This window comes from Lytechinus pictus, chromosome 8 (genome assembly GCF_037042905.1).
Source record: "Lytechinus pictus isolate F3 Inbred chromosome 8, Lp3.0, whole genome shotgun sequence".
In the NCBI taxonomy this organism is placed as follows: domain Eukaryota; kingdom Metazoa; phylum Echinodermata; class Echinoidea; order Temnopleuroida; family Toxopneustidae; genus Lytechinus; species Lytechinus pictus.
In genome coordinates, this window is record NC_087252.1 from 18,201,004 (window position 1) to 18,271,524 (window position 70,521).

General features: G+C 36.5%; 1 protein-coding gene and 3 non-coding genes across 5 annotated transcripts; 2 read left to right on the forward strand and 2 right to left on the reverse strand.

Annotated features, from left to right (window-relative positions):
- Positions 1–33,548: 33,548 nt before the first annotated feature.
- Positions 33,549–33,630, reverse strand: TRNAS-AGA (transfer RNA serine (anticodon AGA)). Its single transcript has one exon. It is a non-coding gene; the product is annotated as a tRNA-Ser (tRNA).
- A 2,439-nt stretch (positions 33,631–36,069) lies between these two features.
- On the forward strand, positions 36,070–36,151 carry TRNAS-AGA (transfer RNA serine (anticodon AGA)). Its single transcript has one exon. It is a non-coding gene; the product is annotated as a tRNA-Ser (tRNA).
- A 2,473-nt stretch (positions 36,152–38,624) lies between these two features.
- Positions 38,625–49,446, forward strand: LOC135155087 (uncharacterized). 2 transcript variants are annotated; one of them, XM_064103697.1, is made up of 8 exons: positions 38,625–38,734; positions 41,355–41,497; positions 42,108–42,192; positions 42,569–42,752; positions 44,438–44,631; positions 44,983–45,106; positions 45,700–45,827; positions 46,698–49,446. In XM_064103697.1, the coding sequence occupies exons 2-8, from the start codon at positions 41,451–41,453 to the stop codon at positions 46,716–46,718; spliced, it is 783 nt and encodes a 260-aa protein (XP_063959767.1). In that variant the 5' UTR covers positions 38,625–38,734; positions 41,355–41,450; the 3' UTR covers positions 46,719–49,446. The 2 variants fall into 2 exon arrangements, with proteins under 2 accessions (XP_063959767.1, XP_063959768.1); XM_064103698.1 differs by having other exon boundaries at positions 41,355–41,453.
- A 20,039-nt stretch (positions 49,447–69,485) lies between these two features.
- Positions 69,486–69,557, reverse strand: TRNAE-CUC (transfer RNA glutamic acid (anticodon CUC)). The gene has a single exon. It is a non-coding gene; the product is annotated as a tRNA-Glu (tRNA).
- Between the last annotated feature and the right edge of the window lie 964 nt (positions 69,558–70,521).

The following is a 70,521-nucleotide window of genomic DNA, read 5'->3' on the forward strand; positions in this document are numbered from 1 at the left end:
AAATGTAGAATCAGTGGCGTTGCTAGGATTTCATTTTAGGGGGCGGTGGTGAGCACGCAAATCGTGCGGAACACGTACTGCGCGCACGAAACGTCTCCCTAGGGGGGGTGGGGAGGGTGCAGGGAGGCGGTGTTTCCGCTTCTTACAGTATAAACCATAGGCGGATCCAGCTTTTGGCGAAAGGGGGGGGGGCGCACTGCCGAGCGGCGCACATATTTTTGCACTTCACCGGCGCCATAAAAGAAAATGTTGAAAAATGTTCAAATGCTCTTTTCAAAATGTAGGATTTCCAGTCATGCCATTTTGCATGACCACACGCAGATATTATTTCCGGGGGGAGGCAAGACTCGAACATTTGGTGCACTTCTCACATTTGCACATTTTTCATAGTTTTCATGAAATGTTAAGGAACAAAAAATTGTTTTTCACAACAGCAGATCGCGAATTTTAATTTTAAATATTGTAAAGAAATGAATGAAGAGAACAATGGTAGGCGTAGCTTCATTCATTTCTTTACAATATTTAAAATTAAGAGTTGCCAAAGCTGTTGTACATGTATAACTTCACACATTTGTATACTTTCTCCCATACGTGTACTGTATCGATCTGAAAAAAATTACAGTTTAATGGACGTTTGTAATAAAGAACAAGATTATTGCAAATCGAAGCGGGAGTTCTTTTGACGTTAAGAACTGAAAACGGTACATTTTATTCACTTATTTAATCATGAAAAGTATGGGTTTTTGCTACAGAAATGATGCGAGCGCGAAGCGCGAGCTGAAAATTGTTATATTCCAATCTGAGAAACTGATAATTTTAGCACGATTTTAAATAAAGAACGAGTTGTGTAGCTCAATCTCAATATACGACTGGTTGCGTAATTATACACTCGGTACTAGCAACGGGTTTTAGCAAAGTTTTGGACTAAAATATCGAATCATCTTCATAAAACACTATAGTAGTTGTATTGCACTAAAGGCCATAGAGGTGGCACAATGTGGAATGTGTAAAGAAGAAAAGTGACTGACCCTTTTTTTGTTAAAGCATTGGAAAATAAGATCAAAATTAAAGGATTTGCTCTACGCTTTTGTATGATTCTGGGATTTTTAGAATAGATTAAAGATTTCATGACATCTGTGGGCAACTGCACAATTTGCACATTTTTCATAGTTTTCATGAAATGTTAAGGAACAAAAAATTGTTTTTCACAACAGCAGATCGCGAATTTTAATTTTAAATATTGTAAAGAAATGAATGAAGAGAACAATGGTAGGCGTAGCTTCATTCATTTCTTTACAATATTTAAAATTAAGAGTTGCCAAAGCTGTTGTACATGTATAACTTCACACATTTGTATACTTTCTCCCATACGTGTACTGTATCAAAGCAATGGCTTTGATCCAGCTGAGGCATGGCGGCTTGTCATTGTTCAAAACCCACCTTCCCCCGACAAAGGAAATTATAATTGGTATAGTGTCGAAAATCTGTCTATCTGACGGTCAATCGGATCGGGGTCGCCCTAGCCACTAACCCGTCTCTGTGGTCTAGTGGTTAAGGCACCGGCGTTCAAAGCTGGGGGTCCGGGTTCGATTCCCGGCAGAGACATTTTTTCGGCATCACCAATTTTTCCAAAGGGTAGAAAGCTCTGGGGAACCTTGATTTAAGCTACGCCTACCATTGTTCTCTTCATTCATTTCTTTACAATATTTAAAATTAAAAGAGTTGCCAAAGCTGTTGTACATGTATAACTTCACACATTTATATATATATATATATATATATATGACGATATGACGATATTACGTTCCGCGTGTTGGACATAGAAGATATTAATGAGGCAAAGTGGTAATGCATTGTACTTTGTTCCAACAGTTTATTTTGAATTCCAAATTTTCGACGTTAAACATACGTCTTCCTCAGGGATACAATAAAGCTCACAGAGACAAGAACTGAAATAATAACATTCATGATTGTGATAGTCATGGGACCGCGCACAAAACAACATCACCAACATAATAAAAATAATAACAATAAAATAAACTGTAATAATAATAATAATAACTGTAATAATAATTATGATTATTATTATTATTATTATTATTATAATTATTACAGTAATAAACTGTAATAATAATAATAATTCAAAATAAACTGTTGGAACTAAGTACAATGCATTACCACTTTGCCTCATTAATATATATATATATATATATATATATATATATATACAGGGGCGTCGATCCTTTTTTCAGATTTGAGGGGCAAAATCATGAATCAACTTTTCAAAGGCTCTCGATATCACACAAAACAAACAAACTCACACAAACACACACACATATGCTAGAGACACATATCTCACCAACAAATTAATGCGAGCGCGAAGTGCGAGCTGAAATTTTTTAGTATACTGACCTTAAAACAGGAAAAAGGTGCCTGTTTAGAACTGTTTGTAGTAACTCATGAGGAGGATACATATCTCACTACACAGATAATGCGAGTGCCGAGGGCGAGCTGAAATTTCTTTATATTCTGACCAGAAAGCTTGATAGTCTATGCATTTTTGGTACCAATGATTAAGATAGGTATCTAAATTTTTTTTTTTTTTTTCGATCTGAAAAAATTACAGTTTAATGGACGTTTGTAATAAAGAACAAGATTATTGCAAATCGAAGCGGGAGTTTTTTTGACGTTAAGAACTGAAAACGGTACATTTTATTCACTTATTTAATCATGAAAAGTATGGGTTTTTACTACAGAAATGATGCGAGCGCGAAGCGCGAGCTGAAAATTGTTATATTCCAATCTGAGAAACTGATAATTTTAGCACGATTTTAAATAAAGAACGAGTTGTGTAGCTCAATCTCAATATACGACTGGTTGCGTAATTATACACTCGGTACTAGCAACGGGTTTTAGCAAAGTTTTGGACTAAAATATCGAATCATCGTCATAAAACACTATAGTAGTTGTATTGCACTAAAGGCCATAGAGGTGGCACAATGTGGAATGTGTAAAGAAGAAAAGTGACTGACCCTTTTTTTTGTTAAAGCATTGGAAAATAAGATCAAAATTAAAGGATTTGCTCTACGCTTTTGTATGATTCTGGGATTTTTAGAATAAATTAAAGATTTCATGACATCTGTGGGCAACTGCCCCGCCCCAGTCCACTCTGTAAGGGCATGCGATAAGCTTCGTTATGACCATTCAACAATAAGATGTATAACCAGGTGCCGCTGATCATTCTTGACCGGCGCCGATCTAGATTTGGATGGCAATAGGCCCTTCCAGGGGCGGATCCAGCTTTTTATAAAGGGGGGGGGGGGTTGGGTGGTATGCGAGGGAGCGTAGCGACCGAGTCCAAGCGAGCGGAGCGAGCGATTTATAACCAGATGGCGCCGATTATTTTTATCTGGTGCCGATTTAGATTTAGGTGGCGCAGATTATCCTTGATCGGCGCCGGTTAAGACTCTGGCAGTGCCGATTTTTCTTGACTGGCGCCGATTTATAACCAAATGGCGCTGATTATTCTTGTCCGGCGCCGATTTAGATTAAGGTGGCGCTGATTATTCTTGATTAGCGCCAGTTATATGCAGGCAGCGCACTGCTGATTATTTTTAACCGGCGAAGTTGTTGGGAAAAGGGTAGTTAAAAGAAAAGATAAGGAAGATGATATGATTGTGCTTTGCTGGGGGATAGTCTGTCCTTACTCTTGCTAATATTATATCAGTGTATTTTTTTTTAAGCGGCGCCTTTTCTTTTCTTTCCTTTTTTTAAATATTTTTTTCAAGCAGCGCCTTTTCTTTCTTTTACTTTTTTTTCGAGCAGCGCCTTCGGCGCCGCTCAAATATTAGGGGGGGGGCGCGCGCCCCCTGCGCCACCCCCCTGGATCCAAAACTACCCAGAATTTTATAAATTTTTAAAACCAATTTTATTGTTGAGTGGACAGTATGTTGCCCAACATTTTAAGGGTGTATGTTAGGATAGAATTGCTAACAGGCATCTTTGTGTGCGATTTGCAAGATTGATATTCCCCACCCCCGCGCAATATTGGGTGGAAGGAACAAGCTTATAAATTGGTTGGGTATAATATTAGAAGTTTTGTCCCATATTATGCAAATTGCATGTTTGTTGGGTTAATTGCAAAGCAAAATTGGTTAAAGATTTATACAGTATTTCTATTTGGTATCATGAATTTTACCCAACAAACATGTCATGTTCCTTCTATTCCACACAAATTGAACAACCAAATTCCCTATCCAAAACCTAACCCTTAACCTAATATAAGACCTCATCACAACTCTTACCCTATATCTTAGATGAAATAAGGGCCGGAGCAATTGTCGTCGAAGCAAATGTCGTGTCCCCAAACATACATGTTCCTTTTTTTACTAAATATTGGTTAACATTAACGACGTTAAAAAACACCACTCCTGCATGCATTGGGTTTTATTGTTTTTCTTATCATTTTTTTTATAAACAAGCAATACAAGGAAGACTCGATACTCAATTTAAGTTGTATACACAATTTGAAAGCTGATGTAGCTCAAAATTTCATTAAAATAAAATCAATACATTCTCAACATTACTGATAGTACAAACTCAAAACAAACACCGGAAAACTAATTGAAACTGAGTTATAACAAGAGAGCATTAATTTCCATCGGTATTCTGTTGTCTGACAAGTTGTCAGATTTAACGAATACCCATGAACCTGAATGACTGAGTAGCACTTTTTCTATGGAAACTGTCGGATAAAAATACTTTGTCAAAAGTATCCGACAAATCCCTGCACAAAATCCACCCCCCCCCCCAACTACAACTGCCGAACTCCAACAAACTCGCCTACATGATTTTAATCAGATGAAGGAGGGGAGGGGTGGTACTATAAATACGACATTGGTAGAGAAAGTGACAGGAAAAGAAGAAGAAAGAGACGAAGAAGAAGGAGAAGAAGAAGAAGAATTAGAAGGAGGAGGAGGGTGAGAAGGAAGGACGGAAGGAAGGATGGGATGAAGAAAGAAAGAAAGAAAAAAAAAGAAAGAAAGAAAGGGAAATCGGGGAGAGACGGGTCAATTAAGGGAGGGGGAGTCAACCAATTTGCAAGTCAAAACTAAACTGAGCACATAGTTAATATCATAATTATTCATTATTCAATAATTACATCATGTACATTTATATTTATTTACAAAATAGTCCAGTACAATCTGAAAAGTAAGATTTCATACACGTTTAAATCGCAATACATTACAACATGTATTGGAGTACTATATATCGAATATGATTTTAGAAATTTAGAAAAAACATTTTTAAGCCCATCAAAACAGTTTTCATTAAATTCAGTTGTACTAACTATATATCTTAATAGTAAATACTTGGATCTGAATTGTAAAGACACTGGAAAATTTGCATAGAACCCATTTACTCATGAATATTGATAATACATCTATATATAAGATCACTATTTTAGTACTTTGCATTCATACTTATATACGTACAGTATATTATTGTATAGTGTTATTGCTTTTTGAAAATAAATGATCACCTTAATTATCAAAATAAATTTATAATAAAAACAGACAATATGTAAGAAAGGTTGGGTCCGATAATAACGGAAGGGCTTCGCCTACCCCTCGATCTGCCACGGGGATGGGGGGGGGTTCTAACAAGACAGGTTGCATTTAATCAAATCGTTTAAAGAAAGAACAACTGTACTTCACATTTACTAACACTGAATACTTTTATATAACTATTTGGTAATTAGAATTAAGTAGTTTTACAAAATAGTTATCCCGGGACTGCAAATAAAAACAGACATACGTTGACAAGCCTAAATTCATGAGGTCTCAGTCTCAGAAATATTATGCATAGGCTATGACTCAGTGGAGAGGTCACGAGCCCAATTAGGATTCACGAGCTCAAGTGTTATGTAGTTTATCGACATCAAATATTTTCTGATTAATCGAAACTTCAATGTTAACAGAAATATGCACTCTCGAGTCATTTCAACCAAGTATAGAAGGCGACTATGCACCCGACCACCGGGGCATGATTTGAAACCGAAAGCAAGGTTTTTAAGAGAAGGTTCAGCAGAAAATAATCATGATTTAGACAGACGTAATCTTTAGACTCGTGGAACTTCGGCCTAATTTTTGTGGAAATTAAGATCCCAATAAGGTTTGTCTTAGCAATATTTACTTTGTTGCTCCATAATCATGTTTCGTGCTATCATTTTTCTCTCGCTGATCTATTTCTTTTTTTTTGTATATAGTACACTGTTAAAAATGATTTAAACAACGCTGTTTACTATGTAAATCGCACAGTAGTTGTTTAAACATTTTAAACAAGTGTTTAAAATCTTAAACAACAAAGTTTAAATTTAAATATTTAATCATCATTAATTTAAGCATGGTTGTTTAAGATTTTAAACACTTGTTCAAACCGTTTAAACAACTACTGTGTGATTCACATACACAGTAAAAACGCTGTTTAAGATTTTATACAACGCTGTTTACTATATGAACCTTACAGTATTTTTTTAACCGTTTAAACAATCATGTTTAATTTATTGAAGATTAGATATTGAAAATTAAACTTTGTTGCTTAAGATTTAAACAATTGTTTAAACTGTTTAAACAATTGATGTAAGGTTCATACAGTAAACAGCGTTGTATATTTTTTTTACTGTGTAGTAAACAGCGTTGTTTAAATTATCGTTAACATTGTACGTTTTCAATGTAGTTTTCTTTCTACAATGTAGGCCAACATTTCTCCATATAAGCACAACGTTTTGTCGATGAAGTCACAGGCTACCAATAAAATTGAAAATAAGCAATGTTAAAAAGGAAGCATTATATATGTTTTCCTATATACTAATAACAAATAGACACATAAGAAAGAGTGAAAACAAGTCAGGCATAATTGACTAATAACAATAATAGTCGCTAAGAACAGGGGCATCAAGCTCAAGCTATATTATTTGAGATATTTAACAAATCAAAATAATATATGTACAAACACTAAATACACTATACACACGGACCCAGGTGATAATTATTATTATTTACAAATCAATAAGGGGATCATACATGGCTACGGATACTATTTTAAAGCAAACATTTTTGATGGGAAAGTTTTCTCTTACGAAAAGTCTGTTGTAAAAATACCAGAAAAAATAATGAAAAATATTGGTAAAGGTTTGAGGTTAATCCATCAAAGATTATGCAGTTATGAGACTTTTAAGTTTCTAATTTGTGACCTCATTATATGAGCAGCTCCCCCATAATTCATGTTATATAAAACGCATAATTTCAATTTGTGATGGTTCATGATGAATAAAAATTTGTTTCTTTCAGGAGTGGATGTGAAATTATTTGTCTGTTGATATCATGAATGTACAATAAATAGGCTTACCATTTTGAAATTTTTGAGAAAATTACATTTTATTGATATTTTACTGTACGATATCTGGGAAAGTTGCTTGCATTATGACGTCAAATAAAAAAAAAATTCTAATACGTTTTTGAATCTTTAATGTATTCTCCTTAAACCTTCACCAATGATTTATTAGTTTTTCTGCTCTTTTCACAAAAAAAAGACTCTTCGTCAGGGTCCCATTAAGTGGAAGATATAGGTCATGGGAGTATGTGTATCCCCAGTCCTGGCTCCACTGCTGAATAAATTTGGTAAATTATCATATACGTTGGCATGGAAGCTTTAAAGTGCCATCGGCTTGACAAGATGACGAATTATAATATCTTGTCGATATATCGACACAATAACGATATTATGCCAATATGGCGAGATACGTATCTCAACAGGTCGAATAAGAAGCATGTATTTATAAGTACATTATCTTGCAGTTTGACTTATAAGCAAGTTATATGTCGTCGTGGCAAGATGAGATATTACACCATCTCGTCAAGTCGAGGCACCTTAAAGCTTTCGCACAGTGGATACAATACTTTATATTCAGCAAATCAAAAGAGGATGTTAATCAAACCTATTGAAAACATCAGTCAGTCCTCAGCCCGTGATAGTCATAAACGCTTCAATTTTCAGAGTGAATATAAAAGCTCCAAATAAAAAAACACCCAGGCAAAATTTCAGATGATTACAAGTCATAACTTGAGGGGGCAAGATTATTGATATACTGAGAGGACTTGACCCCCCCCCCCCCCCTGGGAAAAAGATACAATAATAATAATAATAATAATGAAAACACATGCGACTTGTATATAGGAGAATTATACTTGTATAATGAATGATTAAGACAGATTTTGAGTTGAACATCACACATATCAATTCTTTATTAAAAAAAAACGGTACAACACTCACGAAGGGGAAGAGAAAGGAAAAGGAAGTTGAACTTGAAAAATATCTTATGTTCGTAAAGTGGTTTCCATCAAATAAAAAATAAAACGCGTTTGCTGCCCTCTATCGTTTCTTTTGAAGCACATTATCTTTGTAGTCTCCTTGAACATTGCCTGGTGGGTCATAATTGAAGACTGAAAAGACTTGGTTTTTATTTTTAGGATTGACGGCGACTCCTATACCGAGACGTCGACTTTTCTTCCAAACAAGTTGAGTGAAGTGACCTGCAATGAAAATGAAAATTACCCAGCAATCAGAAACAAAGGGTAATGATGTATAATTATCATGATTGTATTCGAAATGTCTACTTAAGCTAAATTACATGATTAGATTAGGAGTCAGTTTGTTGCAACTGATACGTTTAGTAACATTTATACATTTCACACTATTAGCGATTTTTCACAATCGCGACGGCAGGGACGGATTCTACAGCATAGAAAATCTATTGAAAATACCCGTCAATTCAAAATGTAGGCTACACTGAGCTGAGAGGTCTTTGTCGAAAACTGGTAAAATGGGACAGCCGACCGTCGTAAGATTCTGATCTGACGAAAAATTGCAAATATGTCGTTTGTCCAGAGTCCAAGGCGAAACTGCTGGTTGGATTCACCGTTTTTCGACAAAGACTGCTTTTTCATAAAGGGCTTTTGGCAATAGATTTTCTATGTTGTGGAATCGGTCCCTGTCGCGATTGCGAAAAACCCCCCAATTTGTATTCAGAAACGACGGTGTTCCAATCCAAATGTGGCTAGAAAATACTGAAATATTACTAAAATATATATAAAGTTCTTTAAAAAAAGTTTAATCTTTAATTTTTTTAAACAATCATGACAATATGAACATACCAAAGTATAATACAAACAACCTCCAATATTTTCATGTTACTCACATTCCAATATAGTTAAAGGTTGGTTCTTTCATTATAATACAATTTTTTTTTCGAAAATGGAAGTAGTGAAATGAATGAAAATCAGAGGGTGAAGATAGATAATTTCCAAAGTACAGAATTATACAAATCATCTTAATTTCCCTTTAACAGAATAATTATATAAATAATGGATATCAATTGATATTGTTAAGCACACAACAACCTCTAAAAGTAACCACTCTGTTCAGCTTTTGCTGAACATGCTGTGTCCGACTGTGAGTATTTGATAAATTTCACTCCGTTTATTTCCATTTCGAACATTTAAAATTTTTCATAAACATTTCGATATACAGATTTATAAGCAATAAAACATACAGCAAATTTTACGTACAAAAATGATAGTCGCAATTATCATAATCAGGTTGAGAATGGAGGATGCTAGTAACCACCCCCCCCCCACCCCCCCCCCCCCCGAGCTTGTAGGGTGCAACCTTCTCATAATCGATAGTAGAGACCAAACATAAATCAACCTAAATTATGGAATAGATTACAAGCCTTCTATAAGCAATACATTGATTGAAGGAGATATTGAGGGGAGATAGAGAGACACGGAGACAAAAATACATGGAGGGACAGAGGGGGGGGGGGGGTGGGGCAGACGGGGGTGGGGTGGGGTATAATATATACAAACCTGTTCCCGATGAGAAACCAGCGTTACCAAAGTTATATCGTTGAATCTCGTCATAGAATGCTTTGCTTGCCTTTTCACCTGCAAATAAATTCAATTAAGAAAATAAGATATATCATAAACATTACAATAAACCTGAAAATAGTTCCACTTTAGTTAAATCCATTCATATCGCTTGATGCATCAGAGAGATCTATACAGGAAATTTTCAGAACTGCTTTCTTTCATGATTGTGTTGATCAGATATGCCTGAGGTGCTCAAATATTAAAAAAGGATTAATAGTTTTAAAACGATCTTAATCTATTGAATAAATGTAAGTCTATTCAATTTAGATTACAGTCATTTTACAGATTTTCTTTTTAAATCGTTTTCTTCATCCCAAGAAATGTGAATACAAAATTATTTCTATTGTGGCTTTAAGTTGAGTTCTGAGAAATATCGAGGTTTGCCAACATCGCCTAAAACCTAAAGTCATACTTGCTTTTAATATAATTTTGACTTCTTTGACCCATGAAAAGCTCATTTTAATTGAAATCGTGATTTATTTTTCCAGTTCTTTGTACATGTTGTATGTCTTGTAGTAATAATAATAAACTAGATTTTAATTCGTCATGCGGACGAATTAGGTGGTCTGTCCTTATTCTCGCCATCATGATCACTATTACCATGTTCAAGCAGATCAAAATGATCTTCATGATGACAACGAAATGTTCATTTTGGATGGAATACTTGTGAAAGACGGGAGATGAGAAGGCACTGTGAAAAGGGTCTCTTTGATATATGAAAATACATGTGATATGAAAAAAGTAATTATAATCTGTTGAATCTTGCTAAATTTTAACTTTCATACCTTTTAATTATCATAAAGGATCATGTACGAGGTGGTAAAAAGAAAAAAAAAATCATCTTGTTCACCCCCAGGACTCGAACCTGCGCCCCCGAGAACTCAAGTCAGGTGCGTTATCCATTGAGCCACGATATTCCCCATAGAGATTACACGTTCCCATAGAGATTACACGGAAGCAAATTTGAGAATTACAAATGCAATTTTGCAAGCGAAAAACGGGCATGATCCTGGCATCTGATCGAAAAAAAAGGTGACACTTTCGAAAGCTTAGAATCTCAGCTACATCATACCAAAAGCTCAGGGATAACTAACTATAAAAAATGGAGATATAGCTCACGAAATAGAGGAATGTAGAATCTAGTTTTGAGAAAAAGTCATGTCCCATAGAGATTACACGTAAAATGAGGAAAAATGACATGCCTCTTTTCATCGCAATTTTACAACATGATGCGTTTTTCAAAATGAAAATTTATGTTAACTGTCGAGAAAGAGTACATTCTAAACTACAACATATCGAAATCTGGGCGAAAAATGATCAATATTCACGGAGTTATGATCAAATTTGCATAAATTAAGATGACGTCATTTTTGAAAAAATGAAATTTTCAGTTTAGGCGCAATTTTGATGACGTCATGATCAAATTGAGGGACAATGGTGACATGAAATCAAATCTACAAGTCCTACTCTATCGATATATGAAAAAAATTGGGGTCAACGGACTATTTAAAGAGGTATAGTGAATTTTCAATTGCCCCTTTTTTTTGGCCATATATGGCCTGTAGTGAGAGCTCGCGCGCACACGTGCTGCAAAGTTTAACAGGTGATAATTTCGTTATTACTTGTCGTAGAAGGTTGATCAATGTATCAAATTGTTCAGAATTATATTATCGGTGCATAGATATAAAAAAATTGGCGATTCTATGTTGGAAGATGCAATTACGCGCGAAAACGCGCGCGCATGTGCGTGCGCGCGTTTTTTTGCAAAATGCTTAAAATGGCCTGAAACGTATGGAAAATTAATTTGGAACGAATTTGAGCATTTTAAAATTTTAATGCGCGCGTACGTGCGCGTCGAGGTGCGCGCGCGGAATTTGATGAAATTTTTAGTTGACCGTTGACCTGAAGTTGATGTATACCAAATATAGTTGATTTTTGATGACTCGTTATCGAGATATGATAATGACCTGATTTTTACAAAATGGCGCCTGGATGAAGTCACGATGACCTAATGACCTTGAAAAAAGGAGGGCACACTTCCGAAAGCTTAGAATCTCAGCTACATCATACCAAAAGCTCAGGGATAACTAACAAGAAAAAATGGAGATATAGCTCACGAAATAGAGGAATGTAGAATCTAGTTTTGAGAAAAAGTCATGTCCCATAGAGATTACACGTAAAATGAGGAAAAATGACATGCCTCTTTTCATCGCAATTTTAGACCATGATGCGTTTTTCAAAATGAAAATTTATGTTAACTGACGAGAAAAAATACATTCTAAACTACAACATATCGAAATCTGGGCGAAAAATGATCAATATTCACGGAGTTATGATCAAATTTGCATAAATTTGATGACGTCATTTTTGAAAAAATGAAATTTTCAGTTTACGCGCAATTTAGATGACGTCATGATCAAATTGAGGGACAATGGTGACATGAAATCAAATCTACATCTCCTACTCTATCGATATATGAAAAAAAATTGGGGGTCAACGGACTATTTAAAGAGCTACAGTGAATTTTTAATAGGCATGTTTTTTCCCATATATGGCCTATAGTAAGAGCTCGCGCGCACACATGCTGCAAACTTTAACGGGTGTTAATTTCGTTATTAATGGTCGTAGAAGGTTGATCAAGGAATCAAATTGCTCAGAATTATATTATCAATGCAATGATATAGAAAAAACGGCGTTTCTGCGTTGCGTTGAAGGCGTTACGCGCGGAAACGCGCGCGCATACGTGTGCGCGCGCAAATTTTTGAAATGCTTAAAATGACCTGAAACGTACTTTACTTTGGTCAAAAAGTGATTTTGAGCATTTTAAAAATTTGACGAGCGCGTACGCGCGCGTCGTGACCTCCAGGTGACCTTTGATGACATGACCTGTTGACCCTTGACCTGAAGTTGATGTGATGTTAATTTGATTGATTTTTGATAATTGATAATGGAGATATGATTGACAATGTGATTTTACAAAATGGCGCCTGGATGACGTCATCATGACCTGATGACCTTGAAAAAGTTAATTTTACTAGAAATCATAAAGCTTGATGACTGACAGAAATTTGAAGGAAATTGACTATGTCGATTTCGAGTGAACGTGTGTACAAAAAAGTGTACGGAAGAAATAAAAATAAACTAGATTTTAATTCGTCATGCGGACGAATTAGGTGGTCTGTCCTTATTCTCGCCATCATGATCACTATTACCATGTTCAAGCAGATCAATATGATCTTCATGATGACAACGGAATGTTCATTATGGATGGAATACTTGTGAAAGTCGGGAGATGATAAAGAACTGTGAAAAGGGTCTCTTTGATATATGAAAATACATGTGATATGAAAATAGTAATTATAATCTGTTTAATCTTGCTAGATTTTAACTTTCATACCTTTTAAATACCAAAAAGGATCATGTACGAGGTGGTAAAAAGAAAAAAAAAAAGAAAAAAAAAATCACCTTGTTCACCCCCAGGACTCGAACCTGCGCCCCCGAGAACTCAAGTCTAGTGCGTTATCCATTGAGCCACGATATTCCCCATAGAGATTTCATGTTCCCATAGAGATTACACGTAAGCAAATTTGAGAATTACAAATCCAATTTTGCAAGCGAAAAACGGGCATGATCCTGGCATCTGATCGAAAAATGGAGGGCACACTTCCGAAAGCTTAGAATCTCAGCTACATCATACCAAAAGCTCAGGGATAACTAACAAGAAAAAATGGAGATAAAGCTCACGAAATAGAGGAATGTAGAATCTAGTTTTGAGAAAAAGTCATGTCCCATAGAGATTACACGTAAAATGAGGAAAAATGACATGCCTCTTTTCATTGCAATTTTACACCATGATGCGTTTTTCAAAATAAAAATTCATGATAACTGACGAGAAAGAGTACATTCTAAACTACAACATATCGAAATCTGGGCGAAAAATTATCAATATTCATGGAGTTATGATCAAATTTGCATAAATTTGATGACGTCATTTTTGAAAAAATGAAATTTTCAGTTTAGGCGCAATTTTGATGACGTCATGATCAAATTGAGGGACAATGGTGACATGAAATCAAATTTACAACTTATACTCTATCGATATATGAAAAAAAAACTGGGGTCAACGGACTATTTAAAGAGCTACAGTGAATTTTCAATAGACATGTTTTTGCCCATATATGGCCTGTAGTCAGAGCTCGCGCGCACACGTGCTGCAAAGTATAACGGGTGATAATTTCGTTATTACTTGTCGTAGAAGGTTGATCAAGGTATCAAATTGTTCAGAATTATATTATCGGTGCATTGATATAAAAAAAATTGGCGATTCAATGTTGGAAGATGCAATCACGCGCGAAAACGCGCGCGCATGTGCGTGCGCGTTTTTTTTGCAAAATGCTTAAAATGGCCTAAAACGTATGGAAAATTAATTTGGAACGAATTTGAGCATTTTAAAATTTTAATGCGCGCGTACGTGCGCGTCGAGGTGCGCGCGCGGAATTTGATGAATTTTTTAGTTGACCGTTGACCTGAAGTTGATGTATACCAAATATAGTTGATTTTTGATGACTCGTTATCGAGATATGATAATGACCTGATTTTTACAAAATGGCGCCTGGATGAAGTCACGATGACCTAATGACTTTGAAAAAAGGAGGGCACACTTCCGAAAGCTTAGAATCTCAGCTACATCTTATTAAAAGCTCAAGGATAACAAACAAGAAAAATTGGAGATATAGCTCACGAAGTAGAGGAATGTAGAATCTAGTTTTGAGAAAAAGTCATGTCCCATAGAGATTACACGTAAAATGAGGAAAAATGACATGCCTCTTTTCATCGCAATTTTACACCATGATGCGTTTTTCGGAATGAAAATTCATGTTAAATGACGAGAAAGAGTACATTCTAAACTACAACATATCGAAATCTGGGCGAAAAATGATCAATATTCACGGAGTTATGATCACATTTGCATAAATTTGATGATGTCATTTTTGAAAAAATGAAATTTTCAGTTTAGGCGCAATTTTGATGACGTCATGATCAAATTGAGGGACAATGGTGACATGAAATTAAATCTACAACTCATACTCTATTGATATATGAAAAAAAATTGGGGGTCAACGGACTATTTAAAGAGCTACAGTGAATTCTTAATAGACATGTTTTTGCCCATATATGGCCTGTAGTGAGAGCTCGCGCGCACACGTGCTGCAAAGTATAACGGGTGATAATTTCGTTATTACTTGTCGTAGAAGGTTGATCAAGGTATCAAATTGTTCAGAATTATATTATCGGTGCATTGATATAAAAAAAATTGGCGATTCTATGTTGAAAGATGCAATTACGCGCAAAAACGCGCGCGCATGTGCGTGCGCGCGTTTTTTTGCAAAATGCTTAAAATGGCCTGAAACGTATGGAAAAATAATTTGGAACGAATTTGAGCATTTTAAAATTTTAATGCGCGCGTACGTGCGCGTCGAGGTGCGCGCGCGGAATTTGATGAAATTTTTAGTTGACCGTTGACCTGAAGTTGATGTATACCAAATATAGTAGATTTTTGATGACTCGTTATCGAGATATGATAATGACCTGATTTTTACAAAATGGCGCCTGGATGACGTCACGATGACCTAATGACCTTGAAAAAGTTAATTTTACTAGAAATCATATGGCTTGATGACTGACAGAAATTTGAAGGAAATTGATCATGTCAATTTCGAATGAACGTGTGTACAAAAAAGTGTACGGAAGAAATAAAAACTAGATTTTAATTCGTCATGCGGACGAATTAGGTGGTCTGTCCTTATTCTCGCCATCATGATCACTATTACCATGTTCAAGCAGATCAATATGATCTTCATGATGACAACGGAATGTTCATTATGGATGGAATACTTGTGAAAGACGGGAGATGATAAAGCACTGTGAAAAGGGTCTCTTTAATATATGAACATACAAGTGATATGAAAAAAGTTATTATAATCTGTTAAATCTTGCTAAATTTTAACTTTCATACCTTTTAATTATCATAACGGATCATGTACGAGGTGGTAAAAAGAAAAAAAAAATGAAAAAAAAAATCATCTTGTTCACCCCCAGGACTCGAACCTGCGCCCCCGAGAACTCAAGTCAAGTGCGTTATCCATTGAGCCACGATATTCCCCATAGAGATTACACGTTCCCATAGAGATTACACGTAAGCAAATTTGAGAATTACAAATCCAATTTTGCAAGCGAAAAACGGGCATGATCCTGACATCTGATCGAAAAATGGAGGGCAAACTTCCGAAAGCTTAGAATCTCAGCTACATCATACCAAAAGCTCAGGGATAACGAACAAGAAAAAATGGAGATATAGCTCACGAAATAGAGGAATGTAGAATCTAGTTTTGAGAAAAAGTCATGTCCCATAGAGATTACACGTAAAATGAGGAAAAATGACATGCCTCTTTTCATCGCAATTTTACACCATGATGCGTTTTTCAAAATGAAAATTCATGCTAACTGACGAGAAAGAGTACATTCTAACCTACAACATATTGAAATCTGGGCGAAAAATGATCAATATTCACGGAGTTATGATCAAATTTGCATAAATTTGATGACGTCATTTTTGAAAAATGAAATTTTCAGTTTAGGCGCAATCTTGATGACGTCATGATCAAATTGAGGGACAATGGTGACATGAAATCAAATCTACAACTCATACTCTATCGATATATGAAAGAAAAATTGGGGTCAACGGACTATTTAAAGAGCTACAGTGAATTTTCAATAGAAATGTTTTTGCCCATATATGGCCTGTAGTGAGAGCTCGCGCGCACACGTGCTGCAAAGTTTAACGGGTGATAATTTCGTTATTACTTGTCGTAGAAGGTTGATCAAGGTATCAAATTGCTCAGAATTATATTATAAATGCAATGATATAAAAAAAACTGCGTTTCTGCGTTGCGTTGAAGGCGTTACGCGCGGAAACGCGCGCGCATACGTGTGCGCGCGCAAATTTTTGAAATGCTTGAAATGACCTGAAACGTACTTTACTTTGGTCAAAAAGTGATTTTGAGCATTTTAAAAATTTGACGTGCGCGTACGCGCGCGTCGTGACCTCCAGGTGACCTTTGATGACATGAACTGTTGACCCTTGACCTGAAGTTGATGTGATGTTAATTTGATTGATTTTTGATAATTGATAATGGAGATATGATCGACAATGTGATTTTACAAAATGGCGCCTGGATGACGTCATCATGACTTGATGACCTTGAAAAAGTTGATTTTACTTGAAATCATAGAGCTTGATGACTGACAGAAATTTGAAGGAAATTGACCTTGTCGATTTCGAGTGAACGTGTGTACAAAAAAGTGTACGGAAGAAATAAAAATAAACTAGATTTTAATTCGTCATGCGGACGAATTAGGTGGTCTGTCCTTATTCTTGCCATCATGATCACTAATACCATGTTCATGCAGATCAATATGATCTTCATGACGACAACGGAATGTTCATTATGGATGGAATACTTGTGAAAGACGGGAGATGATAAAGAACTGTGAAAAGGGTCTCTTTGATATATGAAAATACATGTGATATGAAAAAAGTAATTATAATCTGTTTAATCTTGCTAAATTTTAACTTTCATACCTTTTAATTATCATAAAGGATCATGTACGAGGTGGTAAAAAGAAAAAAAAATCATCTTGTTCACCCCCAGGACTCGAACCTGCGCCCCCGAGAACTCAAGTCAAGTGCGTTATCCATTGAGCCACGATATTCCCCATAGAGATTACACGTTCCCATATAGATTACACGGAAGCAAATTTGAGAATTACAAATCCAATTTTGCAAGCGAAAAACGGGCATGATTCTGGCATCTGATCGAAAAAAATGTTGGCACTTTCGAAAGCTGAGAATCTCAGCTACATCATACCAAAAGCTCAGGGGTAACTAACGAGAAAAAATGGAGATATAGCTCACGAAATAGAGGAATGTAGAATCTAGTTTTGAGAAAAAGTCATGTCCCATAGAGATTACACGTAAAATGAGAAAAAATGACATGCCTCTTTTCATCGCAATTTTACACCATGATGCGTTTTTCAAAATGAAAATTTATGGTGACTGTCGAGAAAGAGTACATTCTAAACTACAACATATCGAAATCTGGGCGAAAAATGATCAATATTCACGGAATTATGTTCAAATTTGCATAAATTTGATGACGTCATTTTTGAAAAAATGAAATTTTCAGTTTAGGCGCAATTTTGATGACGTCATGATCAAATTGAGGGACAATGGTGACATGAAATCAAATCTACAAGTCATACTCTATCGATATATGAAAAAAAATTGGGGTCAACGGACTATTTAAAGAGGTATAGTGAATTTTCAATTGCCCCTTTTTTTTGGCCATATATGGCCTGTAGTGAGAGCTCGCGCGCACACGTGCTGCAAAGTTTAACAGGTGATAATTTCGTTATTACTTGTCGTAGAAGGTTTATCAATGTATCAAATTGTTCAGAATTATATTATCGGTGCATTGATATAAAAAAATTGGCGATTCTATGTTGGAAGATGCAATTACGCGCGAAAACGCGCGCGCATGTGCGTGCGCGCTTTTTTTTGCAAAATGCTTAAAATGGCCTGAAACGTATGGAAAATAAATTTGGAACGAATTTGAGCATTTTAAAATTTTGATGCGCGCGTACGTGCGCGTCGAGGTGCGCGCGCGGAATTCGATGAAATTTTTAGTTGACCGTTGACCTGAAGTTGATGTATACCAAATATAGTTGATTTTTAATGACTCGTTATCGAGATATGATAATGACCTGATTTTTACAAAATGGCGCCTTGATGAAGTCACGATGACCTAATGACCTTGAAAAAAGGAGGGCACACTTCCGAAAGCTTAGAATCTCAGCTACATCATACCGAAAGGTCAGGGATAACTAACAAGAAAAAATGGAGATATAGCTCACGAAATAGAGGAATGTAGAATCTAGTTTTGAGAAAAAGTCATGTCCCATAGAGATTACACGTAAAATGAGGAAAAATGACATGCCTCTTTTCATCGCAATTTTAGACCATGATGCGTTTTTCAAAATGAAAATTTATGAATTTGTTTAGAAAGAGTAGATTCTAAACTACAACATATCGAAATCTGGGCGAAAAATGATCAATATTCACGGAGTTATGATCAAATTTGCATAAATTTGATGACGTCATTTTTGAAAAAATGAAATTTTCAGTTTAGGCGCAATTTTGATGACGTCATGATCAAATTGAGGGACAATGGTGACATGAAATCAAATCTACAACTCATACTCTATCGATAAATGAAAAAAAATTGGGGGTCAACGGACTATTTACAGAGCTACAGTGAATTTTTAATAGGCATGTTTTTTCCCATATATGGCCTATAGTAAGAGCTCGCGCGCACACGTGCTGCAAACTTTAACGGGTGTTAATTTCGTTATTAATGGTCGTAGAAGGTTGATCAAGGTATCAAATTGCTCAGAATTATATTATCAATGCAATGATATAGAAAAAACGGCGTTTCTGCGTTGCGTTGAAGGCGTTACGCGCGGAAACGCGCGCGCATACGTGTGGGCGCGCAAATTTTTGAAATGCTTAAAATGACCTAAAACGTACTTTACTTTGGTCAAAAAGTGATTTTGAGCATTTTAAAAATTTGACGAGCGCGTACGCGCGCGTCGTGACCTCCAGGTGACCTTTGATGACATGACCTGTTGACACTTGACCTGAAGTTGATGTGATGTTAACTTGATTGATTTTTGATAATTGATAATGGAGATATGATCGACAATGTGATTTTACAAAATGGCGCCTGGATGACGTCATCATGACCTGATGACCTTGAAAAAGTTGATTTTACTTGAAATCATAGGGCTTGATGACTGACAAAAATTTGAAGGAAATTGACCGTGTCGATTTCGAGTGAACGTGTGTACAAAAAAGTGTACGGAAGAAATAAAAATAAACTAGATTTTAATTCGTCATGCGGACGAATTAGGTGGTCTGTCCTTATTCTCGCCATCATGATCACTATTACCATGTTCAAGCAGATCAATATGATCTTCATGATGACAACGGAATGTTCATTATGGATGGAATACTTGTGAAAAGACGGGAGATGATAAAGCACTGTGAAAAGGGTCTCTTTGATATATGAAAATACATGTGATATGAAAAAAGTTATTATAATCTGTTTAATCTTGCTAAATTTTAACTTTCATACCTTTTAATTATCATAAAGGATCATGTACGAGGTGGTAAAAAGAAAAAAAAAAGAAAAAAAAAATCGTCTTGTTCACCCCCAGGACTCGAACCTGCGCCCCCGAGAACTCAAGTCAAGTGCGTTATCCATTGAGCCACGATATTCCCCATAGAGATTACACGTTCCCATAGAGATTACACGTAAGCAAATTTGAGAATTACAAATCCAATTTTGCAAGCGAAAAACGGGCATGATCCTGGCATCTGATCGAAAATTGGAGGGCACACTCCCGAAAGCTTAGAATCTCAGCTACATCATACCAAAAGCTCAGGGATAACTAACAAGAAAAAATGGAGATATAGCTCACGAAATAGAGGAATGTAGAATCTAGTTTTGAGAAAAAGTCATGTCCCATAGAGATTACACGTAAAATGAGGAAAAATGACATGCCTCTTTTCATCGCAATTTTACACCATGATGCGTTTTTCAAAATGAAAATTCATGTATACTGACGAGAAATAGTACATTCTAAACTACAACATATCGAAATCTGGGCGACAAATGATCAATATTCACGGAGTTATGATCAAATTTGCATAAATTTGATGACGTCATTTTTGAAAAAATGAAATTTTCAGTTTAGGCGCAATTTTGATGACGTCATGATCAAATTGAGGGACAATGGTGACATGAAATCAAATTTACAACTCATACTCTATCGATATATGAAAAAAAATTGGGGGTCAACGGACTATTTAAAGAGCTACAGTGAATTTTTAATAGGCATGTTTTTGCCCGTATATGGCCTATAGTAAGAGCTCGCGCGCACACGTGCTGCAAAGTTTAACGGGTGTTAATTTCGTTATTAATGGTCGTAGAAGGTTGATCAAGGTATCAAATTGCTCAGAATTATATTATCAATGCAACGATATAAAAAAAACGGCGTTTCTGCGTTGCGTTGAAGGCGTTACGCGCGGAAACGCGCGCGCATACCTGTGCGTGCGCAAATTTTTGAAATGCTTAAAATGACCTACAACGTACTTTACTTTGGTCAAAAAGTGATTTTGAGCATTTTAAAAATTTGACGAGCGCGTACGCGCGCGTCGTGACCTCCAGGTGACCTTTGATGACATGACCTGTTGACCCTTGACCTGAAGTTGATGTGATGTTAATTTGATCGATTTTTGATAATTGATAATGGAGATATGATCGACAATGTGATTTTACAAAATGGCGCCTGGATGACGTCATCATGACCTGATGACCTTGAAAAAGTTGATTTTACTTGAAATCATAGGGCTTGATGACTGACAGAAATTTGAAGGAAATTGACCATGTCGATTTCGAGTGAACGTGTGTACAAAAAAGTGTACGGAAGAAATAAAAATAAACTAGATTTTAATTCGTCATGCGGACGAATTAGGTGGTCTGTCCTTATTCTCGCCATCATGATCACTATTACCATGTTCAAGCAGATCAATATGATCTTCATGATGACAACGGAATGTTCATTATGGATGGAATATTTGTGAAAGTCGGGAGATGATAAAGAACTGAAAAGGGTCTCTTTGATATATGAAAATACATGTGATATGAAAATAGTAATTATAATCTGTTTAATCTTGCTAAATTTTAACTTTCATACCTTTTAAATACCAAAAAGGATCATGTACGAGGTGGTAAAAAGAAAAAAAAATGAAAAAAAAATCATGTTGTTCACCCCAGGACTCGAACCTGCGCCCCGAGAACGCAAGTCAAGTGCGTTATCCATTGAGCCACGATATTCCCCATAGAGATTACACGTTCCCATAGAGATTACACGTAAGCAAATTTGAGAATTGCAAATCCAATTTTGCAAGCGTAAAACGGGCATGATCCTGGCATCTGATCAAAAAATGGGGGGCATATTCCGAAAGCTTAGAATCTCAGCTACAATATATTTAAAGCTCAGAGATAACTGATAAAAGAAAATGGAGATATAGCTCACGAAATAGAGGAATGTAGAATCTAGTTTTGAGAAAAAGTCATGTCCCTTAGAGATTACACGTAAAATGAGGAAAAATGACATGCCTCTTTTCATCGCAATTTTACACCATGATGCGTTTTTCAAAATGAAAATTCATGCAACTGACGAGAAAGAGTACATTCTAAACTACAATATATCGAAATCTGAGCGAAAAATGATCAATATTCAAGGAGTTATGATCAAATTTGCATAAATTTGATGACGTCATTTTTGAAAAAATGAAATTTTCAGTTTAGGCGCAATTTTGATGACGTCATGATCAAATTGAGGGACAATGGTGACATGAAATCAAATCTACAACTCATACTCTATCGATATATGCAAAAAAAATTGGGGTCAACGGACTATTTAAAGAGCTACAGTGAATTTTCAATAGACATGTTTTTGCCCATATATGGCCTGTAGTGAGAGCTCGCGCGCACACGTGCTGCAAAGTTTAACGGGTGATAATTTCGTTATTACTTGTCGTAGAAGGTTGATCAAGGTATCAAATTGTTCAGAATTATATTATAAATGCAATGATATAAAAAAAACTGCGTTTCTGCGTTGCGTTGAAGGCGTTACGCGCGGAAACGCGCGCGCATACGTGTGCACGCGCGTTTTTTTGCAAAATGCTTAAAATGGCCTGAAACGTATAGAAAATTAATTTGGAACGAATTTGAGCATTTTAAAATTTTAATGCGCACGTACGTGCGCGCGCGGAATTTGATGAAATTTTTAGTTGACCGTTGACCTGAAGTTGATGTATACCAAATATAGTTGATTTTTGATGACTCGTTATCGAGATATGATAATGACCTGATTTTTACAAAAAGGCGCCTTGATGACGTCACGATGACCTAATGACCTTGAAAAAAGGAGGACACACTTCCGAAAGCTTAGAATCTCAGCTACATCATACCAAAAGTTTAGGAATAACTAACAAGAAAAAATGGAGATATAGCTCACGAAATAGAGGAATGTAGAATCTAGTTTTGAGAAAAAGTCATGTCCCATAGAGATTACACGTAAAATGAGGAAAAATGACATGCCTCTTTTCATCGCAATTTTACACCATGATGTGTTTCTCAAAATGAAAATTTATGTTAACTGACGAGAAAGAGGACATTCAAAACTACAACATATCGAAATCTAGGCGAAAAATGATCAATATTCACGGAGTTATGATCAAATTTGCATAAATTTGATGACGTCATTTTTGAAAAAATGAAATTTTCAGTTTAGGCGCAATTTTGATGACGTCATGATCAAATTGAGGGACAATGGTGACATGAAATCAAATCTACAACTCATACTCTATCGATATATGCAAAAAAAATTGGGGTCAACGGACTATTTAAAGAGCTACAGTGAATTTTCAATAGACATGTTTTTGCCCATATATGGCCTGTAGTGAGAGCTCGCGCGCACACGTGCTGCAAAGTTTAACGGGTGATAATTTCGTTATTACTTGTCGCAGAAGGTTGATCAAGGTATCAAATTGTTCAGAATTATATTATCGGTGCATTGATATAAAAAAATTTGGCGATTCTATGTTGGAAGATGCAATTACGCGCGAAAACGCGCGCGCATGTGCGTGCGCGCGTTTTTTTGCAAAATGCTTAAAATGGCCTGAAACGTATGGAAAATTAATTTGGAACGAATTTGAGCATTTTAAAATTTTAATGCGCGCGTACGTGCGCGTCGAGGTGCGCGCGCAAAATTTGATGGAATTTTTAGTTGACCGTTGACCTGAAGTTGATGTATACCAAATATAGTTGATTTTTGATCACTCGTTATCGAGATATGATAATGACCTGATTTTTACAAAATGGCGCCTGGATGACGTCACGATAACCTAATGACCTTGAAAAAGTTGATTTTACTAGAAATCATAGAGCTTAAGGACTGACAGAAATTTGAAGGAAATTGATCATGTCAATTTCGAATGAACGTGTGTACAAAAAAGTGTACGGAAGAAATAAAAATAAACTAGATTTTAATTCGTCATGCGGACGAATTAGGTGGTCTGTCCTTATTCTCGCCATCATGATCACTATTACCATGTTCAAGCAGATCAATATGATCTTCATGATGACAACGGAATGTTCATTATGGATGGAATACTTGTGAAAGACGGGAGATGATAAGGCACTGTGAAAAAGGTCTCTTTGATATATGATAATACATGTGATATGAAAAAAGTAATTATAATCTGTTTAATCTTGCTAAATTTTAACTTTCATACCTTTTAAATACCATAAAGGATCATGTACGAGGTGGTAAAAAGAAGAAAAAAAAAGAAAAAAAAATCACCTTGTTCACCCCCAGGACTCGAACCTGCGCCCCCGAGAACTCAAGTCAAGTGCGTTATCCATTGAGCCACGATATTCCCCATAGAGATTACACGTTCCCATAGAGATTACACGTAAGCAAATTTGAGAATTACAAATCCAATTTTGCAAGCGAAAAACGGGCATGATCCTGGCATCTGATCGAAATATGGAGGGCACACTTCCGAAAGCTTAGAATCTCAGCTACATCATACCAAAAGCTCAGGAATAACTAACAAGAAAAAATGGAGATATAGCTCACGAAATAGAGGAATGTAGAATCTAGTTTTGAGAAAAAGTCATGTCCCATAGAGATTACACGTAAAATGAGGAAAAATGACATGCCTCTTTTCATCGCAATTTTACACCATGATGCGTTTTTCAAAATGAAAATTCATGTTTATTGACGAGAAAAAGTACATTCTAAACTACAACGTATCGAAATCTGGGCGAAAAATGATCAATATTTACGGAGTTATGATCAAATTTGCATAAATTTGATGACGTCATTTTTGAAAAAATGAAATTTTCAGTTTAGGCTCAATTTTGATGACGTCATGATCAAATTGAGGGACAATGGTGACATGAAATCAAATCTACAACTTATACTCTATCGATATATGAAAAAAAAATTGGGGTCAACGGACATTTTAAAGAGCTACAGTGAATTTTCAATAGACATGTTTTTGCCCATATATGGCCTGTAGTGAGAGCTCGCGCGCACACGTGCTGCAAAGTTTAACGGGTGATAATTTCGTTATTACTTGTCGTAGAAGGTTGATCAAGGTATCAAATTGTTCAGAATTATATTATAAATGCAATGATATAAAAAAAACTGCGTTTCTGCGTTGCGTTGAAGGCGTTACGCGCGGAAACGCGCGCGCATACGTGTGCGCGCGCAAATTTTTGAAATGCTTGAAATGACCTGAAACGTACTTTACTTTGGTCAAAAAGTGATTTTGAGCATTTTAAAAATTTGACGGGCGCGTACGCGCGCGTCGTGACCTCCAGGTGACTTTTGATGACATGACTTGTTGACCTTTGACCTGAAGTTGATGTGATTTTAATTTGATTGATTTTTGATGACTCGTTATCGAGATATGATAATGACATGATTTTTACAAAATGGCGCCTGGATGACGTCACGATGACCTAATGACCTTGAAAAAGTTGATTTTACTTGAAATCATAGGGCTTGATGACTGACAGAAATTTGAAGGAAATTGACCATGTCGATTTCGAGTGAACGTGTGTACAAAAAAGTGTACGGAAGAAATAAAAATAAATAAAGAATAAATAAATAAAGAAAGAAAATTCTAGCGAAATCAATAGGTGATCTGTCGTTGACAGACCACCTAATAAATAAATAAAGAATAAATAAAGAAAGAAAATTCTGGCGAAATCAAGAGGTGATCTGTCGTTGACAGACCACCTAACTAGATTTTAATTCGTCATGCGGACGAATTAGGTGGTCTGTCCTTATTCTCGCCATCATGATCACTATTACCATGTTCAAGCAGATCAATATGATCTTCATGATGACAACGAAATGTTCATTTTGGATGGAATACTTGTGAAAGACGGGAGATGAGAAGGCACTGTGAAAAGGGTCTCTTTGATATATGAAAATACATGTGATATGAAAAAAGTAATTATAATCTGTTTAATCTTGCTAAATTTTAACTTTCATACCTTTTAATTATCATAAAGGATCATGTACGAGGTGGTAAAAAGAAAAAAAAAATCATCTTTTTCACCCCCAGGACTCGAACCTGCGCCCCCGAGAACTCAAGTCAGGTGCGTTATCCATTGAGCCACGATATTCCCCATAGAGATTACACGTTCCCATAGAGATTACACGGAAGCAAATTTGAGAATTACAAATCCAATTTTGCAAGCGCAAAACGGGCATGATCCTGGAATCTGATCGAAAAAAAAGGTGACACTTTCGAAAGCTTAGAATCTCAGCTACATCATACCAAAATCTCAGGGATAACTAACAAGAAAAAATGGAGATATAGCTCACGATATAGAGGAATGTAGAATCTAGTTTTGAGAAAAAGTCATGTCCCATAGAGATTACACGTAAAATGAGGAAAAATGACATGCCTCTTTTCATCGCAATTTTACAACATGATGCGTTTTTCAAAATGAAAATTTATGTTAACTGTTGAGAAAGAGTACATTCTAAACTACAACATATCGAAATCTGGGCGAAAAATGATCAATATTCACGGAGTTATGATCAAATTTGCATAAATTAAGATGACGTCATTTTTGAAAAAATGAAATTTTCAGTTTAGGCGCAATTTTGATGACGTCATGATCAAATTGAGGGACAATGGTGACATGAAATCAAATCTACAAGTCCTACTCTATCGATATATGAAAAAAAATTGGGGTCAACGGACTATTTAAAGAGGTATAGTGAATTTTCAATTGCCCCTTTTTTTTGGCCATATATGGCCTGTAGTGAGAGCTCGCGCGCACACGTGCTGCAAAGTTTAACAGGTGATAATTTCGTTATTACTTGTCGTAGAAGGTTGATCAATGTATCAAATTGTTCAGAATTATATTATCGGTGCATTGATATAAAAAAATTGGCGATTCTATGTTGGAAGATGCAATTACGCGCGAAAACGCGCGCGCATGTGCGTGCGCGCGTTTTTTTGCAAAATGCTTAAAATGGCCTGAAACGTATGGAAAATTAATTTGGAACGAATTTGAGCATTTTAAAATTTTAATGCGCGCGTACGTGCGCGTCGAGGTGCGCTCGCGGAATTTGATGAAATTTTTAGTTGACCGTTGACCTGAAGTTGATGTATACCAAATATAGTTGATTTTTGATGACTCGTTATCGAGATATGATAATGACCTGATTTTTACAAAATGGCGCCTGGATGAAGTCACGATGACCTAATGACCTTGAAAAAAGGAGGGCACACTTCCGAAAGCTTAGAATCTCAGCTACATCATACCAAAAGCTCAGGGATAACTAACAAGAAAAAATGGAGATATAGCTCACGAAATAGAGGAATGTAGAATCTAGTTTTGAGAAAAAGTCATGTCCCATAGAGATTACACGTAAAATGAGGAAAAATGACATGCCTCTTTTCATCGCAATTTTAGACCATGATGCGTTTTTCAAAATGAAAATTTATGTTTATTAACGAGAAAAAATACATTCTAAACTACAACATATCGAAATCTGGGCGAAAAATGATCAATATTCACGGAGTTATGATCAAATTTGCATAAATTTGATGACGTCATTTTTGAAAAAATGAAATTTTCAGTTTACGCGCAATTTTGATGACGTCATGATCAAATTGAGGGACAATGGTGACATGAAATCAAATCTACAACTCATACTCTATCGATATATGAAAAAAAATTGGGGGTCAACGGACTATTTAAAGAGCTACAGTGAATTTTCAATAGGCATGTTTTTTCCCATATATGGCCTATAGTAAGAGCTCGCGCGCACACATGCTGCAAACTTTAACGGGTGTTAATTTCGTTATTAATGGTCGTAGAAGGTTGATCAAGGTATCAAATTGCTCAGAATTATATTATCAATGCAATGATATAGAAAAAACGGCGTTTCTGCGTTGCGTTGAAGGCGTTACGCGCGGAAACGCGCGCGCATACGTGTGCGCGCGCAAATTTTTGAAATGCTTAAAATGACCTGAAACGTACTTTACTTTGGTCAAAAAGTGATTTTGAGCATTTTAAAAATTTGACGAGCGCGTACGCGCGCGTCGTGACCTCCAGGTGACCTTTGATGACATGACCTGTTGACCCTTGACCTGAAGTTGATGTGATGTTAATTTGATTGATTTTTGATAATTGATAATGGAGATATGATCGACAATGTGATTTTACAAAATGGCGCCTGGATGACGTCATCATGACCTGATGACCTTGAAAAAGTTAATTTTACTAGAAATCATAAAGCTTGATAACTGACAGAAATTTGAAAGAAATTGACTATGTCGATTTCGAGTGAACGTGTGTACAAAAAAGTGTACGGAAGAAATAAAAATAAACTAGATTTTAATTCGTCATGCGGACGAATTAGGTGGTCTGTCCTTATTCTCGCCATCATGATCACTATTACCATGTTCAAGCAGATCAATATGATCTTCATGATGACAACGGAATGTTCATTATGGATGGAATACTTGTGAAAGACGGGAGATGATAAAGCACTGTGAAAAGGGTCTCTTTGATATATGAAAATACATGTGATATGAAAAAAGTTATTATAATCTGTTTAATCTTGCTAAATTTTAACTTTCATACCTTTTAATTATCATAAAGGATCATGTACGAGGTGGTAAAATGAAAAAAAAAATGAAAAAAAAAATCGTCTTGTTCACCCCCAGGACTCGAACCTGCGCCCCCGAGAACTCAAGTCAAGTGCGTTATCCATTGAGCCACGATATTCCCCATAGAGATTACACGTTCCCATAGAGATTACACGTAAGCAAATTTGAGAATTACAAATCCAATTTTGCAAGCGAAAAACGGGCATGATCCTGACATCTGATCGAAAAATGGAGGGCACACTTCCGAAAGCTTAGAATCTCAGCTACATCATACCAAAAGCTCAGGGATAACTAACAAGAAAAAATGGAGATATAGCTCACGAAATAGAGGAATGTAGAATCTAGTTTTGAGAAAAAGTCATGTCCCATAGAGATTACACGTAAAATGAGGAAAAATGACATGCCTCTTTTCATCGCAATTTTACACCATGATGCGTTTTTCAAAATGAAAATTCATGTTTACTGACGAGAAAGAGTACATTCTAAACTACAACATATCGAAATCTGGGCGACAAATGATCAATATTCACGGAGTTATGATCAAATTTGCATAAATTTGATGACGTCATTTTTGAAAAAATGAAATTTTCAGTTTAGGCGCAATTTTGATGACGTCATGATCAAATTGAGGGACAATGGTGACATGAAATCAAATTTACAACTCATACTCTATCGATATATGAAAAAAAATTGGGGGTCAACGGACTATTTAAAGAGCTACAGTGAATTTTTAATAGGCATGTTTTTGCCCGTATATGGCCTATAGTAAGAGCTCGCGCGCACACGTGCTGCAAAGTTTAACGGGTGTTAATTTCGTTATTAATGGTCGTAGAAGGTTGATCAAGGTATCAAATTGCTCAGAATTATATTATCAATGCAACGATAAAAAAAAACGGCGTTTCTGCGTTGCTTTGAAGGCGTTACGCGCGGAAACGCGCGCGCATACCTGTGCGTGCGCAAATTTTTGAAATGCTTAAAATGACCTGAAACGTACTTTACTTTGGTCAAAAAGTGATTTTGAGCATTTTAAAAATTTGACGAGCGCGTACGCGCGCGTCGTGACCTCCAGGTGACCTTTGATGACATGACCTGTTGACCCTTGACCTGAAGTTGATGTGATGTTAATTTGATCGATTTTTGATAATTGATAATGGAGATATGATCGACAATGTGATTTTACAAAATGGCGCCTGGATGACGTCATCATGACCTGATGACCTTGAAAAAGTTGATTTTACTTGAAATCATACGGCTTGATGACTGACAGAAATTTGAAGGAAATTGACCATGTCGATTTCGAGTGAACGTGTGTACAAAAAAGTGTACGGAAGAAATAAAAATAAACTAGATTTTAATTCGTCATGCGGACGAATTAGGTGGTCTGTCCTTATTCTCGCCATCATGATCACTATTACCATGTTCAAGCAGATCAATATGATCTTCATGATGACAACGGAATGTTCATTATGGATGGAATACTTGTGAAAGACGGGAGATGATAAAGCACTGTGAAAAGGGTCTCTTTGATATATGAAAATACATGTGATATGAAAAAAGTAATTATAATCTGTTTAATCTTGCTAAATTTTAACTTTAATACCTTTTAATTATCATAAAGGATCATGTACGAGGTGGTAAAAAGAAAAAAAAATGAAAAAAAAATCATCTTGTTCACCCCCAGGACTCGAACCTGCGCCCCCGAGAACTCAAGTCAAGTGCGTTATCCATTGAGCCACGATATTCCCCATAGAGATTACACGTTCCCATAGAGATTACACGTAAGCAAATTTGAGAATTACAAATCCAATTTTGCAAGCGAAAAACGGGCATGATCCTGACATCTGATCGAAAAATGGAGGGCACACTACCGAAAGCTTAGAATCTCAGCTACATCATACCAAAAGCTCAGGGATAACTAACAAGAAAAAATGGAGATATAGCTCACGAAATAGAGGAATGTAGAATCTAGTTTTGAGAAAAAGTCATGTCCCATAGAGATTACACGTAAAATGAGGAAAAATTATATGCCTCTTTTCATCGCAATTTTACACCATGATGCGTTTTTCAAAATGAAAATTTATGATAACTGACGAGAAAGAGTACATTCTAAACTACAACATATCGAAATTTGGGCGACAAATGATCAATATTAACGGAGTTATGATCAAATTTGCATAAATTTTATGACGTCATTTTTGAAAAAATAAAATTTTCAGTTTAGGCGCAATTTTGATGACGTCATGATCAAATTGAGGGACAATGGTGACATGAAATCAAATTTACAACTCATACTCTATCGATATATGAAAAAAAATTGGGGGTCAACGCACTATTTAAGGAGCTACAGTGAATTTTTAATAGGCATGTTTTTGCCCATATATGGCCTATAGTAAGAGCTCGCGCGCACACGTGCTGCAAACTTTAACCGGTGTTAATTTCGTTATTAATGGTAGTAGAAGGTTGATCAAGGTATCAAATTGCTCAGAATTATATTATCAATGCAATGATATAAAAAAAATGGCGTTTCTGCGTTGCGTTGAAGGCGTTACGCGCGGAAACGCGCGCGCATACGTGTGCGTGCGCAAATTTTTGAAATGCTTGAAATGACCTAAAACGTACTTTACTTTGGTCAAAAAGTGATTTTGAGCATTTTAAAAATTTGACGAGCGCGTACGCGCGCGTCATGACCTCCAGGTGACCTTTGATGACATGACCTGTTGACCCTTGACCTGAAGTTGATGTGATGTTAATTTAATTGATTTTTGATAATTGATAATGGAGATATGATCGACAATGTGATTTTACAAAATGGCGCCTGGATGACGTCATCATGACCTGATGACCTTGAAAAAGTTGATTTTACTTGAAATCATAGGGCCTGATGACTGACAGAAATTTGAAGGAAATTGACCATGTCGATTTCGAGTGAACGTGTGTACAAAAAAGTGTACGGAAGAAATAAAAATAAATAAAGAATAAATAAAGAATAATAAATAAAGAAAGAAAATTCTAGCGAAATCAAGAGGTGATCTGTCGTTGACAGACCACCTAATAAATAAATAAATAAATAAAGAAAGAAAATTCTGGCGAAATCAATAGGTGATCTGTCGTTGACAGACCACCTAATAAAGAATAAAGAATAATAAATAAAGAAAGAAAATTCTGGCGAAATCAATAGGTGATCTGTCATAGACAGACCACCTAATAAAGAATAAAGAAATAAATAAATAAAGAAAGAAAATTCTGGCAAAATCAAGAGGTGATCTGTCAAAGACAGACCACCTAATAAATAAAGAATAAAGAATAATAAAGAAAGAAAATTCTGGCGAAATCAATAGGTGATCTGTCGTTGACAGACCACCTAATAAAGAATAAAGAATAATAAAGAAAGAAAATTCTGGCGAAATCAATAGGTGATCTGTCATAGACAGACCACCTAAAAATGCCTTGATTTCTGAGAAACGTCGGGGTAGGGCACAATAGTAAACTCACCATGAATTAAAAAAATATATATATTACACTATTTGGTCTTTAGAAGAGATTAAACTCTATAGGATGACAGCTTGGTTTCTGGAAATATTGACTACCATTAATAGTACTAATGAAATACTGATTTAAGTTATATGCATTTGGTTGTTCTGGGCGGTGTTTCGATGTTCATGCATTGATCAAGACAAGTATATGGGGAAAAGGGAAACATTGGAATATTGTATTTTGATTTGATTTGATTTGATTTGATTTTTCATTTCATTTCATTTATTTTCCACAAATCAATCAAAATACAAAAACATATAACTCATTCCGAAATAGTATGCATAATGACAATATAAATGCAGATTCAAAGTGGATGGACCTAAAGTAAAGCAAAAGCTTGTTGTGGATAGGCCCTTAACAAATAATTAATCATTGATTGTAATCATTGATAGCTAAAAATAGTTACAGAAAAGATAGAGCTGAGCTCGGAGAAAGTTACATAAATGGACAAGGACGAAAACAGAGAACGTTACAAAGAACAGGGACACACGAGTTACTAGACAAGACAAGGAAGACAAAGCAAAACGTAAAAGAAAGAAAGAAGGAAAGAAGGAAAGATTTGTTTTAGTACTAAAAAACAGAAAATAATTTTTACCAATGTGCTACAGGGGTCACAGAATTGTTTTGAAAGAGTGGGTATGACGGCCTACAATGCAAAAAAAAAAACCACACAAACAGGTGGTCATTTTCTTTCTTTCTTTCCCCCTTTTCCTATTCAAATAAACATTTATTTTCTTTCATTTTCACAGAAAATCACTTTTTTCCACACCCCTCAGTCACCCCCTCCCTTCTACGCGGCCATTGTGTTATGCATTGCATTTGTACCAATATCGATGACTTTGGATTATTGAAAATCTTATTCATTTATTTACTTATCTATTCACTTATTTTGTTTCATTAATTTTATACTGCGTCGGGGTTGGTCTGTACAGTTTTGAAGAGAAAAAAAACCGGTTTACAAAGATCGACGCCCTGCAGTTGAAAAAATGAGAAACATTTTTAGAAACAGCTAAAACATAGACATGTACATTCATGTCACATTTCAGAATTTTTCGTCTAATCAGTTGGACATATAAAACCTAATCACCCACAATAAAATTGACAACAAAATGGAAAAATATCGTAGTCGGCAGGGTTCGAACCTGCGCGGGGAGACCCCAATAGATTTCTAGTCTATCGCCTTAACCACTCGGCCACGACTACCGTACTTACTCGTAATCGAGAACGGTAGAGGGAGATTCATTACATTTTAAATAGCACGATTATTTATTAAGTTAATAAATAATCGTGCTATTGATAATGACTCCTGACTTTGAGCTATGAATGGAAGTGGTGTCGGAACTGCTGCCGAGGGTGGGGATACTGCCAACAAAAGCTATATATATTTTATTTATGAATTATTTAATTAATTTATTTATCTTTAGATATGTTAATTCACTTATTGTAGATGAATTTATAGATATATTTATTCATTCATTTTTCTATTAAATCGATTTATATATTTTGGGGGTTGGGGGCTTATTTCGCTATTGGGCGTTGGTGAAGGTGCTTTCGGTACTGGTGGCGGTGGTGGTTTGGGTGGTGGTGATGATGATGATGATGGATGATGGTGATGATTGTAGATGATGATTGAGTGATAATGGGGGTGATGATGATGATGATGGTGATGATGATGATGATGATGGTGATGATGATGATGATGATTATGATGGATGGATGGATGATATTTGAGTGTTAACGATAATGATGTGTGATGATGGTAAAATGCATGATATATGCATATTACCGTAATCACTGTCGACCAAGTTTGATCATTCATTATGATGATGACAAAAAAATGTAAGAAGGGATGTAAAGCCGGGGGGGGGGCTCAAAGACAGATTATGAATATAAAATATCAATTACGCTTAATCATTAACCACAACATATCAAGTGCAATATTTGCCTTTGGTTTGTATTCACTCGTACATGACTTCAAAGATCCATATATTCACACTAAGGTTTATCAATGATATGAGCCGCGGAAATATTTTGAAGGGGGAGGGGGTTGACCATGCATGAAATTATGACATTGTGATGATGATCATTTTCACCTTTTAGTGAAAAAGTGGGGGCTTTATCCCCTCCTCCCCCACCCTTCGATATTCGTTCCGCTGCCACTGAGTCGGTGTAGCAACATTCTTCTTCTAGTAGCCAAATTAATTTGCTCAAAGCAATTTTGTTTTGAAAACATATTGGAATATTCGAAGACGAACTTATGCATGCTGCTGTCTGCATGAAACACCTACTAACTATTGTATATAGACATGATAGAGGTCAAATGCAACTTTGGCCTACTACTCGCCTCAGTATAAGTACTCATCACGCTACCATATGATTATATCAAAAGGAATATACAACTCAAACTAACACTCATTATTACGTCATAATTAGATTATGGTCTCTACATGGTTTATCTATCAATAGGTGTTATGATATCTCCCACTTATATCGTGTGGAAGTTGACATCTGTCTATGTAATAGGTCACAGTGTGAAACTGACTCCAGTCAGACCAGTATATATGATTACGTTATTTCCAGTGCATGGCATGCCATCGGTTGAATTGGGATTCATTTCGTTGATGTGGCTGGGGCTAGTATCAGAGTATTATGATTATGCCTATACCTAATTGGATCGGGGGCAGCTCCGGGACAGAGGGGCAGAGGGTCGCCACTATGACTTTCAAATGAAATATGGAATGATACTAGTAGTAAACAGAGAATAGTATTTTGAAAACAATTGTTTTTCCTACAATACCGCCCCCCCCCCCCCAAAAAAAAAAAATGAATAGAAATAAGAAAAATAAATAAGTCATTAAAAATAACATAAAAGTAAATTAGATATAAAAAGAAATCAAGTTACCTCGCCCCCTTCCAAATTACTGGGATATCGCCCCAACCTCCCAAGGGCTATTTTTTAAAGAAATATAAGACAGATTTCCAAAAATGTTAAATGGAGATTGAGTAGGCCATATGATGGGGCTAACAATCAAATCACATTTTTTTCTTATTAGGTTTAAATAATGATTATAATCATTATGCCCATAAGTAGGCCTAGTAATAATACTATTACTACTACTATATATTTTATTATACTACTACTTCTTCTTCTACTACTACTACTACTACTACTACTACTACTACTAATACTACTACTACTACTACTACTACTACTACTACTACTACTACTACTACTACTACTACTACTACTACTACTACTACTGCTGCTGCTACTACTACTACTACTACTACTATACTACTATATACTACTACTATACTACGGTACTACTCTACAACTACCACTATACTACTATACTGCTGACGCTGCATGCTGCTACTATACTAGTCTACTACTGCTAGAACTATTATATACTACTTCTCTTACTACTACTACTAGTTATACTAAAACAACAGTAATGAATAACAACATTTGTGATAATGATATGAATTCCAAAAATAAACAAAAAAAGTCTTAAGTTTGGTGTGAGTTAAAAATGAAATAAAGCCACATAATATTCCTTTGAGGAAACTTCGATACATTATAGAACAACATATAGGGGATTATCCCATCATTATCTTTCCAACATACTGACACTTCACCAAGTAGTCGTGGCCGAGCGGTCAAGGCGATAGACTAGAAATCTATTGGGGTCTCCCCGCGCAGGTTCGAATCCTGCCGACTACGATTTTTCTTTTTTTGCCTGACCAATAATTTTGAAAAGTATTTTTTGTTCATGGAAGAAAATTGCGAAGCTGGTTATCCCATCGTAAACTAGGTCGATTGAATTCTCGAGGTCGAGTGCCCTTTGATATTTTGTTTATACAAGACAAATGGGTGATTAGGAGAAACATTGTGCGCTCAGATATACGGTTTTGAAAGTGGGGAACTGATTAGGTTAAACCAAAATCATAATTAAGATTGTAATTTTGTATATACACATTTACCAGGGGCCGCGGAACCGGGGGGGGGGGGGGGGCTTCACCCCCCCCCCCCCTCTCCACTTTTTTTCAAAACCGTGTACAAAAACGTAAAAATGACCATATGATTCTGATTTTTAGCATGGTCAGCCCCCCCCCCCCCCCACTTTGAAAATCGTTCCGCGGCCCCTGTTAACTGTATAAAAGGTGTGTTAGAGGGGAAGGTGGGGGGGGGGGGGTCCGCGGCCCCTGGTGTATATAACCTACCTGTTATGCTTTCAATTCCAGTTGAGTCGTAAGCGTAATGAATATTCTCTCCGTACTTGTGTTCAGTTCTGTGTGATAACTGGGCCTTCTTTGCGCATTTATCCGCCCAGTCCTGCGCGTACTTGTTCATTCTACCGTCCAGTTTCAATGCAGGAGCGCCGTGCTGCGCACGATACTTATTGTGGGCCTTCAGCGCATCTCTCTTGAACTTTGACCTGTACCCTGAAAAAAAAAACAGGCAATAAAATTGATATTAGAAATTATATCAAACTTTTACAGTAAACACAGTTTAGAAGCCTATACATTAATTGTTATAGTAAAGAACTTACAGATTTCTCCTCGCAGGCAGTTCGAGTGAACGAAAATGATGTAAGAAAAATAATAACGAAATATCTTAAAGTGCCATCGACTTGACAGCAGTCTAATTATGTCGACATGCCGAGATAAGTTATCTTGCCGAGTCGACTTTAAAAAATGGCATGTTGACATGGCAAGATATTTTATCTTGCCAATTAAGTCGACTTGTAAAAAAGTGATATGTCGACATATAACTTTTTTATAAGTCGACTAGGCGAAATAACTTAACTTCGGCCCTACAGTAGTTGCTTAACAGTTTGAGCAGCCATGCTTTATTTTTTGAGAATTAAATATCAAAAATTAAATTAAACTTTGTTGTTATCAACTTTGTCTTCACGGACATTTCAAGTCCTTACAGTGACTCTAATTATCCATGGCATTTCAACATCAATGTCATCATCGCCAGCATTGTGGGCTTTAACTTAAGAACTCTTTGCCAGCTAATTCGGATTATTATTTTGGGATTAACCAGAACTGACTCTTAAGATCATTCTTTTTTTCACTTTGTGCTTTATTTTTCATGTAAATAAAAAAGAGGAAAATAATCTAAGTAAATTATTTTTGTTATCTGTTGGATATTTCTTTAATATCGTAACAACGTGCATGGAGATAATAAAAAATATGGTATTGCTCTGAGAGCTTTCTTTATTAGAGTATATAGACTTCATTGACCATCCGTGGCGGGCATTATGCGTGAGATAATCGAGCAAATAACGAATAGTGATATTACCATGATTATCTTCACGAATATGAATACGAGTGTCTTTCACAATTATAAAGGCTTTCCGAGAAGCTATCGTGACAGTTTTGTATAAAAAAAAGTTGGGAAAATCACAGAGTTTTTATGATTATTTAACCAATAAATTGACATTTGAAAATAAAATCTGAACTTGATTGCAAAGTGAATAAATGATAATACTTGTACGAAATATTAAATAATAGAGGACAGAAATAAACGGACAGGGAGGGAGAGAGAGAGAGATAGAGGGGGGCAGCAAGGGAAAAGGAAGGGTTCTATTTTTTGGAGTATCGGACGTTTTTGTACCCTTTGTTGCATCCCATTCCTTAATAACACTGATGATTCCCATTTCCCATCATACGCCTAACTATCTTCCTACACACTTAAAAATAGGTAGTCAAAATTTGACTAGTTTGGGAGGTCATTTCAAAATAACCCTGGATGTAGTCAAATTTGACTGCATATGGGGTCAACCTTTCACTGTTTACTTTGCCTTTTGGCTTTTTGACTGCGCCGGAAGTTAAAAATGACTAGGTGTATGAAGTGGAAAAATAACTTGCCTAAAGAGTCATCATCAAAATGACTGCAATGGAAGTTGAACGGCGGAGGGATATATTACTGTGTGCATTGTTCAATAATCAATAGTTATTTTGCTAATACTTGTAATGTTGTAATAGCAAACAAATTTAATCAGTGTGAAAGAAACAACATTTTAAAACTTTCCATGTATTTCACTTCATTTGCGTTGTGATATATATTATTTTTATCAAAGAACTATTTTACTTCAGGTCGAATCACTCAATGTATGGTGAGTATATCGATTTCGAATTTCCCGCCGCGTACCGGTACCGTATACCGTACGTACGTCTCAAGCAAGTTAGTTGCAAATTTTTTACTGCAGTCTGCATGCGACCGCTTAGTTGGTGTTGATGATGGAGAGGCTCCTAAATAAGTGGGGATTAGGTGGTTTAGTTGCTGTGTTTGAAGGTAAGAAATTTGTCTTGAGTGTCAAACATATTTGTGTCTTTACTATGTAAACTTACATGATTGTAGTATTTCGTTAAGCTTAAGTAATTTCACAAAATAACACGTTGACATTGGCATTGCCATTGCAGTGCATGGCATCATGTAACCCAGAGAGCTCCCGCCCGCGCAGCGGGCGGGAGCCCAGAATCTAAGACTTAGTAACACTTAACATAACAGACATTAATGCTAAGTCAATCGTATTTCAACACTGATTATTCTGAAGTAAAGCGTTCCTGAATAAAATAAACTGCCGAGAATTATACTTATTCATATGAAGATGAAATAGAGGGGACGGACTAGGCCTAAACTTCAACTTTCAAGCTCGAAGTTTGGGCCTAGTCCGTCCCCGCTATTTTCATACCCCATGACTACATCGACAATCTCGCTAGCCGGCTAGCATCGGCGATATCAAAGGCCGGATCCCGCTCTGACCATATCCCTACATTGACCTAAATTTGAATAGGCCTAAAATCGACAGTTTGTCGTTACTAAAAAACAGGAGGTCGGAAACAAGTCCACATCTACCCCTGATAATTGTCTAATCACAATAAAACTGAAATAAAGGTTTACTTTGGACCTACATGAAGCATTCCGATGAATGTCTAGATCTACGACAAACTATATAGACCCCTAGTCCTAGATATAGTATTTTTTGAGAAACTCAATGATCACACTTATTTGGAAATCAGGCAAAAGAAATATTGAAATTCAGGTTTACATAGTGCGTAATACAGGATGAGCCCCGAACCCCGGCAAACACATTACAATTTGCAAGTGAGATCAAAACATGAAAATGAGCGTAACTTACTTTTATTCCTATGGAATGTCATTAGAATAGTATTGATGTTCCCTTCAAGATTTTCCGCTCCAATGAAGTTCACTCAGAAACCATGATTTCGAACATCAATTCTATAAACAGATAATTAGTCTAGCTATTTCGTTTCAGAAACTTCAAATTTGCAGAGTCCAAAAGAACGACACTTCGCACAGATATCGTAGGGAATTGTGGGACGGAAAAAAATGTTTAATGCATGAGTACCGTACATGAATAAAACATTAGCGTTTAATCCAATCATACAAGTGCATTATGCGTATTTTGACGTCATTCTCATGAATAAAACATTGACCCTCCAAAATCATCCTTCAAATTGTCCGCCGGCAGCCATGTTGGCTATGTACAAAACCTATGGGAAAACACGCGGAAAGAGTTCCCTCTCTAGTATACGTAAGATCGTATCTCTGTGCCTACAACACACAGTACAATGTCCCATGCAATGTCTATGTGCTTGTGTGCTTTACGCATACACACAACCCAGTGTGTATGCAATGAATATGATATTTAGCCACTGTATCTTCTGTTTGACATATTTCCCCATTATGTTGATACCCCTATTCCGAAATTGATGAACCTATATGGTATGATAAGTTTATTGAACTTTATTGAACCCTGTATGTCTAGACTATTCCATTTTCAGTTAGGTATGTGGTGCATCATAAATGACTTGGAAGTACTAACAATTGTTTTTCTCACAAGTAAAATGTATTCTTATAACTGCAGGAATTTATTTTTTCATAAAGATGTTATTTCTTAAGATTTATGTCTATCATTCATCCCATGTAAAGCTCCTACAGGTTGCATAGGGCCAATGTCTTATTACTCTGAAATCTTATATCCCCATAAGTAAGTGCTGTGTTCCACACTAAGTATAGATTAGACTCTCAAGTTGCCAATGGGAAGAGTGGTCATTGAAATCCTCTCTGACAGGCCCTCTGTCGCGAATGAGTTAAATCGTAAGCACAGCTTACATCGCAAAATTGGATGTTCAGTTGAATTTTTGGACAGTTGAAAATTAACGCAAAAAATTGCATTTTGAAAATGAATAGAGTTTTGTGTCTGATATGAAGACAAATATTGGATTTTGGACCCTGAAATTTTTTTTTGATGTTAAGCCGGCATGTACAATTTTGTACGCCAATGTTAGAAAAGACGCGCAAGCGTCGTTTTAAATCGTAAGCACAGCTTACATCGCAAAATTGGACGTTCGGTCAGATTTTTGGACAGTTGAAAATTAACGCAAAAAATTGCATTTTGAAAATGAATAGAGTTTTGACAAATAGACAAATATTGGATTTGGGACCCTGAAATTTTTAGAATTGGATGTTTAGAATTGCAAAATTGGACGTTCATTTAAATTTTTGAGAGGACTGCCTTTCAATAAAAAAAAATAATAATCAATAATAAAAACCCAATATTTTGAGCAAAATAGGAGTCATGCTGAATAATAGGCCTACAAAATCAGATTGATGTAAACATTTTGTATTTCGTTATTCATTGCACTATACATAATTACATGTACATATCAACTCGTTAACAAAAACTTTTGATAACAAAAAGTATTTTTGTCAAATCTCAAGAAAATGCCTCACATGGTATAAATTTAAACAGTTCTGACAAGAAGTAAATTCTAATTCCCATGTACTTTAACGAGTAACAAATAATTTTTTTCTGGCCTAACTGAAAAAAAAATACTGGTATAATAAAAATAACCGTTCAAATATTTGTTTTTTTCTTAAATTCTAGGACATAAGTGCTATTCTGGAAAAGGCTGCTGGTGGCCAGTCCATTCTCGGTGAACTTGAAGAAGGTGGACCACAGAGTGCCTCTAACAGACGAAGAATGGTGAGAATAGTTGTATCCCACCTCATGGAGAAATATGGAAACAAGTAAGAAAATACTCAAAAATTTCCAAACAACTAACAAAATCAATAGACCAGGGTTGGAGCTTAGACCAGTCAAAAGCTATTTTTCACAAAAGTGGTGAAATGCAGGTTTGCTGCCAGCTTATGCATGCCCTGTCTGGGGATATATGAGGGATGGATATAAGTTCTCAACCGTCAGGTAGAAGGAGAAAAGATAAATTGATGATTTTCATATCCCTGATATGATTCAACAACTCTTAAAATTGGGGGGGGGGGGAAGTTTCATTATAAAAATTAACTGAAATATTTGCTTTGTTACAAAACTTTGACTGTTTCAGGTTTCTGAAGATAACTTTTCAATAGAAAATGAAAAGACAGTTACAATCAATATTCATCTCCAAACTTGTTCAGATGCATGAGGGTCATGGTGCAGTGACATCACTGGAAGATGATTGCCCTTGCTGTGCTGCTAAAAAGTATGCAGCATAGTTTAAAGGCAGCAGGGAGCATCTGGAAGATGAATGAGTGCAAAATCTATTTACTAATAAAAGACAAATTTGTTCTTATATTATCTTATAGGTATCTGTAGTAGATCATTATTTTTTCCTTTCTTCTTGGATCTTTATAATAATAGACCATCTGCTGAACAGAAGGTGGGCATGGCAATATCCATGATTCAACAATTTCCAGCACTGAAAGATGTTGAAGGACCTGGTTATGTAAGTATAAGTTTAATCACGTTAAAAGAACATCAATGGAAGCAGAAAATTGTGTTGTTATCAACAAGTTGTTTTTGTCCCATTGTACCATATGGCTTTCCCCATGAACAATAACTTTGAACAGAAGAGAAAATACCGGACTCATCTAACGCTTATTGGTGGCATTTCGGTTTCTCTCGTGCCATATTCTTTCTGTTGTTCGATAACAACAATATGCGTTGTCAACTATTTTGCACCATCATAAGTGTTTAAATACTGAATTGAACAAAACTTTTACACTTAAATGTTACACTTTTTTAGGTTGTTCTGTAAAGTAGGTGCTGTATATTCACTCATTGCTGTTACATGTATTTCTTTGTATAAATTTCGCACATAGGAAGCATGGTATACACAAGCAGTAGAGGGTGAACATGCAAAGGGCTTCATCGAAGAAAGGTTGAAAAATGTGAGAAAGAGAATGCCAAAGCAAGGGTGGACATCTTTGGAACCTTCAAGTTTAAGTGAGGAGAACCAGAAAGAACCATCAACCAAGGACAAAATTGAAGAACTAAAATCTAAAGGTATGTTAATGTGCCTAGTTTAAGTTTTGTTGCATGCTTTGTGAACATTGAATGTTTAATTATTACTGGCTCATCTTCAAGTTCAAGTTGGGTTTGGTAGGCTTACTTGATTACAATCTTCAGAATTATCAGATGATTTATAATGTTCCACATTCCACAGACCAGTCTTTGGTCTACCAATTTTCACCTCATGATGCTCAGCAGATTGCTTGTGATCAAGTTAGCTCAATCGGTAGGGCATTGTACTCCAGATCTTAAGGTTGTGTGTTCAAGTCCCAGCGCAGCCATGATTTGTATGTTTGATTGAAATTCCCTTGGCCACGGAACTAATTGCTTATTGTCTCAGCTACCGGTATAATATTCGGGGACTCCGAGAGCTGGTCCCAGTTGCAATATTGTTCTTCTAGATGTAGGCTGAATAGGGTTCTGTGCCCAATAGCAGCTGCATCCCTGGATGATGCTAAATGGAGTGTCTTTTGGGTGAAAGTGATCAATGCCATTTCTCTCAAAGTGTGTTGAGGCTGTGAGTTTACGCTTTAAATTTGTAGAGCGCACTTTAAAATCATCTGCATGTTTTTTTTTTTTTTGATGTTGCTTGTAACACTTAATCAACTTGCATCAAAGGCATGTTCCAACCTCTTACAAGAAACCTATAACTAGTTTAGATAAATTTTTACAGGAAGCTTAGTCTGATTCCTGCAGTGCATCTGGTCAGGAACTTACATCCCAGGGGGGGTCTGTCCTCATTGAAAGGGGGGTATCATGCATGACCAAGGACTTGCCTAAAGCATCCTAAACAAGTATTTACAAATGCAAAAATATACACCCTAAATAAGTATGATTATCGGTAATTTGCTACCCTAAGTAAGTAATCCCCAAAGCAAGTAATAACTATTTTCAAACCAAGCAAATAGTGATATATGCTTTGCTTTCCGTGCATGAGGTCGGGCTAATTCAAGTGTTTGCGGGCATGTGCAAAGTGTTTTTGGCTGGGATTTGGGAATATTCCATCATTGTGATAAACTGTAGTGTTAAATGAACATGCAATTAGCCCTAAGTACACAGGTAAGGTGAATTTTTTTTTAAGACACTGAATGCGTAACTCATCGGTTTAAAAAAAGTGACCCTTTTTCTTGATTTTTTGTGATTTTGAGACCCTATTTACGTGCATGATTGTAAAAAAACACCCTTTTTACGTGAATTATTGGTCAAGCATGATACCCCCCCCTTTCAATGAGGACAGACCCCCCCCCCCCCCCCGGGGACTTACATCAGTGCACTAGATCTTAGGATTGATTGCCGTCAAATTTTAGAGCCTTAAACAGGTGTCACCGGCATGGTGGCCTAGTGGTTAGAGCGTCCGCCTCATGATCGGGGGGTTGTGGGTTTGAACCCCAGCCGGGCCATACCAAAGGCTTTAAAAATGGTACCTACTGCTTTCTTGTCAGGCACTCGACATTAGAAGAATGGAGTAGGGAAGTTAAACACATGGCTACCAGTGGACTAACCCCCTGCTGTAGTTTCTCTACTTTCCTATGTGGCCTAGGTTTATTGAAATGGAGATAGGCGCCGCTCTATGGGCCGAAAGGCTTGAGAAGGACTTTAACTTTTTGTAAAAGGTAGTTTAGGGTTTGCTGTAGGTAGCCTACTATTGATTTTGTTTTTTATCACCTTGTCTTTTTCAGAAAAAGATATGGAGCCGGAGAACTTGGAAGAAATGAAGCAATGGCTTCAACATAATAATAGCCCTATCCCTAAAGTGGTGGAATTCATGAAGAAGACTGCACTGAAAAGACAAGAAGAAATTCACTCAGAGAAGAAATCTACCGTGCATGACATCGAGTTGCAATGGCCTCGACTCTTTGATGTCCCTAACATGGTATGGGGTAACTTTTGTTTTCTTGGTTTATGTCAAAAGTACAGTAAAGCATTAATTCTTGAGGTGTGCTTCTCAAAAACCCAAATAAAATTCCTCATTGATCTTTTTTGCCTGCCAGGACCAGTAACAAAAGTCTACCAAATTCTGCCTGTTTTTATTTGGTACTACTGATAATAATATACTTCCCTACATGTATCTTTTGCCAGGTGTCATTAACATAATCAAGGCCTAGCTCCTTGGTTGCTGGATATTCATTTTGCAATTAGACATTACACATGTGCCCACCCCAAAATTACCATACTGAATCAAGGTTTTACAATCCTTCTTTATGCATTTTAATTTGCATCACAGATAGATGGTGATTTCAGAGCAGTTCATGGGGATGTGTCTGACAGATTAATCATGAAATGGACTCAAGAACTGGCAAAAAAACTACTGCAGTATGGAGAAAAGCAAAGTCCACAAGTGCAAGCCGGTACATATATTCCCCGGGGGGAGGGGCACTCAATATGAAAGTGACGTACGAGTAAGATCACACATCTCGAACATAGGGGTCTTTCGGTGATGCGTTCAAATGAAAAATAGGGGGTCTTTGGGTGACAAATGAAAAATAGGGGGTCTTTGGGTGACAAGTAAAAAAATAGGGTGTCTTTCAGTGACAGTCTAAAATCTGGGTTTTTCGGTGACACACCAAGCTAAACAATGGGCTCTTTTTTAGTGTGATTAAATGGCATTTTTCTGAAAATCAAAAATTTGGGAAATTTTTGGGTCAGAGAGTGCAAAATTCATGGGTCTTTGGGTGACAGAAAAAAATTGGGTCATCAAATGGAAAAAACGGGGGTCTTTGGGTGACAGCAGTCCAAAAAAGGGGGTCTTTTTGATCGCACATGGTGCGAACTTCAATATTGAGTGCCCCCACCACCACCACCCCCACCCGGGGTATTTTCTGTAATATTTTGCCTTTCAATAATTTTGTATACTGTTGTAAAAAAGATGCGATTCAGTGTTAAAATATTTACCATGGAATTGCTCTATTTTAATTGAAGTTTGTTTTCCTTTCGGATATAGATGATCAAAGTGCACAGGATGCAGGTCTGACAGCACTGCCCTTGATACTGCCTACAGGAAAACTGTCAAACGCAAAGAAATCCAGGGCTACGGTGAAAGAAGCAATGGAGTCCATTGATTTTCAGCCGGTAAGTATGGAGTAAATTTTAGTGCCTACTAAATGAAATGTTTGGGTATAGAGGTGGGATGCAGATGGGATATATCCAATTGGAGGATGTTTTTGTATATCTTCTTGCACATAAAATGAAAGAAATGCCTCAAGTACTCCATTTGGTTGAAAGTGATATGTAAAGAATGGGACACGTTCATCAAGACAACAACAGTTTGGCTGATGTGATGCTCACACAGTTTGTATTGCATAGATCTGTTTTACTTAATTGTTATCATCGGAGATGCCAGACTTCAGGAAATTTTTTTCAGCATCTCCAGTACAATTAACAAGATTAAAAATTCATATTTTCAAGAAATTTTATTAGCGTTTCAGGAAAATGTGACCAAAGTCACTGGCATCTCTGTATCATTTTGATTATGGTTCGATTAACTGCAGAATTTGCATGCTTGTCGCACTACAACATTTGTAGCACATCCCACATGCAGCCCAAACTTTCCATGTTTGCTAATTGAAGTTCAGCTGACAGGTCCCTAATAGAACTCGACTCTCACTCTACACCTAGATCTGTGATAGATCTTTAGAACTGTGATATAAAGAAAGGTTAAGTTTATATGACAACTTCTATCATGATCATGGTCAAGTTACAGTAGTTACCCTCACTATATAGATTTGACAGACTGACCCATGATGTCAAACGCCAGGCAGTATAGTCAAATATTGTTCCTCGACCAGCAAAGTGTGTGCACACAATGTACATCAGGACCATGCTAAAGCTATATCTATCTACAACCCACTTACCAGTAAGAATTAAGTACGCAGACAGAAAATATCTAGATTTATTTTTTAAATGTAAATTAATCAGTAGATTTATTTTCTCTTTTTACAGATAGGGACAAACCTCCCTTAATACTTGGATGGACTCATGTCAAAGAGGCGGCAACCATTTGTCCTGGCCCTTGGCCCACAGAAAGCGCCAGCACAATATTTTGCTGTGGTTGAGGGCCGTGCCCTTAAGCAAGACAGCCTTCTGAAGGCTGTTGATGTGTGTTTCAAGTTGTTTTATGTACTTGACCTGGAGTATCCATCTGCGTGCTATACTACATGGGAGTTTATTCAAAAAGTTCTGTACCAGGTAAATGCCAAAGACAGGAACACCTCCTCCTGTGTGAGGTCATTAAGGACATATGTCCTTCATACTTAATTTTCAACCATTTAATGGTCAATGTCAGTTCAGCAGAACTCAAAATTCTAATTTGGATATGTCTGTATGCCATGTATGAAATTCAATACTAAAATGGATTTTACAAGTTCAGGTATCGAGGTACGTCAATTCCTCAAGGCAGCAGCTCCACGTGCGTACTTAAGCAGCATCTTCAATTGCTTGCGTGTGTACGCATGCGCCTTTAGGGTTCCTTTGTGACATCAGATAAATGCGTATCAATTTCACTGCCTATCCTTTTCAAATCTATTTTAGTCATTCGTATACAGGGGGGTACAAAGGGTATCCAAATTCCAATACCACATTTTGATTTTAAATTTTGCAAGCAACAAAACAAACAAAATTGCAAAGTGGCAAGTATGCCAACATTTTCATTTTGTCTGCTAAATACCTCTGCGTTTTAAATTGTATCTCTGCAAATTAATGCTAGTGGCTTTAGAAGATGGGTTTGTGACAAAAAGCTCAAACTTGTCATTTTTGTGGCAAATTATGGTTTTTCGATCAGTTAAATTTATAGACTAGGTTTAAGCCAAAATGTTTGCACAGATAACATTTAATGTACATAAGTTAATATATAGCAGACACATTAAGCAAGTTTTGACATAATTACCACTGTGTGATATTGTTTTCTTGACATTAATATTCTGGTAGCAGAATTCAAAGACCTTAGCCCTCATTCATTATACTATGCCATTTATTATACTATGCCATAACCAAGGCGCATATCCAAATTGTGATTCGTATTTTGAGTTCCGCGAGTTGATGTTATTTATACCACTGGATGTACTGAACTACATAGGCCCTTCAAACTAGAATTTAATGAAAATGAAAATAATATGCTGAACTGCATACTTATCAATGTTTAGCTTGGGATCATTGTACTAACCTTGGTGTGATTGTGAGAGGAGAGGGTGGCCACTCATGTGTATACTTTCAAAAATGACCCCAAGCTAGGATTCACCAAAAGTGGTCAAATTTACCCCAAACAAGGATTTTAATTGACAAAAAACACCCCAAACAAGGGGTAAAATACCATGTGATCACAAGGTGTGATTGCGCCAGTGAAATGACTAGAATCTATGAATAAGTGATGTAATGTGTGGTAATTGAGTTGTATTGCCTTTTTACAATTGAAGTGTTACAAATAGCAAGTTTTACTTTTACTGATGGAATTATAATACACGGCAAGTTTAAATTTAACTGATATTACTGCAAATAGCAAGTTTGAATTTAACTGATACATTATTAGAATTTGATTAATTTCAACTTTGAATTTAACTGATAGAATGACAACTATTAACTGATTAAAAAAAATGATGTAACTGATAGAATTGTAAATTATAGCAAGTTTCAGTTTAAGAATTGGTGTGACCCTTGGTACATTGCTGTTTGCTGACAAAGCATTTTTCAGATGTTGGACTTGCAGCTACTGCTCCCGAGTTGCAATAGAGTTACATAGAATGTGTAGAAGTATTTCTTTGAAATAGTTACAAATATAATTTTATAGAGGGAATTTTCCAAAAGGTCCTTCCTGTTCAAAAACCCAATGTAAATACATTAATATGACTTTAAAATGGTACAATACATGTGTAAAACCCAATGAAATGAGCCCGATACATAGTGTTTATGGATCGATCAGCAATACAGCTTGATTGGTGGCGAACACAAGTGAAGAAATTCATGTTTTAATTCGTACTTTTTCGATATGAACTGAAATTGAATTTGTTTTAAATTAATTAAGCAAATTTACTTCCATGTTATCCTGTAACTTATTCAGTATTAATGTACATCAGTGTAAAAAAATTGGGTAAACAGGAATGCAGATGATATGCAGCTTTTCTTGGGGACAATTCATGTAATAACATCTAGGTGTCAGATGTGGTGTATCATATGCGTGTGTAAATGCCATCACTCCATGTGAATCTGATGCAGACACTTTGTAGATGGCATACAGATCTTCAATAGAGAAGATTCATCTTGACAAAACCAATATCAATTACTGACCTGACAGTTTCGGCCATCCTGGTCGAAAGCCATCTTCTCTAGAGGGCGTTCCGACGAGAATTGGATCATAACTGTCAGGTCAGTAATTGATAATTGGTTTTGTCAAGATGAATCTTCTCTATTTATGATGTCAATGCAGTCAAACCAGATGAATTTATTCAAGAAAAAAGCATACAGATCAGATATTTGGCCTACTACCACATCATTGATCAATCAAGGTCAACTATTTGAAAAGCAAATTATAAAATCTGTAATGTCTTAATAATGTTAGAAAATGCTTCAGTGCTTTTCAATTTGACAGTGTACTTTTTAGGATCAAATTTTAAATGTTACCACTCTTGTATTGCTATTTAGTGTTTTGGAAGCATCTAATATGTTCTTTATAAATAAATTATTTGTTTATGCACAATAATCTTTTAATTTTTGTGTCTAATTAATGTGTTAAGCTTACAAGTAGTCGGATACAACTAACCACTGAAGTCAAAATCTGACTACATTGAAGTTGAAATTGACTACATTGAAGTGAAAGGATGGAGGAATGAAATGACCCTACTGTCTATTGCATTTGACCCCTTTTAATTTAAATGTAGTCAAATTTTGACCTTTTTGTAGTAATTTTTTACTTCATTTGGGTCATTTGTTGACTACCATTGTAGTCAAAATCATTTGACTACATCTAGTGGGTCATAAATGACCCCAATGGGTTCGGTGTATAGTTGACCCTGAGAATGGGGTCAAAAATGACTGTTATAGGGTCATTTTTGACTACCTATTTTTAAGTGTGTATTTCCATTTATCATATGTTTTTTCGTAGTACATGTCGGCCTATAGGTCATGTGTTAACATAGATATTGACATTATTTTATCGGAACGTATTAAATAAACAATATTAACTGTAAAAAAAAAACTGTTTTTATTAGGCAAATTGCATTTAAGGCCGTCACTCTAAACAGCATATTTTAAACTTATAAACAATTGTTAAAACTTTTTAAAGAACTTCTTTAAAGATTTGTTCAATCTTCATAGACAACTTGTTTCAATGTTTACATAACCTGTCTAAAGGTTCAAACAACTTCTTGTTTAAATTTAAAAGTTTAAAGTTTAAACAGCCTGTTTAAATAATTTTAATCAATGAGTGATGGGCTTAAATAACGTGCTTAAATTTCAAATAGCGGTTTTTTTTTTCAAGTTTACAAGCGATTATACTACAATGTTCCCTTTTATCTTACACAATACAAAGGGGGTGGGCGCCCCGTGATTCTGAAATTTAAATATTCTGAGCTTTAATTTTTGATTCTGAGCTTTAAATTGTAATAACAGGACGCGTGGTTGTGTGGTGATTATCAAAACGGAACAGTATGTTCTGCTCACGACAGTGATCAGGTGATTACAATGATGTTTATTTTGTAATGATCAGACTTCTTCGGATGATCGTATGCCTCATTAAAACATTATAATGAGGTTAAAACATCGTATAGGTTAAGGGAGAGAGAGAGGAAGGGGGAGAAGATGAGTTGAGGGGACGTGGGAGGAGATAGACTTGATTTGGATAGAGATATAAGATGAGGTAAAAGGGAAATCTAATATGTTCAATAAAACTTGACGCTAAAAAGTAAAGATATGGGTTAAGTAGAATGTACAAGAAGAACATAATTATGGAGGGGACAGAGAGTGAGAAATCGACAAAGGAAAGAGGGGGGACAGGGGAGGCGTGGTCATTCAATGAATAAAACAGAATGGGGCACAGAATATAAATCATCGCGGAGGAGCGACGCGAGCGAGCAAAACGAAATAGTTTTATCAAAGTGATAATTGTGTTTTTGACAGAAATTTTTTTTTTTCAGGTTTTAGACATCCTAATCTTTACGCTACGGGGTGCAGATAATAAAGGGAGGAATTGAGGAGGGGTTAAAATCAATTTTAACCAAAGAATTGGTCAACAGTGTGCAAGATCTGATACTGATGGAGATCTGGTGAAAAGGGTGGTGGGAAGGCTGGGGTGTCATGAAAGCCCCCCCCCCCCTTCCTAGACAGTGTCTGATCATAATGATGTGGTAAAAGATATCGCGTGTCAAACCACCAACCACTGTGATGAGAATGGCATCATTACGACATGTTATCACGAAGCATGTCAATCAATGCTTTCTTTTGTATTCACACCATAGCATGTGGAAGGCACGATCTTGTTTCATCTCTTCTGAACGTGTCGGGTTAACGGTGAACGATTATGTCTGAGAATGTTATTTCCAAGCACAGTGATGAGCTACTCATGATTTCTACATCCGACAACCAGTGGCGTATACATATAGATGGGGGGCGGGACTTGGGGCGCTAGCTGGACCCCAAAAATATTCCCAATCCGAGATAAAAAAAAAAAAAAAAAAAAAGGAAAACAGGAGAAAAGGAAACGAAAGGAAATGAACAGTGTAAAGCATGACAAGATTATCTTTATATTATGAAAATCTATCATGAAATTGGATCATTCTTTACAAAAAGTCAAACTTTTAGCTCGCCCGCTCGCTTCGTTCTCTAGCGACTCAGGCCACCGAAATTTTGCCTCATCCGCCATGTTTTGGCTTATTAAGTCACTGATGACAACAAATAACATTTCCATATATTCATGTGGAGCTTTAATACCAAGAAATAAGCACAAATGTATTCGGGTCATTCCAACTGCTAAACCTGTTTACGTGATGTCACTGTCATACATTGCTAATGAAAGTGACTGTATAATGTCAGTTAAATAAATAATTGTGACATTAGGACACAGATGCTATCCTGAAAAAAATAAATTGGTCTCGGATTCCAAAGGATGAATGGACCCCTGTCATGACCTGTAATAGGCTACGGTCACATCAGCGAAACCTATTCCTAACCGACCGATATGGCATGCCATTGGACATAACGTACACAGTAAAAACGCTGTTTAAGATTTTATACAACGCTGTTTACTATATGAACCTTAGCTTACAGTGTTTGTTTAACCGTTTAAACAATCATGTTTAATTTATTGAGGATTAGATATTGAAAATTTGTTGCTTATTTAAAGATTTAAACACTTGTTTAAACTGTTTAAACAATTACTGTAAGGTTCATATAGTAAACAGCGTTGTAAAATTGTTTTTTTACTGTGTGATAGATTTGGTCGATCGGGCTGGAGTTGGATGTACACTGCAAAAACCCCGGTGTTAATTCAACACCAGCCTGGTATCTATATCGGTCCACACGACCAGTTTGGCGTTAGGGCTAACACCAATTTGGCATTTCAGCCGCACCAATTAGTGTTAAACCAGTATCGGTTTGATTCTTAACCGGTGTTGTTTCAACACCTCTCTGGTGTGGAATGATACCAGGCTGGTGTTAAATCAACACCGGCGTATTTGCAGTGTAGCGGTGTGACTTGGTATAAAAGTACGTTCACACGAGTCTTTAATATCATCTCGAATCATCATGCCCTGTTTCCTAAAGACCTGTTATATATAATAACAAAGTCGGTATTTCTATAACTAATCAGCCAATCAATTCGAATGATTTTAGGAGCTTTTAGCTGTCATTGTACACTGTAAAAACGATGTTTAAAATTTCATGCAGGTTGTTTAGGCCCGTTACTCTAACAGCAATTGTTTAAAGTTTGAAACAAGTTGTTCATTTTTTCTAACAAGATGTTGAAAACTTTTAAACAATTTCAAAAAAGTGTAAACAATTGTGTAAAAGTTTAAACAACTTGCTGTTAGAGTGACGGGCTTAAACAGCGTGATATCTTTTTTTACTTTGTAAATTTGTTACTATATCAAGTTGGATGAAATATGCCCTGCAGGGACCATAACACGATCGAAGCTGAGCGATTTGATCGCTAGATAGTACGGATGACTTTTACAATTAGTGTATAATCAGTCGATAATCTTTGTGTTTAACAAAAAAAAAAATTTCATAAACTTGTCATCTCGTTTTGGAGGGGCTCTACATCTTGAGATCAAGTCCAATTTAATATAAAGTATAGAAGAAAAAAAAGAGCAAACAAACAAACAACAAAACAGTCGTTTTATCAAAATCGATATACTTGTGACATTACAAGACAGATGGTATAACCTGAAAATAACTTGCCGTCAGATGCCAAGGGACTTATACATTTGATCAGAGTCTGTTATTAGTCTAAAGTGCGTCCACACGAATTTGAATTTTGAAGTAATGATTCTATTTCACTTCATTTTATCCAAAAATATTTTCATTAACAGAATCAAAGGATAAGAAAAAAATGTAATCATTTCATAGATGCCCATATACAGAATATCTCACTTGTGATTAAAATATATTGCATCACGAGGAGCCACACCATTTTTTATAATAGGACTATTGCGTCAAAATGACTTGGATGGTGACGTCTACAACTCTCCATTTCTTTTGTATAATAATGTCATATTAAAAGACAATTATTTTGTATTTTCTGCTAAGAGAATATATATAATACTGGTTTGCTCTCATTAAATTCACAAAGAAAGAAACTAAGGAAGAAAGAATTCAGTTTATAATGAAATAAGGATATTTAAATGATTTTCCCCGAATGCTACGACCAAAATTTGCAGTAGGGCCTATAACCAGGGGGCAACGTCATGATGTTTTAATAGGGAGCAGGTTAACATAAATATAGCGTATTTCTTCCAGTTTTTTAATACCCATTTTGTCTTCCTTTTGGCTTCCTTCCCTCCCCCCCCCCCTCTCATATCTCTTTATTTTTTTCCCTTTTTAAAAGGACCAACTTGAAAAATCGCAGGGATGACCGCCCCATGGCCCCTCTTACACGATCCCAAATTACAACGTGTAATCTTACTGTACAATATAAGTCGTCAATGACCGAAATTAATTGGTCTGACCACTATATCCTTGATCTAAAGCTGTATGTCACAACAGCCCAATCACAATTGAATAGGCCATTGTGTTGCTATGATTTTTACTCTTATCAATATAAAAGTGATTGGGAAATAAAAACACGTTTGGAAAGGGCTAAAGGGCTTTTAGAGTTTTGACTGAAACGAAAGCTACGAACACAAATAGTTCAAGATTAAGTCAGTTGGCATGGTCGCGAATCCCCCCCCCCCCCGGGGTAAATTGAGATCTAAGACAAATTATGCGAGGGGAAGTTCAATGCCGCGGTCGAGCTTATAATAACGTAAAGATGGTAATAAAGAAATCCCTTGTATGACTATAGAGCTGCATGCTTTAGAATACCGTACAGCGTACGCTGGAGATATATAGGGGATGCCGGGGTGCATGAGAGAGAGAGGGGGAAAAAAAGAGAGTCGGGGAGAAAGCAAGGGGGTAGGGCATTAGCGTACATACGGGGGTGCAGAGGGGGCGGACTGCCCCCTGACGAGTCACAACCCATGCAAGGGACGTATCCCTGCCCCCGTGACGAGTTACAACTGATCCCTGACGTGCCAGAAGTGGCTCCTTTGAGAACTTGATGACCTTTTTTCTTTTTTTTTTGCTTGTCCAATTTTTTGGCGGACGAATTCCCCCCCCCCCCCACTAGCGTACCTACGGAGGGGGGGGGGCAGAGGGGGCACTCTGCCCCCCCCCCTGACGAGCCACAACCCATACAAAAGACATATACCTGCCCCCCCTGACGAGATTAAAAGACCTTTTTTGCCCCCCCCCTGACGAACTTGAAGACCTTTAATGCCCCCCCTGAAGAGCCTGAAGCCTTTCTTTTTTTTTTTTTTTTTTTTTTGCTTGTCAAATAATTTTCTGGTACGAGAACCTAAATTTTTTTTATTGAAGACCTTTCTTTTTTTTTTTCTTTTTTTGCTTGTTAAATTATTTTCTGGTACGAAAACCTAAATTTTTTTATTGAAGACCTTTTTTTTTTTTTTTTTTTTTTTTTTGCTTGTCAAATTTTTTGGCGACCGATTTTGCCCCCCCTGTGGAAAATCTTAGGTACGCCACTGCCCCCCCCCCCTTGGGGTAGGGAGAAGTTGGAAAGGCGAGGTAGAGACAGGTTACAAGGGGGATTCTGGTACCCACATCATGCACATGGAACCGATTAAGACCTAAATATATGTTGATATGTCGGAAATCTCAGGCAACCTTTTATAGGACGTCAAGAAGAACCCCCGAGAAGAACGATACATTGTAGCCAGATTTTGCTTCAACTGATCGGAAGTAGAAATCGGTTTAATTTCATTATTTTACGGGGGGGTTATGTCTCGCGCGGGGGTGTATGCCGACATTCGTGGGCGTATCTTTACGACTTCCATGTTATTTAGGATTTCCAGAGTTTGATGCAGGCAATTGTTATCACCACTGAAAACTGCGATAAACATATTTTCATATTAAAATTTAAAACGGCATATAACCATGGTAACGCGAATGGATTAGGTCTTTGACATCCGAACTGAAACCAATTTCCTGTCAATCACGGATGTATTGTTTATCATCCAATGTTATCATGTTGTCAGAAACAACATGATAGTCTTCATCCAATACCAGTGAGTTTAATCACTTTCAACAGACTTTTAAAATGCATATTTGGGATATTTCATCAGTAAATGTAATTTGAAAAAAAGGCTATTCTGTTATATGTATTCTATTCTTAGAAAAATTGTAATCTTATATTTTGTGAGTGTTCTCTCCTTAGCGGCCAACACCTATGAAAAAAGTTCTATCATTTTTGTATCATCTTCAAAATATGTCCCCTCGAGCAGACAGTCAGAATTAATCTAAGACTAGCCCGTGTAGACAGAAATGTTCGCTGACCCCGGCTCAACAAGGGAGGGTATCTCCTTACGACATAGGATCAGCATGGTATGTATTGGACGCGAATGAGCCCAGCTAAATACCAGAGATGCCTCGCCGGGTCCCCCAAGACTTAAAGACACGTATCAATCATTGAGGACACATTCGAAATAATTATGAGTCATGAGAAATGAACGGATCGGAGGCAAATCTCGAGAGTGATTGTGGATTTGCGGTTACGCAAAGTTTGACGCATCACGTGATGCCAATAGGTGACACAGTCATCACTCACTGACGCATTGGATGCCACTACTGGCATACAGATGTAGGGGCGGGGGGGGGGGGCGGGCTAGGGGAAGTTGCACCCTTCAAAATTCCTAGACCGATGAAAAAAGAAAAGGAGGAAGCGAAGGAAATGAAATGAAAGGGGAAAAGGTTAATTTCAAACCTTTTTCAGAATAATTATGTTAAAATCCGTTACAAAATCAGATTTTCATTTGAAAAAAAGTCAATTATTTTATTGTTCGCTTCACTCGCTTACGATTTTTTGAAATATTTCCCGTAAAGCTAAGACTAACCTTCAAACTTTCTACCTTTTTAAGCAATCTAATTATGTAAAGAAATCCGTTACAAAATCAGATTTTCATTTGAAGAAAGGTCAATTATTTGCGTGCTCGTTTCACTCGCTCAAGACTATTTGAAATATTTTCCCGAGCAGTAAGAATACCCTTCAACATTTTTTATCCTGTTTATGCAACATGACACCACTTAGAGGGTGATGTACGTCATGAAATACAGAAACCATAGGAAATACTGTCATTTCATTTTTCCGATATCATTTCTACGGTTACTTACCACGCTTATAATATTCATTAATTATATTCACGCGACTATACGATGATTAAATTACCTATATTTCAAAATCTTCAAATCTTTTAAAGGTTTTCATATCGAAATCTTGTTTCATGTACATTAACCTTCATTATACTCAAATTAAGTGTTTTACGAAACACAGAGGCCCGTATTCTGATAGCAGGTTTAACTTAAACTCAGGTTTAAAGTTGTGGTTTAAGTATGGATAGCCAATTGTTACACTAATCACTAACAGTAGATATATCATACTCCAGCTCATTTGGCTCTCAAATCATTCATAATTGTCTAGGAAGTATAAATTGATGATTGTCTCCACCATCGATGAATCAGGAAAAAGAACAGTAAACATAAGAAACATTCAACTTAATAAAAATGTTGATACTTTTGGCTTCCCATACTTAAACCACAACTTTAAACCTGAGTTTAAGTTAAACCTGCTATCAGAATACGGGCCAGAGAGTTATTCACGAATCTTCCTTCACACTCTCACAGGAACTTGAAAAGTAACCGGCTGGAAATTTTTACGAGGGAGGGGGGGGGGTCACCCCAGGTCAATTATCATTCCAAAGCACGAATGTCACGTTTAGGGACGATTGATTTGTACATTCATGATTCATAAATGGAAAAACAGCTGGTATTCCTTTGCGTTAACACATCCATGCATCTCAAACAGTTTAGCCTTCAAACGTTAAAGGATGAAGAGGCTGGGAATGGGAGGGGGAGGGGGGCTTCCAACATCTGGATCATTCATTATTTTCAAGCACATAATGTATCTTAGAGAGAGGGAGAGAGAGAGAGGAAAGAATGATACATTCAGGAATAGCACAACAGCTGCTGCGTCTTCTTGAATCGAATGTGATACGGCCTGCCACAAAGTATTAGGGGGACATCGACGTTATAGATTCAGCGAGAGAGCGAGGCGAGCCACTTGTATTTGATCAGTGGAGTTCGCGATTTGGGTGGAAGCTTTGCAAATATATAAAGTTTCCACACACGCACACAACGGAGAAATGCGGGGTTTTTTCAAGTGAGTGATTATTTTCGGGGAAGGGGGGGGGGTAGGGGGCAACTGCCCCTATTCCTTTGTCCGTAGCCATGAGGTAGCATGTCTTTAAGCAAGTGGATACCATTTCAAGAATAATGCTGTCGTGTAGGGACTTGTTCTATCCCAGTCCGAGTCGAAGTTCACAGTGACTCGAATTTAATTAGAAGGCCTATATGACTAACAGAACCAACCTCTAATATAGAGCATTAAAAAACATTCAGAATTCTAATGAAATGGGCTGCATTCTTAGATTAGAATCATAAAATTAACTTTGAAAATTAGATACCAACCAATTAGACCCCCCCCCCCCCCTCTGGAGGGGGTGGGGTAGCATCTTCTCAAGGAACTCAAAGGCGATCGAGGGAGCGAAGCTACCGAACTTGTGATCATGGGGGGCGCTTTTGAAAGTGAAATGAATTAGGCTTTCGGGCACACTTTTTGTGATTTTTTTTTTTTTGGGGGGGGGGGGTCATTCATGTGTAATGTATGGATATTGAAGTTGCATCAAAATTTAATGAAAGTTTCGCGTATTTTTCACAAAACAGTGACATGCACATCTCAGCGACATGCAGATGACGCAGTCAATGATGTCCCTCACTCACTTTTTCTTTTGTTTTTATTGTTTGAATTATACAATATTTCATTTTTTTTACAGATTTGACAATAAGGACCAACTTGACTGAACCGTATATTATTAAACATGGCTAAATCTTCACGTTAATGGAGGAATTTAATCGTGGTTTCACTTGACAATGAGGAGAAAACTTGAATGTTTCATATTTTTCACAATGAAATACAAAGAAATAGTGAGTGGATGACGTCATCAGTCTCCTCACTTGCATATTAACCAGGATGTGCATATAACTGTTTTGTGAATTTAAGCAAAACTTTTAAATGCCATAACTTTCTTATTTTACGTCCAATTTTGATGAAATTTTAAGTGTTATGCTTCTTGGAATTTTCTCTTTTTATTCAAATCAACTTTTTTGTTGGAATGAACTTGTCCTTTAACTTTTCATTTACATGTTTTAGCTTAATGCACAGTGCACAGAAAAGAATACTCGATAAGTAAACATATCCAAAGTTTGCAAAATATGGCCTTTATTTCCAAGGCAAAACCGTCAAGATCGCAAATATTGAAAACAAATAAGCTTGATAATATCTATTTGCTTTGAGTATGTTGAGCAGCCATCGAGACTGCCAATGGGAATGTATACTGTTAACCACGAAACAACATCCAACCGCTATAGTCGTATAAGGACCGCTATTCATAAGGAGTGGGACCAGCAGTCGTATTAAAAAGCTCACAATTCATAATGATAATTATAAAATGAAGGTCGCCAATTACAATAGAGATAGTAAAAATAGGTTCACTATTCGTAATCAGGGAGGGGGGGTCGCTTATAAAAACTGGTGATTAGACGAAGTGATGATTTGACCAAAATATGGTTGTTAGACGAAATAATGGACGGAATGGCATTAGACTATGATGGTAGACCATGACTGTCGTGAGTGGACGAGTTGGCAGTGGACGAATTGGCAATTTACCAGGAAGGGTGGGGAGCAGAAAGGGAAAGAAAGATGAAGGAAAACCGGTTGACTTTCGGAAGGAAGGGGGTCGGCAAAATGCTGACCTATGTCGACTCATGAAACTTTTCAGGAATAGAGCTCTGCGGGCTTCTAATTCGAATCGCTGTGAGGTGATGAGTATAGTTTCTGCTTTCAACTGAAATGATATTCTGGAACAAGTTCAAAGATGCAATCTCATTGAGGAACATCTCGTATAACAAGAAAATATGATGTTATATTGGAAAGATAGGACTGGAAGGAAACGGACATGACCCAGCAACAATAGTGCAAGCGTGTAGGCCTATTTCTGTTTCATTTTTTGTGAAAATTGATTTTTGTTATATCCCCTGTGCTCTGATTATTTATTTCACATGGTTTCACGTCCCAAAAAGGGGAGAAAAATAAAGAAAGGAAAAGGGAAAAGGTGAAATATAGTACCTCTTCCTGAAAAGATGTTTGTATTTAAAAGATCGTCTTTTTTTTTGCTCGCTCGCAACTTAAAAAAAAAATGCCCCATACACCATGTATGGCCCCTTATAATTGTGGTTCATTACGCATCTGGTGCTGAACATCCAACAATAACCCTACCTTGATATCTCCCCCATACCATCCCGCCCCTCCCTTTTTGAAGCAGATGAGCAGCTCATTGTCAACCCTTCCCCATACCCTACTTACGTCCCTTTATTATGTCCCTTGTTGCTCCCGTTAAAAAAGTACCCTTGCTACGCCCCCTTTTCTCATTTATTTTTCTCAGCTTGACTCGGCTGTTATTCACGACAGGAAGTTTCCTACCAGCTGATCATATCAGTGATCATTAAAGGGGAAGTATACTCTAACAACCCAACATAAAAATTCTTTGAATAAAAATATATTTTTAAAAAGGAGAATAACGCTGAAAAATCCACCAAAATCGACTAAAAGAAACATTTTATTTGAATAGAAAACAGAGGGAGGTAAAATGGAAATAATACCAATAGAAGGGCATAGGACCGGGGGCGGCGAGACTGAGGAGGCAATAATGGAGACCACATCCCGTCGCTCACATTAAACAGACATTATGCGAATGATTATAAAGTTTTTTCCCCTTAACTAAATTTTCGGGCCCTTTTTCATATGAAATGAAAACATATTTATATATTTCTCACTAAAAAGTCGCGAGCGAACGAACGTTTTGACCTTTTAAAATAAAAATCTAATTTTATGATCTATAGATTTTTTACACAATATTTAGAAAATAGTATTGCACGAGTTCCTTTTGCTCTTCTCCTCCTTTATTTTCATTTATCGCACTATTTTTTGGGTCCAGTGCCCCCACTCCCATTCTATATTCACCATAGTAAACACTGATTTTCTACTATCAGGGTAAACAGTGACACTTGGTTTGTTTATATAGGCAGGAAGATGGTGAGACGAGGCTATGTCCAGTCTCCCTTGGCTTGGAGAGTTATCAAAAAGCGGGGAGAAATTCACGTCACAAATTGCTTGAGAGATGGTCAAATGCAAACTGATTTATGCCCCTTGCAAAAAAGTATGTACCTTTATCTGCGTTATGTCTCGGGCTTTTGATTTATGGCGGTAATTAATCAGTCGATCGGAAACTGTATATAGTCCTAATCATGAATTCTATTTGCTGTTTAATTTCCGGAATGTCTCATAAATAACCGGCCAAGAAGCATTTGGCGTATTTTTTTTCCAACTGTAATTGATGTGTACGAGTTATAGTAAATTATATGCAACCAACTCAAATATACACAAACATCTTTGAAAACTGCAAGAATGAAATTGAAAATCGTTGGTGCGAATAATTTAATCGGCCTATGACGTATAATTACCGAACAGCTCCATTATATAAAATAAAATGTGCTGCTATTCATAATTTATTCTGGTTTGGGGTCGGAGGGGGGGGATAGTGGGCAAACTTCTTTAAGACAAGATAGCCCCCCCCCAACACCCCCAACTATATTCAATATACATATTGTTATGAAGAGATTCTTGCTTAAGAACCGAATCTTATCTTAATCCTTCTAATTATAGGTAATTGCCAGTGTGTTTAATTAGTTAATTAGCCCTGAAATTAGTTATGTTGACTTACTGCAACCACAATAATCAAAACTAAATCGGTTTCTAAAGAAAACTAACCAAATAGACAAATAGCGAAATGGGGCAAATAACAAAAAAAATGCATTTTTAAGGAGCCATTTCTGTATTTTGTGATACAATTTCGATATTTCATTTTGTAGGAAAATACAATTAATGAAAATGGATTGCTGCATCATCGAGAAAATCTTGAGATTTTTTTTAAACAGTCTCATAATTTTTTGATTTTCATCCGCTAATTTGTCCCTGATTGAAATAACATTGTATTAAGTTTGAATGGAAATGAAATAGAGGATTTAATTGAAATGAATGCTAATTATGCTACAACTTAGGTCCATATATAAATCATTGCTGTTTACTAACAATCGTAGTAAACGTTTAGTGATGTCTGGGGCAAAGAGCAACCCTTGACATGATTGTGGTTCCTATGTCGTAAATACCAGTGGAATGAGTAATTCCAGATATGTCAATACGCACTAAGAAGACGGAATTATAGTGATAACATGCAGACTGCACACGAGACAAGAGGAAGATAAAGAAGGGTCGACTTGTCTGGGAGAAGGGCGGGGCAGGGGTGGGGAGAGGGAGAGATATGAAGAGAGAGGGAGAGAGACAGACAGACAGACAGACAGACCATGGAGGTATATTCTACCTCCATGGACAGACAGAGAGAGAGAGACAGAGACGGAGGGGGTGGGGGCTCTAGAGGAGTGGAAGAGGGAGAGAGGTTAGACAGGGGAAGAGATGTATAGAGGGGGGTGCCTCCGGCGGTGTGGAAGAGAGAGAGAGAGAAAGAGGGGGAGAGATAGACTGATAGATGGGGAGGGGCAGAGACAGGTGGATAACGAGAGAGGAAGAGGAGGGGTGAGAGAGAGAGGGGGATGGGTAGGGGAGATAGGGGGTAGAAGGGGCTTGGAAGGGAGGTAAAAATAAGGAGAGGGGTTTGAATGTCCTGTCTGTACAAAATTAATGATAGCAGTATAAATGTGAACTCTGTCTTTGGAAATATTTTTTGCAACTACTTGTAAAAAAGTCCTGACTATAACCACGAATTTCATAGCAAATTTACAAAGTAAATAATTACAAGTTGATGCAAATCCCTTGGTAAATCTAGGAGGCAATACATGCTCGCGTCTCATATTCAATGAATAGCATACGAATCTATTTTTTCTGCGAAAAGGGCACGATGAATAGAAATAATCTAGCGGATAAAATCACATTGAGTAGAATCGACACGTGAATGCGTGTCGGAATTCAAACTGAACGAAACAAAAAATCATGTAGTAGTAGTTGCAAAGTTCATAGAAGCTAAATAACCTTGTTATCTGTGAAATTGTGGTACATACAGTGGCGGACCCAGGAGGGCACTTTTTTTGGCTTGTCAAATTTTCGCGAACAAAATAACCTTGAATTTTAGGTGAAAACCTTCTCTTTTCTTTTGTTTTGCTTGTCAATCATCGGGAAAATGTGCCCCCTTTAATCCTGGATCCGCCCCTAGGTACAGTGTCCCATTTTATCATGTTTATAGGCCTATATCCGCTGCTCTCATGGCTAACAGCTTGAGATACGATGGAACATTATAACATTCAGGAATAAACGGATGCATTACATATGATCACTGGGAACATAGTGCATTTTTGTTGGAGAGAGCTTACACTTGATTTGATTTGTTTTGTTTTCTTCTGCATGAATTCATATCATTCATGTAATACAATTTTTCATATTTCTAATAATCATATTAAATGGTGACTTGTTTGGCGTGAGCCGTAAATTGAAATATATCGTTGCAAACAGAAATGATATACTATGTGTAACATTCATTCACTGTGCAGAAGGATTCATTAGCAGATTGCTTTAAAAAATATAACAAAACGCAATTATATTATAGCAACGTTCAAGAAATGATTTCATAAGTATTAAACATGGGTGGAAATCCTAGGGGGTGGACAGGGGGAAGCGTGCCCCTATACCCAAAATAGTAGGGGACACAATATCAAATGACCCCCTACTATTTTTGGTCTTTTATGATGGAAAGAAATACATCATTCAAAATCGAATTAAAACATGTATTTTGGACGAGATGACCCTACTTTTTAGGTAATAACCTTCCTTCTTTTTTTTTCTTCTTTTTTTTGCTTGTCAAAATTTCCAGCCCCTGGTCCCCCTCCCTTTGGGGAGGGATTTCCGCCCTTGGTATATTAAAAAGAGAAGATGACACTACAGGTGTATTAACACAATAACCATGATAATCATGACAATAATGATGGACAAAACTTGTTCAGAAAGCGATATGAGGACTTACCCCCCATCCCTTGATCTCGACTCATACATCCTCCCATTTTGTCCCCGGGTGTTCTCCGATGCTACACGACTAGAAGATGATCAGACGCCTCAGACAACTTCAGGAACGGAACCAGGCAAGTATTAATATCCAAAAGACCAACTTTGCAACGACGATTGTGTGGTCGAAGAAAAGAAATCTAGAGAAGTTCGGTCCCACAAGAATGATAAACCGTGGATACTTCCCTGATTAAAATAAAACATACAGTCTCGATCACCAAGATAAGCAAGTTCTTCCGAGAGATCGAAATATGCATGGGGGTGCATGTGTCTCTCTTGCTCCTGTCTCCGCTAGCGCTCAGAGCTCTTATTGCTCACCGCTTGCATGCTTGCTTCACGATCTGTTTAATTTGTAGCCCGCGCGTCTAATGATTCGATTATTTACCTCGATAGAAAGCTCTTCACGCAGAAGTTGGACAAGAACTGGGGATCTATTTTCAAGGTCCGTTCTGCTCCGGTTCTTGGACAGAGCTTTTAAAGGATAACAAAAGAGCCGGCCCTGGGGGCATTCATCCATCTCTCACTCTCTCCCGAATACAAACAATCAATAATTTGAATCGCCATGATCGAAGAAATTGAAATAATTGTTGGGTTTGTTTCCTTTTCTTCGTATATAATTATGATTCAGAGAAGGATTTCGCAGCCAAATTGACGGAGCAGAGTGGAAATCATGACAGATTTATTCCGTTAATTGTTTATTCATCAAACCCGGAAGTAAATAACAACAAAAACTTTAAAGTTTACATGATAGGCCTATAAGAGTTTAGCAACACTTCAAGCATACTCTTTTAGGAATAGTCACTACTCTCTCCCCCTCGCTAAGTTTTCCCGCGCTCCCCCTCTCTCCCCCCCCCCCCCCTCTTCCCGCGCTCTCCCTCGCTCTCGCTCCCCATCTCTCTCCTTCCATAGATCAATATTTGAAATTGATCCGAGTTATTGAATAAGTGAATGCCTACACATTTCAACAACAGAAGGGTTATTTTACAGGCCCTATTAGGTTTTAATAGGTATATTTTTACATGAACATCTCCCAACATTCTTCTCGATCGTTTCTTTATTTTTCTATTTGATTTAATTTTCCTTTCCAACTGCCTATACCTTGGTCACAAATGATCTACGGCGGCCGTACGGCGAGTCGAAAACAGCCGTTTTAACATTTTTTTGTACCAGCTACACATATAAAAATTGAATAAAACGGCTGTTTTCGACTTGCCGTACGGTCGCCGTAGATAAAATGTGACCATGGTATTAGAAAACCATAGGGCGATTGTCCCCCCACCCCCCCCCCCCCCCCTGGTATCCAGGGTGACCTCCACCATCCTGTACCCGACACACACATTCTCAAATCGTGGATCCCGATCTCAAGAATAATAATGGTAACAGATTAATAGACGCACTGAATTAGCTTCTACAGGTTCATGATTATTCACAGTCTGAATTATGAATATGATTCAACTTGTCGCATAGAATCATTACCATTCTGTTTCTGCGTTAAAGCAAATCAGTGATAAGTGCAAACAAATCCCGATCTGCGTCTTTTTCAAAACCCTGCCCTCGAAAAATGAATTCGCCGTTTATTCACACGTCACGAGCCAACGAATCTCTAAAGCAAATACACAAATGTGACAATAGCAAAGCCTTGATTTACTTAAAGGAGGAAGTCAACCCTAACTTCAAATTGATTTTAATAAAACATCAAATAAGAGAAACATATTATGAATGGAGGTTTGACGAAAATCCATCGAAGAATAGCAGTTCACTTTGACAATAAGTTTATGAAAAATAATTTAAAACATATTGCCGAAGATTTGAGAAAAATCCATCAAAGAATTAAAAAGTTATTAGAATGTTAATTATTTTATTTGTGACGTCATATGCGAGCAGCATTCCTCATATAGCGAATGTTAAAAGACAATCAATGAAATGTCATTTTCTCAGAAAATTGTAAATGTTTTCTACTGTACCTTTTTGTATATCAATAGACAAATCATTTCACACCCGATCATGAAAAGAAAAAAAAAATTCATCAAGAACCATTTAAAGAATGAAATTCATGCATTTTATATGACATAACATACGGGGCAGCTGCTCGTTTATGATGTCACAAATCCATAACTTTTGATAATTTTTAATAACTTTCTCAATCTTTAACGGATTATCCTCAAACCTTTACCAATATTTTTTTCTATAATTTTCTGCTACTTTTACAACAAAATATTCTTCAGGATGAACTTCCCCTTTGATATATTGTGTGTGTCTTTAATTACCTGGTAGCATCTGGTGGGTGTTTCATGAAAGTTGTCAGCACTGACTTAATTGTCAGTGCTGACAAATTCAGTGAAATCCTTGGTTTTGATTGGCTGAGAGGCACTGGACTCTGACTGTTACTATGGCAATTGTCGAAGAAAGACAACTTGTCAGTGCTGACAACTTTCACGAAACGGTCCCCAGAACTCTGCGATGAATAAGTTTATAAGTTTCATTAACCTCAAGCAGTTGTTCTATTTACTGTAGTTTTCTCATCTGATCTTACTCTACACTAAAAAAAAATGGTTAACCCAATATTGGGTAAAATTGAAACATGCATGTTGGTTGGGTAAAAAGCTACCAAATATTTTGTAAATTTTACGCAATGTTGCGTTGAAATAGCCCAATGTGAGATAGAAAAAAAATACCCAGCAAACATGCATGTTCCCTTTCTACCCAATATTGGGTGAAATTTTACTTTGTGATTTTAGAGTGTATAAGTGATCATCCTAATCTTATACTGCCTTCTATACACAGTAAAAACGCTGTTTAAGATTGTATACAACGCTGTTTACTATAATTTTATGAACCTTACAGTATTTGTTTAACCGTTTAAACAATAATGTTTAATTTATTGAAAATTAGATATTGAAAATTAAACTTTGTTGCTTAAGATTTAAACACTTGTTTAAACTGTTTAAACAGTTACTGTAAGGTTCATATAGTAAACAGCGTTGTATAATTTTTGTTTACTGTGTAACATGCTGTCCAAACATAAAAGGGCAAAACAAAACCACGCGAATTGTTATACAATAAAAGGCAAACGTTTTTAAACTGCATTTGGAATATAATTGTGTTAAAATAATGCTTATTAGATGTCATTCCCCATCAGGGGATAATCCAGGATTTTTCGAAAGGGGAGGCACATTTTCCCGACGAAAAATTTAGCAAGCAAAAAAAAGAGGGTTTTAACCCAAAATTAAGTGGATTTCGTTCACGAAAAAATTTGACAAGAAGGAGAAGAAGAAAAAAGGTCTTCACTTTGACGGCAAGTTTACATTACAAACTTTAATTGTGCCTCTCAAAAGGGGAACACGGGCCGGCTGTGCCCCCCCCCCTGGATCCGCCAGTGTTCCTCGTTAATTGATCTGAAAATGCCCCTTAAAGAAGAAAAACACGGACAAAACGTATGCTGTCACTATACTATATTTGCGTGTCATCCGTTTCTTGTTTGCTTTGGCAGAGGAATTGATTGCACAAAATACACACCCATAAGCAAACCTAAACGTGTTAAGGGCTTACTGTACTAGATAAAGATCAAACATCGCATATTATAAACGTAAAGACTAAATTTTATATTCTATAAAAGGATTGGTAAAAATAACCAATTGTCGGTGAATATTATGTCCGACACATTAATGGTCAAAATTAACAAATTTATTGGTTAGAATCTATCAGGATGTTTTGACCAGTGACCACATTTTCCGTCGGATTCATATTCACCAACGGATTAATTACTTTGACAAATCAGTTTTAAGAGGATTAAAACTTATAACCCCCGGAACCACCTGACCATTTATTTTTGTTTTTATTAATTAGTAATGTGTTTCTGTATTGATCAGTGCATATCATGTTGCAGGGGCCGCGAAAGGTTTTTAAAGTGGGGGGGGGGGGGGCTGACCATGCAAAAAATAAACCAATATCTTATCTACAAAGTCAATGGGAAACAAATATGGTAATTTTTACGTTTTTGTACACGGTTTTGGAAAGAAAAGTGGGGGCTGAAGCCCCCATCCCCTCCCGCTTCCGCGGCTCCTGTGTTAGTATTCAACAGTTCAATTGTTGTTGGTGTGAGTGCATGGTAACCACGACAAATTTGAGAGTAATCGCTGAAAATTAAATTGAATTGAATTTAGTTTCATAATTTACAAAATCCCCTAACTAATACAGAAGATTGTGCCAATGGCAGTGATAGTGAAATAAGGAACCTGCATGAAAAGCAGAGCTTGTAAAGTTGTAATGTCGGCAGGTTCCTTAAAATGATGAAATTAGCAATCAATTAAGGAGATCGAACACTTACAAAAACTTAGACTACAAAGGAAGAGCCAAAGATAAGCCTATAAAAAGATCGCAGGGTAAAGAATGAGAGAGAGGGTGGAGAAATAATAAGAACGAGAGAGGGGGTGAACGAAAAATATTCAAAACTAACGCAGTATATAAGAAAAAAGGTGGCAAATACATGGCAATGGACAAATATTAGCATGCACACTTTGTTCAGAAGAGAGAGTGGTTCCATGATATTTGCTCTGGCGACAATTGCTCCGATGGAAAATCTGCACGTTAAGCCAAACATAAAACCTTATAACCTCCAAAACTAAATAAACCCTAATCCTAATCTTTACATCATTCTGAACCAAAAAAATATATTACAATCCTAACTCTAACCCTACATAGCAAAAACTGGGGTGTTAACCGATGTACATAGAGGACCACACCAGTCATTTTACACCGGTGTTAAATTAACAGTGTTAGTTTAACACATATAGGTGTTATTACAACACCTTTGGTTGTTACATTTACACTCTTTGGTGTTATGTTCAATCTCTAGGGTATAATTTTAACACCTCAGGGTGTGGTCCTCTATTAACACCAACTGGTGTCAGTTTTAACACCACAGTTTTTACAGTGTATGCCCTCTGAGATATTGAGACCGGAGAAAATGTCGTGTCACCGTCAGGGTTGTTGAGAAATAACGAAACCTTGAATCATTAATTATTTCGCTAAACATACCCTATTAATAAGTAGGCCTTTTCAATTTTAAGCCTCTCACAGTTGAATAGATCAAAACTACAATCGCCTTCGCCAAGCATGAGTTGAAATCGATCATCTTAGGAAGTAAATGAGACTGACTTTACCCACACATTTCACCTCATTTCCGTATTTTATGATATGTGATCCTTGGCCATTTTATTAACTCGACCAAAAGGATAATTTCCAATCCGGTCCAATCAACAATACACTGTAAAAAATGAAGTGCTAATTTAGCACTTACAGTGCTTGTAGTGACTGCACTACGAGTGCTGATTTTCTAGTTTAAATTTGTACTCGAAAATCAGCACTCGTACACTATACAAGCACTGTAAGTGCTAAATTAGCACTTCATTTTTTACAGTGTAATTGAACACCTCCGATGGACACCAGTGTATATGGTGTAATATATGGTGTTGATCGGAGGATTACACCATACAAGGTGTTAGAATTAACAGAATGCGAACACAATGATATTATATAGAGTGTTAAAGTAATAGCGATATAAAGGTAATTTTGTTTAAATATTCGAGACTTGTTATTTTCATATTACTCTAATTATTTCAACATAATTATATGCAATGAAATAGAACCCTATAATATCCGAATTCCCTATAACCCACATGTGATTAAAAATGAATATCATTCATTATTCTTTTTTTATTTATTTTTAATGCTAACTCATCTTAATAAGAAACAAAAGAGATCAATTTAAGTGTAATTAAGAAAAAAAAGTTGTGTTCCCACACCGGGAATCGAACCCGGGCCACGGCGGTGAGAGCGCCGGATCCTAACCACTAGACCATATGGGATTCCACGATTACCATGGACGAGTATTAAATACTATTACCATATAGTTGCGTTTTCTTGACCGTAGAGGGCTATCAATCAATGGAAATGGAACAGTAGAAATGATTTCCGTAGTTGTTTCCCTGACCAAATATGGACCACTTCGGTGGTATATCATTAATCATCGGATTTTAGTCTTTTAACAAGAAGTTTTACCGACCAGAGGCCTGAAGGTCATAATATGATTGAGGGGGGGGGGTTACTGGACCCCAAACATTTTGACGACCACTGAAGGAGAAAAAAAAAAAATTAATGAGGAGAAATTAAATGAAAGAAAATAAAAAAGGATGAAATATTAAAATATCGAAATCTCATATCACAAAATTAGATTTTCATTCTAAAAGGTCTTAATTTACCCCCCCCCCCCCGGATTTACCCTCTCTTGTTTCGCCATCTCTTTTTGTTTTAAAGAAATTTTGTCATACACAACTTGGTATATAGATTTTGCCAGGGAAGCAAAATAGGCCTTTAAAATAAAAAAAATCAAAAAAAAAATATATAAAATAGGCCAAAAAAGGGATTACAGGCTGACGGAATAATTTTATAGATGACTAAAATCAGACAAACTATAATTATAAACCCTGAAATTATCATTAAAATCACACAAGAAAATAACAAAATTATGAATTTTCTTTTTTTTTTCTTCATTATTTCACAGAAGACAGTTTAATTGATTGTCTTAATTATAATGCAATCAGCAAGCAATCTTTCTATTGTAATTTTTATCAATACAATAAATTTTCTCTTCTCCAAGGATGAAAAAATTGATCCATTACTGACATAACCGATTATGACGACTAAAGCAATTTAAGGGATACATAAGCTAGCCCACCTATATTCAGCGTGCATTAAGCTATTTTCACCTATTATTGCCTAATTTTGCTTTGTGAATAGATATAGTTATTTTCAGCCCGAATAGCCTCACCC

Coding starts and splice junctions, on each gene's coding strand:
- LOC135155087 (XM_064103697.1), top strand. CDS start 41,451: ATGGTGAGAATAGTTGTATCCCACCTCATGGAGAAATATGGAAACAA. Junction 42,193..42,568: donor ATGTTGAAGGACCTGGTTAT/GTAAGTATAAGT, acceptor TTTCGCACATAG/GAAGCATGGTATACACAAGC. Junction 45,828..46,697: donor AGTCCATTGATTTTCAGCCG/GTAAGTATGGAG, acceptor CTCTTTTTACAG/ATAGGGACAAACCTCCCTTA.